The sequence below is a fragment of the Gouania willdenowi genome, chromosome 3 (genome assembly GCF_900634775.1).
Source record: "Gouania willdenowi chromosome 3, fGouWil2.1, whole genome shotgun sequence".
NCBI classification, from domain to species: Eukaryota; Metazoa; Chordata; class Actinopteri; order Blenniiformes; family Gobiesocidae; genus Gouania; species Gouania willdenowi.
The window spans coordinates 12,680,045-12,752,133 of record NC_041046.1 but is presented as its reverse complement, the minus strand read 5'-3'; the positions used below and the strand labels follow the sequence as shown (position 1 = coordinate 12,752,133).

General features: G+C 40.7%; 1 protein-coding gene across 1 annotated transcript; it reads left to right on the top strand.

Annotated features, from left to right (window-relative positions):
* Positions 1–43,251: 43,251 nt before the first annotated feature.
* Positions 43,252–71,377, top strand: pepd (peptidase D). Its single transcript, XM_028436851.1, has 15 exons — positions 43,252–43,345; positions 50,332–50,515; positions 50,614–50,741; positions 51,209–51,272; positions 54,339–54,386; positions 55,501–55,562; positions 55,915–55,959; positions 57,344–57,419; positions 57,507–57,553; positions 64,877–64,945; positions 65,554–65,631; positions 66,918–67,066; positions 68,816–69,000; positions 69,541–69,732; positions 71,047–71,377. Exons 1-15 carry the CDS (start codon positions 43,329–43,331, stop codon positions 71,173–71,175), a joined length of 1,473 nt encoding a protein of 490 aa, XP_028292652.1. The 5' UTR covers positions 43,252–43,328; the 3' UTR covers positions 71,176–71,377.
* The last annotated feature ends 712 nt before the right edge of the window (positions 71,378–72,089 follow it).

Sequence of the window (72,089 nt, the reverse complement as noted above, 5' to 3'; positions counted from 1 at the left end):
CCCACTCTCCCCTGTGATTTTTTTTTTGTCTTTTGTGTTATTGCACATTGTTCCATGCCCCAGTGCTTAGCACCAAATGCCTCTTGATACACCCTGTAATTAGAAGCAGCTCAAGGATTTAATGAAGAGGGACTCACTTGATGGCTGCAGTGCTTCAGACATTGCCAGTGGCTCAGACTTCAAAGCTAGAGATACGACTTCCAAGCGAAGGCTGGGGTAAAGCTACAACGAGATAACAAGGCACGGATTTCCTTTGATTTGCAGCGTGCCAGGGCGCTAACTACCTATATAGGTCTGCAGCCAGCAAGGCCAAGCAAACAATTGACTAGTGTGGCATTTCTCTTCTCTTTGTTATCAGCCCAGTAATGATAGCGACACAAAGGTGAGATAAGATTAGCTGTTTTTTTTCTCATCTGCTGATTTCCAACTTCATGAAATTGCATTCAGTCAGAGGAAGATGCTTTCCAGAAACAAACTCCAAGGGGGTTAATGGTCAGCTGAAAACTTTGAGGACTCGCAGTCTCAAAGTGACTCACGCTCACTGCTCTGAAAAATACTGCAGTTCCACAGGAAAGGTTAAAAGTCCTTTGGGACGTATCCACAAATCTTAGTGTCCCTGTTCCTTATGCTCATGCTGTTCTGTGAGGACTAATGAAGGAGATACAGCTGTGGGCTTTCCACCCCCACATTCAATTCATATTAACCACAATACATTGCTTTCACTTCCTGCCACTGATAAGATGTTTTCTTTTTCACATGTGATGCTCTCAAATTGAGCTGTTCCATTATTCACTTTTAAACTATTTCAGAGAAGCTTTCCACAGGGCAGTCTAATTTCTACAAAGATGCTTTAAGGATGCTGTAGACCTTTTCCCTTTAAATGACATGAAGATCTTTACATATGAATTGTCACATATAAACTTAAAATGTTAAAAGAAGAGGATTTCTCTCCCCTTTAAATTGATTTCACATATTTCTAAGACAGTCAGACAGTGTCACTTTGCACAAGATATCTCTATTATTTTACGTTTATGATTCAATTTACAAAAATAATTCCGCACATAATTTATTCACCATGTATGTGTAAAACTATTTATTATCTATTCGTTTAGCCTATGTCAATGTTTTTCAACCCATTTTAATATGTTTGAGCTTTTACAGCTTTTTAAAACATTTTAAACTTCTTGAACCTTTTACAACTTTAAGAATTTTTTCAACAATGTTTCTGAGTTTTTCTCCTTTCTCGAGCCTTTTAAACTTATGTCAACTTTCTTTGATTTTCCCCAAACATGCTTTAGCATTTTTCACTGTTTTGTAAGTTATTTTACATTTCTCAACATTTTTCCTGCATTTCTTCATGCAACATTCAGTTATCTTTTTTTCAGAAAATGTAGATAGTGTTGTTGAAATTCACCTTTACATTGCACTTGCGTCCTGGGTTGTTGGGTGGCGGGGTGGTGCGGTGGGTTGCTCCGCCGGCCGGTCTGGGCGCCTTGGCCTGGTTCCCTGGGGCGCGCCTTCGCTGAGCGTGCCGCTGGCGCGGTGGGCCGGGCCGCCCCCTCCCCCTCCTCCTCGGGGGCTCACTTGGGGGACCGCAGGGGCCGGCTTGTGTAGCTTCGGGGGGAGGGAAGGGTGAGTTGTGGGGCCTCGCCCACGCTGGGGCCTCCCCTGGGCCGTGCTAGGTGGGTGTGTGTGGGGGCGCGGCCGGTGGCTCCTGTCCTGGCGGATCCGCGTCGGGGTGGTTGGTCTGTTGGCTGGGGGCGCCGGGCCCCGTGGGTGCCGTGTCTGAGCGGGGGTGCCCCGGGGGTGGGTCTCTGGGTTCGGCGTCTCAGGGTGCGCCCTCCCACCATCTGCCTGGGGACGGGCTGCGGCTCGGCGAGGTGCCGCGCCGCCTTGGGCGGGTTGGGGCTGTTGGCTGGGGCCTGCTGTCCTCCGGGCTGTGCTGGCATCGGGGGTGATTGGGGGTGGTCTCCGTGGGTGGGGGGGGCTCTACTGGCGACATTGATGTGGGGTTGCGGTGCCTGGCTGGGGGAGCATGGGTTCGCCTACCTATCGGTCCGTGGCTGGCAGGGTGGCCCTGCTTGGGTGGTTGGTGGCGTCCTCTCTCGTCAGGGGGGCCGGGGCCGCCCACCTGTGGAGGGTGCTATGTCGTGGTGTCGTGCGGGCCTGTGCTGGCCCTGGTGTGGGAGCTGGCCTCTCTCCTGCGTGGTCGCCTTCTGCTTTGGCGGGGCGGGCCGCTCTGGGCCGGCTGGCGGTGGGGGTTGCCTCCTGGACTGCTGGGGGATGTGGCTGGTGCCTGGCTTCGCCTGAGGGGGGGTCCCGCCGTGCTCCGTATGGCCGCCGCGGTTCGGGGGGGTGCCGTGGGGGGGTCTCCGGTTGTGCTGCTCGGCGCGTCTCTGGGGCCTACGGTGCCGTGTGCCCGTCTGCGCCATCTGCCCTCTCCGGTGGCCCCCCGTGCGGACGGGCCGGGCTCCTACCAGACAGGCCTCCTACATGGACACTTCACATCACTCACTCCCAGCTGGTCTGGCTCACCCACTTGTTGCACCACATACCCAACCCTTGGGGGGCTGGATGGTGGGGCTGGGGGTGGAGGGGGCCGCCGCCTGCGGTACTAAGTAGTGGCGCGGGGGCGGCACTCCCACCTCTGGCTGCCCTACTAATCCCTCCAATTTTAATTACACCTCAACACACCACCCCCCGGAGGGTGGGACCACCACTTCCATCCTCCGGAGCTATTGCACCACATACACATATATACACATAGGCTGGATGGGGAGCACCGCTCTCCTCCATCCACCCTTTTTTAATAGCACTTCATACATTCACTAAACACATACATTCACTCAGGGGATAGGGAAGTGCCTCTCCATTGGGGAATGGAGAGGCATCAAGGAGAGGCGATCTGGCGTGCTTGGTCGGTGCGTCTGGGGGCCGGCGGGGCAGCTTGCAGCATCCCCTTGGTGCCCTCGGCGACTATGAGCGTGGTTGTCATCCCTGGGGGCGCTGTTCTCGGTGCTGCTTCCGACCCTGCTGGCTCTGGGCCCACCGGCGGGCGCCTGCCGGCTGGCCGTTCCGCGCGGCTCTGGCCGTCTGCTGGGCGGGGGCCTTGGCTCCTCTGCTGGGGTCTCGGGCGGGGGGCTCTCTGGGCCCTTCCCTCAGGGGGTTGGGTGCTTGGGTGTGGGTGGGTGGGGGGGGCTGGATGCTGGCGGGGGGCCTTGGGGTTGGGGGTTGGGGTTGGTGGGGGGATGCGCTGGGTGCTCGGCTGCTTGGGGCTTCCTCGGATGTGTGTGTGGGGGGCGGTGGCTGCCTCTTGGCCTGGGATCTTGGGGGCATCTGGGGGGTTGCTCGGCCGCGGGGGAGTTGCCCTGGCCTCCGCTCTTTCTGCTGACCTGGCTGCATCTGCGGGCCCAGGGCAGTTCCTGGGCTTGCAGTAGCGCTTTTTTTTTTTTTTTTTGCACATATGCTGGTATACAAAGAACAGTCTATTCTTCCCCACCTTTTCTATTTCCTGCCTTGAGTCTCTCCTCCCTGCTCCCTTTACCCTCCCCTTCCCTCTCCCCCTCCACTTAGGTGTAACACTGCTCTCCCTTTTTATATCCTCCCTATAATAAAAGATTTCTTACCCTTCCTTAGGGAGGGCTGGTGATGGTCACAATTAAGCAATAAAATAAATCAATGTATTTTATTGCAATAACAAAATATGCATTGCTGTCTCATAATGATTGCACTTCCTGTGGTGTTGACCTTTGACAGCATGTGCAGACAAGAAAAAAAAAAGAAAAAAAAAACGTGCATAAGTAATAAATAAAGCCACACAATGGAACAGTGTCCCTGTAAAGGCAGGCCCAATTTGAGCCGATTTTCGACTCGTGCGACTATTTTGTGGGATCGTGCTCTGCTAAATCGTGTTGTGCATCTTGTAGCATACATGGGGTCACGAGAAGCGATTAACACCTCAAAACCAGCTCCTGATCAATCATGTTTGAAATCCAGTCTCTCCTCGTGAGGGAATCACACAGTTGATGCAGTGCCACGGACCGGCTGACCGTAAACGCTCACACTGCGCGTGCGCGAAAACCGTAGGACCGCTATAAAATTGACGGACTGTATTGCCCACGTCTGTCCAGTCAGCTCCTGGTCCATCACATTGCCGTCTTTTCTTTTTTAATAAGCTCTTTTTGCTGAGATTCGCGAGTGTCTTTCCACTTCCGGGTTTTTCTTCTTCGTCTGTTTTAATGGCAACGCTTCAGTGTTCTTCTTCTTCTTTTAATTTGTACATTGCATTTCCGGAAACAAAACCCCGACGTGTCGTGTAAGCGACGTACAGTGTGAGCAGTCAGATCATGTCAGAGTGTTGGTCCGTACAGTGTGAAAACATTCGGGCTCTGCGTCTGAGCCGCACAGTTTGAGCTGGAGCTGAGTGCAACGATTGAAAAAATTGCACAGTGTATCCCAGCCTTAAGGAGCATTGGGGTTACCTAATAGTCATAAGTAAAAATGGGATAACTTTTCTGCAAGTACTTCAGTTTCCTCAGAAGTCTGTTTTACATATATGTAGAAAAATGACATTTTGAGATTATTTATATTGGAATGAAAAGGGCCCTGTGTGAAAATAAGTTGGTTGTTAAGCACAGTTTTGCATTTAAAACAATTATTCATGCTGCATCAGTATTAATCAGACTGTTTTAATTTTTGAATTTTGAATAAAAGATTAGACGTAATCTTTGAGTCCTGTACGAATCTACTTCCCTGGTTTCAAATTAATGGGTTTAGTTTAAAAACTTAGACATCTTTCTCCTGTTAAAGGAGTGGCACCCCGGCCAAAGTTGAACTAATATTAATAATCATAATTAATATAACCCATTATTAATAACCCTTATCTTCCTACGGACTCATAGGATCACTTGGGAAAAATATGCTAATTTCTTTATGTCTCCACCTCCCTGGGCTCCTACCTGTAGGGTCGTAGTCCTGCAGGTTTCAGATTAGGGGTGGGCTACTGAAGTCCTAGAAGGCTGCAGTCCTGTATGATTTACAGGTTTCCCTTTTAGACCTTTCTTTGAAGATTGTGGCACCAAGCTCTGCAGAAGACCTGGTAAAAAAAAAACAAACACTGCAGACAGGCACAGTATAATGGAGTTAAGAGAGAAATAAAACATGCAGGACTGGAATCGTTCAAACATTGTTACCTCCGCCAAGAAAATAATATTTTCATGAGCATGTATTTATTTGGTTGTCTATAAGAAGGATTTCATCAAAACTACTACTACTAAGGATTTTTAGAAAAATTCCAACCAAAGATAGACCTTGTACAATGGACGATTCCATAACATTTTGGAGTGAATCTGGATCAACAAATTTAATCCAATAATCACATGCTGTCTGCACATGCTGTCAAAGGTCCACACTACAAGAAGTGCAATCATTTTGAGACAGCAATGCATGAACCAGCAGGACCGCACAGCCCCAGCCAGCGCAAGGACAAGGAGGCACCCCAATGCACACATTCGGTGCGGGACAGCAGCCCCCAGCCAAAGGCGCCCCGGACTCACCCACCAGTCCGCAGTTAGCAAAACTGACCGACCAAGTGGCCGATACCGACCTCGACCACCGGAACAGCTAGAGCCACCCCCCAGCAAACAGCATCATCCCGGCGCGCCAAGCAACCCCACCCCAACCCCAGCACAGAGATCAGCACCCCCCAGGTGCAGCCGGGCACCAGCCACACCCCCCAGCGTTCCAGGGGCGACCCCCCCCCCCGACCCAGAGCGGCCCGCCCCGCCAAACCAGGGAGCGGCCAAGCAGGAGAGAGGCCAGCACCCACAGGGCCAGCACAGGCCAGCACGGCACCACGATACAACACCCTCCACAGGGAGGCGGCCCCGGCCTTCGAGACGAGAGAGGATGCCATCAACCCCGCCAGCCACGGACCGATAGGCAGGCGAACCTAAGCACCCCCAGCCAGGCACCGTTTTTTTTTTTTGCTATGGCGAGTGCTGCAAGGATGGATTGCGTTTGGTTTGCTGAAAGATCAAGCATAGTCAGGTCTCCTATCAGACATAGATTTGGAGATAGAGAAATCCTGCAGTCCAAAATGGAGGACAATTTTTCAGTAATTAGAAACCAAAAATGTTGAACTGGGGAACAAAGCCATACAGCATGTAAATATGAATCAGCTGTTCCCTGGGTTCCTGTCTGTTGGGGAGAAGCCCATGTTATGCATTTTCTGTTGCGTAATGTGGGATCTGTGGAGGACCTTGTATTGAATTAGCTGATATGTGTTTTTTGTCATCTTAAAAGTATTACAACAAATTTCTGTCCAGAAATCGGTGTTCGTGGCGATTGAGAGTTCAGCTTCCCATTTAGTGATTGGTCAGTGATTAGAGTTAGAGAGTTTTTTATTTTGCTGAGATTTTTTTCATATATATAGCCAGTTCTAGAGGTTGTAAGGTAATTAGATCTATTGACGTATTTTTCTTGATTGTCTGTTTTTTGTAAGTACTGAAGAAAATTACTTTTATTTATATTGAATGTTTGGGTTAGATTGTTATATGTCCTGAACTTATCATTTTCGAACAGGTCTTGGAGATGAATAATTCCGCTCTCTTCCCATGATTTTAGATGGAGTGGTGTTTTTCTGTTTCTAAAGTCAGGGTTGTGCCAGATTGGAGACATCATGCTAGTTTTTAATTGAACATTTGTATTGTCCACCACGTTGTCATGGTGGAGGCAATCAGTGGGTTTTTAAAGCAGTTATGACGTTTGAGGGTCGCAGTGATAAAAGGGAGATCAGAGCGTTTATTATGTATGCAGTCTCGCTGTTCTATTTCAAGCCAGGTTTTAGCCATTCTGTTAAATATAATATTTGGTTTGCTAAGTAATAATGCATGAAATTCTGGGCTTCTAAACCACCCTCGCTTTCATTTCTTTGAAGGGTTGAAAGTCTTATTTTAGCTCTGACCACTCGGTTCGAAGGTAAAAAATGATTTTTGTTTTTTTAAAAAAGACAGCCGAATTGTAGGTAATACTTTAATTTACTTACTCACTCATGTAGTTTGGAGCTTTACATTCTGTTTTGCGCAGTTTAGTTGTTTTTCTGATTGGCGCTACAATCACTATGGAGTTTGGTTATCAGCGTCTCAAATACACAGTATTTATTTATATAAGTATACTAATACTAAATGAGTAAAATAAAACACAACAAATGCACAAAAAGACAACTGAAAGAATAAAAAATACACATGACTCCAAAAAACATACATTACAGAAAAATACAACAAAAATATGAAATTGACTCAAATACACAAAACTAAATATTTATACAAAAAATACATAAAATGACAACAGAAAGATACACAAATACACATATTGACTTCAAAAAACATACATTACAGAAAAATACACCAAACAAAAAAATATAAAAGTGAGTTAAAAAAAAACCAACAACAGACACATTTATCATGTTCATGTACCATAGAATTAAACCGGGGAACTCGCACACGCTGTTGTATTTTGCACCCGCAAATAAACCCCTTTATAACACTACAGAGCACAGAGTATGTACACCTCTTTGTACATCTAACCTTCAAACACATACTCATTTGGCCATAATTAACTCTACTTAAGGTCCCACATGAATGCATACTTCTGACGGGCACTGTATCTATTTCACTGCACAGCTCTCTTCCGGTACACTAAACTAAATACTTATACAAAAGATGCACTAAAATGACATATTACAGAAAAATACACCAAAAGACAACAAAAATATGAAAATGACTCAAAATTCTCTAAACTAAATACACTAAAATGACAACAGAAATGCACAAAACTACACCAAAGAAACAAACCGACGGGCACTGTATTAGTTGTTATAATGCATAATAAAGGTGATTTACTTGAAATAAAAAAAAAGTTCATTGATGGTGACATTGAGATCTCAATGTCACCATCAGTGAACTTTTTTAATTTGTAAATTATTCGCTGGAAGCTTAGATATTGTGTGACAATAAAAATATCAAAGGTTTTTGTTTCGAGTCATATTTATGATTAAAAGTTAGGATTGTATTATATTCTAAAGTTTAGGATTATCTGGCTCGTCTTCCTTTCTGTTCACAGCATAACCTTATATTTAGTTCTACAAAATGTGTTTACAGCTAATTTTACTGATTATTGTTACACATCATCCTGCATGTGCATTATATACAGTATAAATGTGTAGATTTAACCAACTGTTGGAGAAACCATTTGATTAAATATAAAGCAAACGACATGCAAACAGAAAAACAAAGGTAGAAATAGTGTAATTAAATTATGAAATTAGTGAGTTGTTGAAAAGTGCTGTGGTGCAGAGACGTGATGATGAGGGGTCCGAGTAAAACACAAAATTCCATGGTAATTTTGAGGGTATAAACATGTATATAAACACATTACTGGTATATTAACCCATATAAACCAAAAAATATAGAAATGGGACATTTTACTGCTGCAAATGTGTAACATATTACTGGTATTTTGAGAACAGGACACATGTAGATTTCTGACACATTCATTACAGTTGTGCAGGACTACCAGTAACTCCACATACTAAAAATTGGTATTGCCACAAGTGCACAAAATGAAAAAAAAGTTGCAACAATTTGCAGTCATGTTCCAGGTTCTGCTGTCATAATATTCCCATCCTTGCACTCCCAATGTTTAAATGTTTTGTTTTCAAGGTTCATGTTAAATTTTGCAAAAGGTTGCATTTTATTTCTGGCTTATTGATTTTTGTTTGGCAAATTATTACCCTTTCTTTCAGACATTTCATTTATTTGGGCTTGTATTTGTGATGTTCTGTTTTTGGTTACATTTGGATAAATACATTAATACACTACACTTTGCTCCCCAAAACACTTTGTTTGTTGTGATTTTACAGAGTTTGTGAGTATGTGTCCCAGAACACTGAAACACCATATAGATATACCAACTGTATATATATATATATATGTGTGTATATATACATATATATAGTTTTTTTTTCTTTTTTTTTTCAGTATATTATTTATACAGTAGCATCAGTACAATGTCCAATTTCCATTTTTTTCTGGGTTATATAATAGCCACCCACATGTGTCCTGTTCACAAAATACCAGTAATATGTTACACGTTTGCCGCAGGAAAATGTCCAATTTCCATATTTTCTGGTTTATATGGGTAAATATACCAGTAATATGTGTTTATATGTATATTTATACCCTCGGAAATACCCGGACCAGATGATGAGCTGCTACACTCTGTTACTGTCCCGCTGTCGGCTGAGCAAAGCGAAGTCCTGACGGTCACGTTGTCCTCTTCCTCCATGAGTTCTCTGTGGTGTCGTTCATATATCCTCAGGTAGCTCCATCTCTGACCTTTTCATCAGCTAACGAGCACTTCTGACACCGCTATCATTGCGGATGTTTATGTGCAGTAAAGCGTCGCGCGGTACAAACGTCATCACATTTTGCACGCGGGTCGAGTCGACACACACAACACCGTGCCAGTCTGGCACGTGTTTGGACCATCTCTTCCAGCAGGACCATCGGGCCGTTACGTTAAATGGCTGGTGAGTGGTTCAGACGCATGCCAATTACAATGTTATTAAATCATGTTTACTAGCCTGCTTTTTTATTTATACACATAACCTAGCTTTACTTAAGCAGTCAGGATTGTCAAATATAAGATTTCTGCTCCAAATATTATAGTATAAGCATAATATCTAGTTAAAACCTATTAATACCTCACTATAAAATCACTCTTGACAGGAGAGGCAATTATTTTGTGGTGATGGAGTGTTGATGCTAAATGACTTACAGGGTGTCACAGCACACAGCAGTAGATGAGAAGGTTCCCTGTGTTATTATGAATTCTAAAATATCAGCAGTTAACTTCCACCCTGCTTTCCCCTCTAAAAGTAGAAATATAGATCTTGTTCCAGCCAAGCTTGCTCTGTAGACTTGGCTTTATTAACAACTCATTATAACGGCACACACTCCATCTTCTTTATTCTCATTAATTTTTCTGGTCTCCCTGAAGTGCCACTATCTTCACCTAATGAGTATTTATGACCTGCAATACCACACACTGAGTACAACTTATAATTTACCTTTGTGCTGAGGGTGAAAAGGTAACAAAAACACAAACAAATAAATATATGGAAAAGCATTAAACCATTGAAGTTTCACATGAGATATTGCTTTTGCCATTCCCAAATAAAAACAAAAATCAAGCTATAGAGTAATGCCATTTTTGTTTTTCTTAGATTAGAAAATCCTTCATTTAAACACTGACGTGACTACCAGTAGTTTAGAACAGGCCCCAGAACAGAGCCCTGGGCCACTCCACATGACATGTTGGACGCATTAGCCATTACATTGTTAAAAGCAACATTCAAAGTTCTTCCATTTATATATGAAGTGAACCACTGGAGAACAGGGTAATGGAAACGCAGGATAAACCTGCCCTGTTGGGACCTACTATAGACTACTATAGATAACAGTATATGCTTACACCTCTGCACAATTTATACTTCACTCATAAAGTACACATAGCTCTTTCTGATAATCTGAAGAAAACTCCATAACTGATTATAGTAACTATACCTGATTTTTAAGAGCAGGTATTGCCATAATGTGTATGTCTCTGTGGTCGGCAAACTGCAGCTGGGTTCACCAGCCTTGGAGTGTAAGCAGCAGGCCAGTTTCTTGCTCTCACTCAGACAAAAGGTGACAGGCGTCCCTCGATCTGTAAAAACAGTTAGCGTGACCTGTATTGCTGACAACTGGTCTGGAATCTGACACAGGGATTCTAAAACTGCTTTTTAAGCTCTATTGTCCACTTTGACTCATAACATTGATGAAATAGCAAGAAAATCATTGCATGTCATCAAATGTAAATGCGTAAATCAACTTGAAACTGGCTGTCTGTAACAGCCAATGACGATTTCTGAGGCTTTAGACAGCTGAGTGAGTTTTTAGACTACATAGACTCTGGGTCCCTTTGTTTTTCCTCTGCATTCTTTTGGCAGTGATTTTGATTCACGGTACTTTCGACGGACACATTTGAGTCATTTAGAAATGAAAACAGATAGTCTTCATTCTCTTTCCCCCTGCTCTGTTAAACCTGAAGGACACTGAGGGTAATAATGAGTGATCTGCCTGTGACGCTGGTACAACTGACCTCCATGGTAAAGGAGTTGCATAATAATTGAAATTATTTAGCGGCTAAAGTCAGCGGCTTTGGAGCAATCCAGTTTTAGGTTTTGAATAAGTTTAATCCTGATTAAATATGTGTCCTGCCCCTAATCCTCTTCAATCATAAACAGCTGTACTGGGTTATGGATGTGACTGTTGCTTAACCATCCAACACCATCCAAATTTTCCCTACCATCTGTCTGAGTTTTATTGCCCATGTTTACAAAATTAAAATAGGTTAAATGGAATCAATACGCTGTAATTTGGTCCATTCTTGGCCGCAACTTGACAATCCATGATGTCCAAGGTTTATGGATCAGTCTGCATAAGTCCAGATGAATGTTTCCTCTAAAACATGTATGTTAGTTTATTCCTGACCTTTAACATGTGATAGACTGGTAACCTTTGGGTGTAACTTGCACCCTCTGTGTATTGGGATAGGCTCCAGCTCCCCATGCCTCTAATCCAGATGAAGTTCACTGCTTATAGGAGTCGGACAGATGGATGAAGTTTTTTGCAAATGAAGTTGTTGAATTTTAAAAAAATATATAGCTTTTGTTTCAAGCTTACTTGACAATGCATCCAGCTATGTAGCCTTGTTCATAGTCTTGCAAATTATGTATGTTTTGGTGCAACGACAAACGCATTTTTGGAGAAAGATCCTTTTCAGAAACAGTGTTCACAGAGGGTCTCAAAACTGAAGTTTGCTATCAAAAGCAGAGTGAGTATTTAATAGATATCCTTGACATTACATGCCAAAAACACTAGTTAAACACAAGTTAATTATCACACACATTCTACTAGTGTGCTATTGAAGGAAATTTATTTTAAATACAGTAGTTAACCAGCGACATGGAGTGACTGCTACCCATGTTACCTAGCGATACGTGATACAAAATCTTTTCTGATGGATAGCTTATACAAAAATAGCTGTGCTTCTAGTTTACGTGCTCATTTTTTCTGGATACAACTAGCTGTACATGTTAACGTGAAGTCAGAAAGAACTAAAGCAGTGACATGGTTGCTCTCACTAATTGACATGTAAATTCACAATAGACCCTGACAAGTAAGCATTGTTAATGTTGTTTATGTACACACCAAGATCCACTTTCACATTAACATGCTGCATTTCCTGAGGAAACATGTTCACTAGTGAACTAGTGCAAATGAAGCTGGTGGGATAACAACAAAAATCAATCAATTTCAATTTCATTTTGGACTGGGAAGCCAATAGGAAGCCTTGATACATGCTCCTACCACCTTTTTTAATTGTATTTCTATAACTAGTTAACTCGTGATTATTTTTCCTTACACTAGTAAGCTAGTCTACACTTTTAGCCACACTAATTCAAGAGTGCTGCTATGAATGGGTTTACTAGTCAACTAGTACAGTGTTTCTCAGGGGGCACTACAGGGGGATACTTGAGAGAAAGAAAAATAGAGAGTAGAATACACATGAAATGTATTCAGGTGGCATCAAATACTGTTTCATTCCACTTATTTACAAAAGAGGGTACTTGGATTCAGAAATAAGAGAAAAGGGGGTACTTAAAGGCGCAGTCCGTAACTCTTGTAAAAGTTTTTTTGTCATATTTGCTAAAGCTGTCACTAAACTACTAGTTTGTGTGAAAAAAAACAGGCTCATTGAGTCCCGCCTACTGCTCCTGCTGCGTTTGGCATATTGCCAGAATGTGGCGCGACCGAGCAAAAACAATCAACCAGAGCCAGGATTGTGTTTGATGGTCTGTCTGACAGCATAACCCCCATCCCCTTCCGCCGTGGCCAAAACACAGCAATGCTCATAGCAAGTTAGTGCCTGGAGCGTATGGGGTGCCAAGTGTAAAAATGTAGTATTTAGCATATTTTCCTACATTTAACACAACATTTAGCCACATATATAGAGGTAAAAAAAAAAGCATTAAATCTAAATCTAAATGGTATATGTTATATCTAAATGTTAAATCTAAATCTAAATGTTATATGTTATATCTAAATGTTAAATCTAAGTCTAAATGTTAAATCTTATATATGAATGTTAAATGTTAAATCTAAATGTTAAATCTAAATGTTATATGTTAAATCTACATGTTATATATCATATCTAAATGCTTAATCTTATATCTAAATGTTAAATCTAAATTAGCGCATATGCTAATTGACCCCGCCCCTTGTAACCTCAACCCATACACAAGCAGAGACACACACAGCCGATCCCACCCACCTCTTCACCCTTCACCGATGCCTGCCTGGGTGATTATGGCTGGTTCTCTACATGCGGCGGAGATCGAGCGCAGGTGGACGAGCTGCCCTTCACAGTACACTCTCGCAAAACACAACAGTGCAACACAGTTATTAAAATGTACGTTAAATGTATTTTTATTTCGCTGATGAAGTTTGATGTGACATGCCGAGATCCCCCAAATTGCATGTGGTTATGGTTGCTATATCAGTAAGGTACTGTGCTTGAAAGCAAAAGGTCTTTGGTCCGAACCAGCTATGTGACACTTTTTTTATTTTGTCTTTTTTTGGATGTCTGGAATACGTCTGCAGAGCAGACAAACTTTGAAATGACGTGATGGCCTGAAGTTGAGATGCTATGGAAGCCCAAAAGAGTCATAATTAAATAAATAAAAACAACATTTTGAAATAAATACCATTTTGATAAAAAACAGACAAATATATAATATGGCCATTAAATTGTTAAATAAGGTAGTATTATTATGAAATACGTTTTATTATTCTTGTCCTTTACCACAACGGCCTTTTTTATTTCATAATGTCGTTTTTCAGCAGAATGACTTTGGTCTGTCAATCAAAGCTAGTGGGTCGGACCTCGGCTTGATCCTTTAAGATCGATTAGTTTTCCTGGACATCGGTCATGGCCGTTCTTTGACCGACACAGTGGTAGCAATTGGAGGGAATATAAATAAAAGTATTATTAATAATAAAAAATAGAGAAAGAAAAGTGCTGTGAGATGTGTCTGGCTTGAATGTATTCATTTTGAGTGAGGGAGCAAGTGCATGCTCGTGGCCGATGCGCGCGTGTGTGCGTGTCAGTGGAGCAGATGTGTGTGTGTGTTAAGAAGTGAGGTTTATGTTTACAGTGCAGGTAGTTAATAAAGTACAGCTTTCCAACACCAACACAGCCTGTTGTTTCTGCGCGGTTCCACTTTTATCTGAGGATTTAACACCGGAGGAGGAGCTACATTCAACTCTGGAGAGTAAGGATCTCCTTTGTGTCCCCCAACCACGGTTAGGAGATGAAAACAGTAAAGGTTTTAACAAGAGAATTACAACATAACTCGGTCCATGAATGGATAGTTATCTGCTTTTGGCTTGCAGTTTTTTGGTGTCAAAGGTTATAGCAACCACGGAAAAATGTACATTGTAACAAAAAACTACAGATTGTTTAAATAAACCGAATGGATACTATGAAATTTAAGGGTACATTTCTCACTAGAAATGTCATCAAAACATTTCTAAAGCCACAATCTATCTGGAAATAAGGCAATTTGCTAATAAAATATACGTGTCCGCCATGTTTTTCATTGCCTGTGGGGGGAACATGGACCCTCAGCGTCTAAAATTATCATTTAAGGGGTACCCCGTGCGTCGAACACTGACGCTAAGGGATCCTGACCGATGGTCAATATGTGACGAGTTGAGAATGAGACTGTGTTACTCTAACGTGTGATGCACTCGTGGTGCTCAGGCTTTTCAGCATTAGTGATAAGTCTCCACGAATTGATACTGTAAGTGCTGCTGCTCATGTCTGTGTAAAGGATCACTTCACTGGCCCCGCCTTATGTTCTTTAATTGACAGAACAAAGTCATTCTGCTGAAAAACGACATTATGAAATAAAAAGGCCATTGTGTAAATAGATATTTAAGGATAATAAAACGTATTTCATAAAAATTTTATTTATTTAATTATGACTCTTTTGGGCTTCCATACACTGCAGCCTCCATGTGGGCTGCTGTGAGTGACACTGTGCTGTTATGCTGCTGCTGATAGATTGGTGTGTGCACATTGAGAGAGAGAAGCGCTGCAGTAATATGCTTTTAACAGTGCATGTTATATTACTGTGATGTTGCTGTTGGGCTAACGTTAGCTTGTTAGCTCCTCTGAAGGAGGGACTTTGGAGGCAGGGCAAGAGAGCAGGTGAGAGGGAGGGGAGGGAGGGATTTGTAAGTTAAGGACTGCACCTTGGTCCACCATAGCACACAAATAGCTGGTCGGATCCACGCACACCGGTGGTACCCTCGACATATGCCCATAAGGCCCGCACAGGGCAGAGCAGCATTGACCTGCTGTTGTCTTCCCCTGGCGGGAGGTTGAACCGTGCTAGCAGTATTGGCTGATCGAGGTTGGACCTTGACAGAACCTTAGGCAAAAGAGTGGATGTCGGCCACAAGGTGACCCCCGAGTGATTAGGGCTCCACCTCAGGCATTAAGGATCTACAGACAAAGCGTGGCGCTCCCCATGCGCTTTGCTGTGGTAATGGCGAGGAGGAAAGCAGTCTTTGCTGATAACCATCTCAGATCTACCTCTGCCAGGGGCTCAAAGGGAGGCAGACATAGGCTGTCGAGCACAAGAAGAATGTCCCAAGCTGGTGCTCTCTGGGCTCGAGGCCTCATAGACCCCCTCAAAAAGAGGGAAACCAACCTGTGGCACCCAACAGTAGCTGTTTTCTACCCGAGCATGGCGAGAGGAAATGGCAGCTACATAAACTTTCAGGGTAGAGAGGAAACAACTTGTATCCAAGAGTGATTGCAAGAACTCCAAGATTGATGGTACAGAGCAGTGCTCAGGGTCTAAATTCCTGCCTGAACACCAGGCTGAGAACAGCTGCCACCTATTTTTGCATTGAATGCGAGTGGATGGCGGCCTGGCGTTTAACACTGTCCTGCGAACAGAGATCGAGCAATCTCTTAGCAGCGACTCGGGTCCTGCAGTAGCCAAACCCACAGCTGAAGGCGACAGGGGTCGGGGTGCCAGACCTGACCCCCACCTGGGACAGGAAGTCCGTCCCGTCTGTGAGGCGCCATGGTTGGCTGTGCCAAAATGGGGCTACCAGGAGCAGCCTGTGGTCCTCCTGGAGAACCTTCTGAAGCACTGCCTGTATCAACAAAAGCGGGGGGAAAGAGTAGTGGGAACCCCCTGGCCAGTCGTGAGCCAGGGCGTCCTGACCCAGAGGGCTGGTCACTTCTGTGCGGGAGAATCAGAGGGGGTACTGAGTTGCTGTCGCCCTGCCGAAGTTGGATGCAAACGTCACTCCCCTGGGGAAGGCTTGCCTCGAGACAAGAAATCTGCCATTTGGTTTCTTCTTCGGGTAGGTACAATGCCTTCAGACTGGCCAGGCGGGGGGCTGTCCAAGTCAAGAGATTCCGAGCTACACACCTGGTGAAGACTCGGGGAAACTGAAAAGGATGTCCTTGAAAGGCAAACCGGAGGAATTGCCTGTGTCTGGGAAAAATGGGGAAGTGAAAGTAAGCATCCTTTAGGTCGACAGATGTAAATCACTCTCCCCTGTCCACAGCACGCAGAACCTCTGCCGGGCTGAGCATATGAAAGGACAAGACCTTTAGAAACCTGTTGAGACCCAGCAGATCTAAAATAGGGCAAAGTCTTTCTTTGTGACAAGAAAGTACGTTGAGTAGTAACCCCCGAGCTGAGCCACGGGGTCTACTGGGTCGATGGCACCCTTGACCAGAGGTACAGACAGCTCCTGGTTGAGAGCAAAGGCTTTTGCCGGGTCGCCTATGATGGTCACCTTGACCTGGCCAAGGGCCGGGTGCCGGTGTCTGAACTGCAGTCTGTATCTCTGGGCTAAGGTGGAAAGCACGTAAGTGTCCGGTGTTGAAGCAGCCCAGTAGCTGACAGCTGGCCCCAACCCCTCAGGGCCCGGCCCCCCAGCCATGAGAGTCTGAGGCTGCCTGGAGGGCAGGCGATCGGGGATACAAAAGTCCAGGGCTGCCCGCCGGCCAGGATGTCATGGCGCAAGCTGGGAACTGAAAGCGGCGCTGAGGGACCAACGTATTCCTAAGCCTATTATGGGAAGGTAGGCTGAGGCCTGAGAGCTGCTGCCTGGTCTCTCTAGCCTGAATGGTCCATTCAAGGGCCTCCAGGGCTGCTGATCCGAACAGCTCTCTAGGCTCCACTGGAACAATGCGAAGGACCCTTCTGCTCGCCTCCGTGAGGGGCGACTGAACAAGCCAAACCTGGCGTTGATTCTGGACGAATGTGGATATTACCAGTCCCAGCTCCCTACTCATCAGTGGAAAAGCCTGCAGGGACGTATCGCAAAGACCGTGCACCGATGCATCCGGTAAAGCCTCTGGCAGGGAGGCTGAGAGAGCCAGTAGGAGGTGGGACATTGAGTTCCATATCTGCCCCATACAAGCTGCTGCCTCATAAGCCTTCGACGGGAGGTCATCTGTTACCCGGCATTCAGGGCGGGGACACCTTGCATCCTGTCTAAAGGCCTTGTCAGGAGACATATCAAGAGCAACAATGGGTGGCTCTATTGCTGGCATGTTGCCCAACCCAAACTTGGTGGCGTCCTGCATAGCAGCGATTGCCCCGGCCATCTGAGGTAGCGTGAGAGAGGGCTCTTGAATCTCTCCAGCATGCATGCAACTGTCTCAGGTTCTCCTCTGAGGGAGGCACCATGATGGTTGCTGGCGCCGAGCTGTGCCGAAAAAAGGCGCTCGCCTGGGGCAGCTCTGGCTGAGGAGGGTTCAGCTGCAGGCGCGTCAGGGCCCCAGGAATGAGGGACCCCATGGAGTCAATCATCGAGCCTCACCCCAAGCTGAGAGCGGAGGAACGGGAGCCAGCCACTGAGGCCTGAAAAACCCTCTCCTGAGAAAGTGCACCTTTTTTTATACTCTCCGAACTCTGTGGCGGATGCTGCCATTGAGAGGATGTCCTCCTTGATAACTGCAGTAGCATCAGGAGGAGCAGATGGGGCCACACTGCCCCTACCTGCCTCAGTCTGCTTTATGAAAAAAGCAGCCTTCATCTGATTAAGCTCTGCTGAAAGCTGGTCCACCCAGGATGCAAGCTTGGACTCCCTGGCCCTCCTCCGGTTAGAGGAAACCCCAGTCTCAGCCGCTCTACATTTTGACCGACCAGGAGGGGTCAGCCCCTGAGCCAGGGTTAGCTGAGGAGGACACCTAATAATATTAAAAAGGGAAATTGGCATTTTCCCATCCACACAAGGGGGAATATGGAGGCTAAAACCCTTGATTGATGGACATCATTTTATTTGTCTGAGTACTTCTCACCTATCAAACATCTCGTTTTCAACAGAACAAAACAGCACATCCCAAATACCTGTTTTAGGTAAAACCACTCACTCCTTCCCTATGTTCACAGCCACCACCATTATACCTAAGCTTCACACTTCACACGTCACCAGACTGGCTTGATTACACAACACAATAACCACAATATGCACAACTACAACTTCACATTTCACTCTCACTTTAAAATAATCAACTCCTCCCCACCCTTTACATTTTCTACCTTGAGACTCTCCTCCCTGTTCCCTTCCCCCTCACCGAGGTGTAACACTGCCCTCTCTTTTTATATCCACCCTATAATAGTGTTTCCTACCCTTCCTTAGGGCGGTGTGATGGTCACAAATATGCAATAAAATACATTAGTTCATTTAACTGCAATAACAAAGTATGCATTGCTGTCTTAAAAAAAAGGTTTGTACTTTATGTAGTGTTGACCTTTGACAGCATGTGCAGACAAAGAAAAAAAAAAAAAAAAACAGCACAAAATATACAAAATAAAATAAAAAGTACAAGGTGAACGTTACACACAATATATCATTGTCATCAGGAAAGGTTAGAATAGAGAAAACAGAGACAGATGAACAAACAGATCCAAACTCAATCACGAAATTTCTATCGACTTAACATATGTGAAATTGAGAATGTAAAGAATACCCAAAGACATTGGGAGAACATGCAAAGTCCCCATGGAATGGCCGCATATCTTGACCTCTAGAAACATGGGGACAAATAAAACAGTAAACTATTTGGCTAAATGTGCACAACACATTTACTTTGAGCATTTTTGTCTTTTATGTAATAATAATTAAAAAATAAATAAAAATAAATAAATAAAACAAATATAGAGAAACCAAAGAAAACTAACATTAATAGTTATTAGAGCTGGTGTTTGATGTCAGGTTTTCTTTTTGAAAAGTTAAACACAGACGGCCTTTTTTTTCTTTTAATATGAGAATCAGAAACACATTATCTACAAAGGACCGAGAGATATTACTGATGAAAAGAAGAAACACTAAACAAAGAAAAGTATGAAAAGGAGAACAAAGTACATAATTAAGTTAAAAAAAAAAATAAAAAAAATATTAATTAAATAAGGATAAATATTAAATAAAATATGGCAACTTTTTGTCTGAAGCATGAGAAGGACATGATTGTCTGTGTGAAGAACAATGAGATTTTAGTGGACATCCCAGCAGAGTTCTCTTCAAGCCAGGTTTTACTCATTTTCATCTGTGACAAAGGGGATTTGTGGATTATCAATTGTAACTGCTGATTCAGCCTGAACAAACACTACCCTCTCCAGCCAGCGTCTGGCAGCTGCCACCAGTTACACTAAATTGCTTTGGGTGCTTTGATTGAATAACAGTTTCCAACTCAGTCCACAGTAACTGTTCTGCAATAAAGTGATCCCATAATTAACCTACTGGGTAAATCTGGTTCTTGAAATACATATAAATTTCCAACATCAATAATAAAGCTTCTCTGTGATGCTCCTATTTGTATTGGACCAAACTTTGTCATAGGTCGTAACTCTCCCTAAGCCTTATGTGTAAAACCAATTATTATGTTTTTTTTTTAGCATTGTCAGACCATGTAAATGTATATGCATACGGTTTGAGTGATACATTCTTTCAACCAGTTTTAAAAGCATAACCAGTTTGAGCATTTTAAGGAGGGCAATGAATTTGTGTGAAAATCCAATGAATATCTATTGTTTTTGTTTGCTATAGCCTGCAAGAACTTAAAAACAATAAGATGGTAGCCTTAAATCAATATTTAGTTCCTAATTCTGACTTAATAATTTATTGTGAATTTCTTTAGTGGTTTATCCGGGCTCTTCATTAGTGTCCATACGTTTCTGTCCATCCGTCCGTCCGTCTGTTAATGGGGATGATTGTTAGCAGAATATCTCAAAAAGTTCTGAAGGGATTTAGAATTTGGTGAGCTGACAATGTCAAAAGGAAGAATAAGTACAGAGTTGTAGATGATCCGGTGGGTATTTTGGATACAGTATCCAGAACAAGTTTTGGAGCATAATGTTGATGTTTGGCTAGTTCCACAGCACCACCTGCTGGTGACTATGCAAAGGTTTGTTCTCTCTCAGTGCTCTTGTTTGTGAAATGTTTTAGACCTATTTAATAAAAACAGTGCTGTCAATTTAATATTTAATACATTTGCATGCCACACATGACATTTCTCACGCCGCAAAGTGATAAAACTTTCCGCACAATAGTAACATAGACTAATAGATTACCGTAGTAAAATGTATATAACAGTTAGTTCTGACCAAGTAATTTGATTAAACAACAGACATTCCATGAGTGCTGATATTGAATAACAACAGCACTGGGACTTCTTACGGCTCATATCACTCCGCTGTACAGCTGATCTAAATACCGTTCATTAACGTTACCACCACAGTATTCTGTGCGCTCTCCACGTGTGGAACTATTTTTGTTGGCGGAGCTAAATGATTGAATAAACAAACAAATCATAATCTCTTTTCAGCGAATGCTGTCACTAGCTTCAATTTCTTTTCACTTGTCACCAGACTGGCTGAACTGATTACTCAACACAATATGCTCAACTCTAGTATCACATTGCAGTATCAGCACAATTGAAATAGTAGATCCTTAACCACCTCATTCATTGTCCTACCCTGACTCCCTCTTCCCTGTTCCCTTCTCCCTCACCTAAGTGTAACACTGCCCTCTCTTTTTATATTCTCCCTTTAATAAAGTGTTTCTTACCCTTCCTTAGGGAAAGCTGGTGATGGTCACAATTATGCAGTAAAGAATTGTATTTATTTCACTGCAATAATAAAACATGTATAGCTGCCATGAAAAGATTGAACTATATATAGTGTTGACCTTTGACACCATGCACAGACAAAGAAAAAAAAAAGTGGTTTAAAAAACACATCCATAGAATGATATTTTTCATTCAGAAGGCCAACTTGCTGAGCACATACTGATGTAGTTGGATCATTGGAATAAAAACCAATGCATCAATCGAATAGATGAATCGTTACACCCTTAGTCCTGATCCACAAGTTGAGAATAACGTCATAACTAGATGCTCATTAAAATGATGTTGTCTAAATTAAGGACAGGAACAGAAAGATGGAGTGTTACATGAGGTGGACAAGATGACAGTGTTTTTTCTATTTCTTTATCTGTTCTATCGCTTGCTTATCCATCACATCTTCCATTTTCATTCTCTTGAAAGCCTCACTATAAGCTTTCCCCCACCTGTTTTCAAATTCCTTCTTTTTGTTTGTATTCAGGATAAACCTAGTCTTCATGTCATCTGACCCTCAGCTGTATGTTCTGGATGCTTGAGTGAAGAGAGAAGCAGAGCTGTCACCACCTGGTGGTGGGTAGGAATGTGATGTGTATGGGGCCATTATAGTAACAAAACCATTTGTGTGCGCATAATACAGTCTGTGTGTCTGTACCTTGATCCGCCTGTGTGTGTGTGTGTGTGTGTGTGTGTGTGTGTGTGTGTGTGTGTGTGTGTGTGTGTGTGTGTGTGTGTGTGTGTGTGTGTGTGTGTGTTTACTGGTGTGTCATTGAACATGGTCACTATTGGCTGTCTCTGCACACAGGACTTTTGGAACACATTTGGCAAATACGATCTGCAACTTTTAAAATTGTAACTCCTACAATAGTACTAGAAACCAGCAGTTGTCACTGGTACCAAGTGACAGACCTTCCAATCAAAAACACGCTATATAACTTTGTTATATAATTCATTAATAAGACATGCGTTCATATGACAAGTTGTTTGCCAACCAAACAACCTCCAAATATGCAGAAGAAGAAGACGAGGAAACTACCGCTAAAAAATCAGAAGAAGAAGAACAGAGGAAATGGACATGCGGTGCATGCACCAATACCGCTTTATTCGTCTTAAGATAGAGATTAATAAAGCTGATCAGTTACGAGGCGTCTCTATGGATACTAGATGATGACTTGATTAATCGTTGCCTCGGCTCCTTGCGACAGTGAGGCAGATTTAATCAAAAACGGAACAGACGACCACATACGACACCAACTGTACTGTATGTTTGTTCTTTGATAATTTAAGTTTCAAAACCAAATTAAAATAAAATAAAATAACTGTTATTTAGGTTTACTAATTTAAATCCAAAACAGAAATACAGAAAAATAAAAAATAAAATAGACAAGTAGCAGTTTTCTGTGGTATAATGACTACTGTAATTAATATATTGTTTAATGATCTACTGGTGCTTTTTGTTCCTTGTGATCAACTTCTCTGTGTGTTGACTTGCTGCCGTTCGTGACTCATGATATTAAAACGTGCAAAATATAGTTTCTTGTTCTTGTCCTGATTCCTCTGACAGAATGTGACGGGTTTAAGCTCAGGCTCTAATTTCCCCTTAAATTTCCAAATATTTCACAAACAGAACAACCTTTCACCATTAATATTTTAAATCTTAAAACAGAAAAAAAAAGCTTAGCCGACTAACGTATTTGACATAAATTATGAAAAAGAATATATATATATATATATGAATGTACATATATATATGAATGTACATATATATATGAATGTACATATTTTTTTAACACGCATGCGGATGTTAATACAGACACACAGAATGGATTACACACACAGATTGAAACACACACACACACGGATAAAGGAACACACACACACGGATAAAGGAACACACACACAGGTTGTATTACACACACACAAATAGTTTTGTTGCAATAATGGCCCTATAGATGTGCAGTCCGAACCGACAAAAAAAAGCGTAGTGAGAGTCTGCTGGGAATGCTTGGCTTTACTGGATGGACATGTATATTTCACCATACTAGGAAAATCAAAAATGAAACATGTGCACCCTCACTGCTGAATGGAACCGGTATGGCTCAGGTGCTAATAACTCTACCAGACCACTATTATCCAAACGCTCAACAGACTAATGCAGAGTGCATTAGGTACATTTTCTAGACAGAAGCACAAGTTGACAACAGGTTATTGGTGATTACTTTCACTGAAAGGAAATCTTTAATATATTTTATTAGGCAGAGCAAAGGTTACCAATGCTTACACAGTTAGACTGTGATTCAATAGAGGTACTGATATTAGTTTGATTAAATGAACATGGTGGATCAGCAGGATCCTCAGTGCCCAGGTTAAAATATTGGTGGGAATAAAGCACTTCGCTTATATTCAAATGCAGTGTTTGTAATACTTTTAACATGTGAAGCAATTTATCGCCCTCCTCTTCTATATAACATTATTGTTTATACAGCTACTGTAATTTGTTGTTGTGTTTTTTCTACTTGTTTATTCTCAGCTGATGCCTCATTTACATTTCTGCTTGCCTTCACACCTGGGAAGTCTAATCCTCATACAGCTTCATACATCTCCGCTTGATAAAGCTGTGTCCTGTGCTTTACACCCAAGGGTCAGTCCTTGGACCTATACTGTTTTCATTTATGTGATTGATATTGTGTCAGCATCATATTTATTAAAGTGTATATTTTTTGCAGATGATACTACCGTATTTTACTCCGGAAAAAATACAAAACATGTTTAAGAAGTTGAAGAGAACCAAATTATGAAGTTTAAAAAATGGTTTGATATTAACAGGTTGTCCTTAAATATTGGTGAAACTAAATGTATGATTTTTGGTCCACAATCATCAGATATTGAGGCTTCTTTATTTATTGAAGGAATTTAAATACAAAGAACAAATGAAATTCAGCTTTTGGGCTTTGTCATAGATAATGAGTTATACAAAAGGCTTTTGTATATATTGTGTAACTCACTGATTGTTCTGTATCTGACTTATTGTATTGAAGTGTGGGGCAGTGTCTGTAAATCATACACAATCCATTTTGTCTTTTACCCAAAATGTATACAGCAAAATTGTTGAAATGTCATAATTTGGTGGAATACAATATTTAAAAAACCAAGTACAAAGCTCATTTAAAAATAAGAGAGAAATTAATTATAACTTGAAATATTCAGTAAAACTCAAACTGATAACAGTGATAAAAGAAAGGTGCATTTCAGTTTAGGGGATCAAAATATGGAACAATCTAAATGATGACATCAAATTATCAAGATCACTTAAGTTAAAAAAGAATGTGAAATGTATTATGTTCAATAAATATGAAACAGAAGTGCAACTGTATTGTGATTTCAAATGAGGTGTATCTCTGCTTTGCAATTTGCCTTTGTTTATTGTAATTTATTTTTTATAGAGTGGGCAACTGTTATAAGTTTTATTTCTTTCTGCTCCTTTTATTCAGTTTTTCTTCTTTTTTTTTCAATGTGGAGGAGAAAGAAATTAATTTTACTGTCTTGAAGGAAATATATAAACAAACAAACAAACAGTCACAAAAATTACAATTTTTTGTGCATAGCAACAATTTTCTCATATTATTTTTTTATCCAAACCCTTAATAAAATGTTCTAATAAGATGTAATTCCACAAAATAACTTTGAATGGAAAAACAAGTGTTGAAAGTCGTGTCACACTGCATGAGATCCTGAAATCGTTTTGGCAAGCTCAAAAATATTGAAAAAAATTCTGACAGTTTTCCCTTGAGATCATGTTAGATAAGCAGGTGGATCTAAATAATAGCAGCATAGCCACATATTTTATGCACTTTTGAACATATTCCCAATATAATGATAAAAATATTATTATTATTAATAATAGTAATAATAATAATAATAATAATAATAATAATAATAATAATAATAATAATAATAATAATAATAATAATAACAGAAGTCTCACTTTGTATGAGAAGGAATATTAAACTACATAACAAAAGCACAAGTATCCCTTTCCACGCAGCAGCTCTTAACCAATTTAGTAAAAGCCTTGTGTCCATAGGCCTGTTTTTTTTTTTTTTTTTTTTTTTTTTTTTGGATTTTAATTAAACTCTTCTTTGGTCATCAGGGAAGGGTACATAATCAGAGTCAATAGTGCTTGTCCCCACACTCCACTATCTGCCTAATTGACTGTGGCATTTTCTTAAGAGAAGATTTTAGATGAAAAGCTTGAAGATATTTTGATCTATCTTTGGCTTGTGAATCTGTCATGCTATATAAGCTTTAAAAGTGGCTGTAAAAGTCTGCAGTTGGGTCACAGACTGTAGATTTGTTGTATTTCTCTTACACTGCATGCAGCATTGACAAGGTACAGAAGTGTACCTTCTCGATTTTCCTTTTCTTTTTGCAAAACAAAATTGCTATGGTGATCATTGATCACCCTCTCCTAGACCAAGGCATGAAGTCAGCGTCTATAGTCTCTCGTGCATATGCATGAAGGCTCTAAAACAGCCTGTTTAGAAAAGCGTCATTAAAGTGACTTATCAGAGGGCTAAACTCTAGAAAACAGGAAAGTTTGGGAAAATAAACCTCAAATACTATGTTGTTGGAGGTTCTTAGAACAAATGGAGATGGGTGAAAAATAGCATAATACTGGAAATTTAAAGTGTGGATGATCCTGGTACCACGATCAGGATTACTGATCTAGATAACTGATATTGTTTGGTGGTGCTCTAGTTGTATCTGTTGATAGTGTGTGTCACTTTGAGAGCAGCACAAAGACAGACTCAAAGATGAAAGGTGTGGCTCTCACTATCAGAGTGAGAAAACGTTGGCAATAGTAGTTGCAGTACTAAATGTGGTAATAAGAGTCATGGGACAGCTCTCATTTTGGAACAAAAAGACCTTTTTAGGAATGTCCTTGAGGAGAAGAACTCTGAACCTGCCAGCTGTTCTCACAAATTGTACCTGAATTACAATGATTTAAAGGCTGGGACATAGAAATCTGATGCAGATTCACACTTTTCTCTACCTTCATCTGATCAAGACATCATATCTCAAACAATGAGTTTAAAACTGAACAAACTAGACTGTGTATGATGAGGAGAAACATTAAAGCAGAAGTGCATATTCATTCAGGAATCAAGCTACACAACATCAGAGTTATCCATCAATAATGGGATTAAACATCAGACTCCTCCCTTTGGGTCCTCTGTTTGATTCATACACAGTAAAACTGTTCCATATTCCATCCTCTGCAAAAGCATATTGACAATGTACATCGTGTCCACTGAGAGGCAGATCACATAAGTTAGACTGAGTAAAGAGACATTCACAGTGAACAGAGCAGCCTGTTGGGGAAGATTTGAGCATTTTATTTTTATTTTTTGTTAAGCATTTTAATAATGCATCAATTAGAAAAGACAACCATCACCTTTTCTCACCTTTGTAGTAGTACTGTCTCTGCAACATTTAACAAGACAAGTCTTATTAGAGGAATTTTGAATCACATTACAAGTCAATTAGCTAAGCATTCATTACATTAAAGGTAGGGTAGGTAATTTTCGAAAGCTAGCATTATTTTGAATGCTCCTCACTCACGCCGGTGCTCCAATAGCGGACCTCAGCTCATTGCTTGTATTGTGTAGAAACGTTGTCGTCTTATTTCTCATTCAGCAATAAGTAAACACTAAACTTTACCATTATATTTAAAAAACTTGATCAAAAACTCAATTTTAACTCTGTCACCGGTGACGCGCTTTCAGTGTGAGCTCGTTCAAGCAAGAGGTCGAGAACGAGCAGGGAGACAGAGAGACGTGATTGGTTGAAGTAAAAAAAAAAAACGTCTTTTTTTCATTGGTTGAAGTTTTTACAGGTTTACAGCTGCTTCAGGTGACAGATTTTCTTCGTTCCTTTTTCAGAGCACATAAAATCTATTTCTGTCAGGACATAAAGAAAATTTCAACCAAAAACTTAAAAAGTCTATCTGGAGAAAATTACCTACCCTCCCTTTGATGCGCATAGATTTGGTATTTAAAGAAAAAATAGTCTTTATTGCTTATTGTAACTTGTAAATATCAAATTCGTTTGTTTATAATTTAGTGGTTGGCTTCACCTGCCTGCAGCTGACCCTCGCAAGGAGATTCTTTTTTTTTTTTTTTGCTAGCGTTTATTTATCTATTCATTCATTTATTTGAACAGTCTAAAAACTTATCGACGGATTTGGATTACATTTTCAGGAAATAATTGAAATGGGATAAAGAACAAGTAATCACATTTTGAAGGGGATCCAAATAAATCTACTGATCCAGCATCAATTTTAAAAGTCTATTATTTCCTATGTTCAGCTCTTCGAGTGGGTTCTACAGCACCACCTGCTGGTGACTATGCACCTTTAAAGGGGCAGTGATATGAAAAATCACTTCTTTATGGTTTTGCTACAGTGATATACATCCCTTTAGTCTCATTCAGAGGACCAAAGTTGAAAAAGTTCTGCTTTTTCCCTCCTTTGTTATTCCACATTTTGTAAAAAGACAGCTCATAAATGGGCCAGGTGGACTTTTGTTGTGTTGTGACATCACAATGCTAAAACTCCTCCTCCTGACAATTCTGGCTACTCCTACCCTATAAGAATGTGAGCTCCTCCCTCTCAAACTACCTCACAGGTAAAACAAAAATTGCAGTTAAAGATATAATATATATTGTACTGTATTGTCATATATGTAAAGCTACATACACTAAATGTGTTATCTGCATTTATCCCCTCCCTGAGGAGCAGTGGGCAGCCACGGTGTAGCACCCAGAGAGCAGATTGGAACGTTTACGCGGAATTTAATCCAACTTGGAGAAGTTGAATGCTCAGCTTGCAAGTTAAAAAGCCAGATTATTGGATTATTGGAATCAAGGCTATCAAAATTGAGGCCTGAATCGAAAACAAACTGCTTATCATCATTGGCTCCCAAGCCAGCCGTTCAAGGCTGTCTCATCCATCCACCAGTTTGTTTGTGCAGAAAGATGCTCCGTCCCCTCCTCTTCCTCCTCCTCCTCTCCCCCACTGCCACCTGGAACTTTGTTTTCTGAACCAGATCTACTCAAGTTCATCACACGTCATCTGACTGTATCGCCCCAGTGAGCCTCCGATTGCAAGCTTGCTCCCTTAACCACTAGTCCCTTTATCCAGAGATATAATTACATTCAGCATACACTGTCGATTATCCAGTATATAGATCAGGGGCGCACAATACATCGGTCGCGATCTACCGGTCGATTGCGATCTACCGGTCGATTGAGGAGGCATTTTGTGTCAATTGCCTAAGTGGGCCACAAGACCTCATAAATAAAGGAGAATGGCACATTTACCAGAAATGAAACCTCAACTTGAGAGGGTGCGAGTGAACTTATCTGTTCATTAGCAACCTCCATTAATAAGCAGAAGAAAACCCTCCTCCAGCCCAAATCCGCTCCACACCCATTCACACTGACCTGGCCAGGTATATTTATTTGCAGCAGACACCTATGTGTGTGGAAGCTATGGAAGTTCTTCAAAAGCAGGGGTTTCCAAACTTTTCAGCTCATGACCCCCAAAATGACGGTGACAGAGAATGGTGACCCCACTATCCCAGGTGGTGATGGAAAACGTGCACTCAGAACTTGTGCATTTATTGCCTCAAACAAACACAAGCTTAACAGCAGCAGAACAGAGAAGAACAGCATGACATCCAAGAAATAATTTACATGTTATCAGAACAATTAGTCGCGGTAGGTTTAAAAGCCACAAACCGGGAACAGGCAGGTTTCTCTTTGCCCTCTAGATGAGGGTAACGCGAGACAGGTGCCGCATAGGACGGCGCGACGGCCAGGGCTAGACCACTACTCCCAGAACATACAAACTCCACACCCAAGTGATATATACAATTGAAACCAGAAGTTTACATACACTGTGCAAAAAGACACATAACACTTTTTTTCTAACTAAAATTAAATCAGAATAAACCTCTCCTGTTTCAGGTCAGTTAGAATTACCAAACTTATTTCATTTTGCTAAATGCCACAGTAATGAGAGAGATAATTTCTTAGATAATTTTTTATTACTTTCTTCGAGGTGAAAAGTTTACATACATTTCCTTAGTACTTAGTAGCATTGCCTTTAAACTGCATTACTTGGGTCAAACATTTTGGGTTTCCTTTCACGAGCTCAAAGTACTCTGCTGGAGTTCTGGCCCCTTCCTCCTGACAGAACTGGTGTAACTGAGTCAGGTTTGTTGGTCGCCTGGCTCGCACACGCCTTTTCAGATCTGCCCACACATTTTCAATGGGATTCAGTTCAGAGCTTTGTGATGGCCACTCCAAGACATTGACTTTTGTTGTCGTCAAGCCACTTCTTAACTATTTTGGCTGTATGCTTAGTAGGGATGGGAAATTGATAAGAATTTAGTGATTCCGGTTCCATTATCGATACTGCTTATCAATTCGATTCATACAAATTCTCTTAGCGATTCTCATTGGGTGAGGGAATTAAATAGTACAAATTGATTTGTTTGCTTTAACTCTTTCTTGTATTATCATTGTCTCTTTAATTTCCTGCAGGAATATCAGCTCTCTTTTAATCCACCAGGTATAGATTGTTTTCATTGGATAATAATATATACAAAAGCGCTATATAAAATTGATGAATTATTATTATTATTATTATTATTACAACATTTTGGCTACAAACATTTGAGAATATTTACAGTGGGGCTTGTCGCTTGTCTCGTCTCCTGGATGTCTTGGGGGCGCACCTCGCGGCTTGTGGGTCCGGGGCGGCCTGTCACCCCGGTGTGGGGGGTGGGTGCGCTGGGGGGTGCTGGCATCTACGCCGGGCTAGGGGATGGGTTGCTTGGCGCTCCGGGGTGGTGCTCTTTGCTGGGGGGCGGCTCTAGCTACTCCTGTGGTTGAGGTCGGTATCGGCCGCTCGGTAGGTCTGTCCTGCTATCTTCGGACTGGCGGGTGGGTGGGTTCTGCATCTTTGGCTGGGGGCTGCTGCTCCACATTGGTTGTGTGCCATTGGGGTGCCTCTCGCCCGCGGTGGCTGCCACCGGTCGCTCTTGCGCCGGAGGGGGCATTGCCCCGTGGCTTGCACTGTCCGGTGAGGGGCGGGGCCTGGGCTGCTGTTCTTGCGCCGTCTGGGGCTGTGCGGTCCTGCTGGGTTGTGGCCGGTTCATGGGCTGGGGTAGGTGGGCGCCCCCCACGGGGGTTTGGACGGGGGCTCGCCCTCGGGGGTTCCCTGTCCTGCGGAGATGCCCTTGGGGCGGGTGGTGCGGGCCGCGCCCTACCATGCCTGCAGGTGCGGCGCCGGGCTCTGAGGTGTGGCTGTGCCCTTTGGTGGGGGGGTGGGGGGGGCTGTCTAGGGCTCATCACGCGGGCGGCATCAAGGAAAGGCGATCTGGCGCGCTCTGGGGTGTCCGGTCGGTGCGCCTGGGGGCCGGCGGAGCAACTTGCAGCATCCCCTTGGTGTCCTCTGCGACTATGGGCATGGTCGTCATCCCTGCTCTCGGTGCTGCTTCTGTTCCGGGTCCTTCTGGCCTGGGGTCCGGTCCCTGCTGGCTCAGGGCCCGCCGGCTGCCATTCAGCTCGGCTCTGACTGTCTGCTGGGCGTGGGCCTTGGCTCCTCTGCGGGGGTCACTGGCGGGGGACATTCTAGGCCCTCCCCTCGGGGGGGTTGGGTGCTTGGGTGTGAGTGGGTGGGGGGGCGGGATGCTGACGGGGAGCCTTGGGGTTGGGGTCGGTGGCGGGATGAGCTGGGTGCTCGGCTGCTTGGGGCTTCCTCGGATGTGTGTGTGAGGGGCGGTGACTGCCTCTCGGCCTGGGATCTCGGGGGCGTCTGGGGGGCTGCTTGGCCGTGGGGGGGTGGCCTCCTTGGCCCCCGCTCTTTCTGTTGGCCTGGTTGCATCTGCGGGCCCGTGGCAGTTCCTGGGTTTGTGGTAGCGGTTTTTGCACATATACTGGTCTACGATGCACTGGCACGCCTTGGGATGTGGGATAAAACTCATACTGGGCTTAACTTTAGACACGTTAATCCCAAATACCTGCTTTAGGTATTACCACTCACTTATTCTCCCTGTCCACAGCCACCACTATTATAGCTAATCTTCACACTTGTCACCAAACTGGCTTGATTACACAACATAATAAGCACAATATGTTCTACAACTTCACATCTCACCCTCACTGTGAAATAATCTATTCTTCCCTACGTTTTCTATATCCTACCTTGAGTCTTTCCCCCCACCCCCCACCACCTAGGTGTAACACTGCTCTCCCTTTTTATATCCTCCCTATAATAAAAGATTTCTTACCCTTCCTTAGGCAGGGCTGGTGATGGTCACAATTAAGCAATAAAATAAACTGATTTATTTTATTGCAATAACAAAACATGCATTGCTGTCTCATAATGATTGCACTTTTTGTAGTGTTGACCTTTGACAGCATGTGCAGACAAGTAAAAAAATAAATAAAAAAAGAGAATAATTACAGTGCTCCTTTTGAACTTGCACAACTTCATTTAAAACTAATTCAGACATAAAACAAATAATTATTCTGTAAAAAACAAGATATTAACCAAAAGTACAGCTGCACTTATTGTTATGTATTTAAACGGTAAAGCTTTAGTTTAGCCTTTGTTTACATTTCTATAAATGGACCTTCAGAGATGCCGTTCCCCGTTGTTGCATGTGACATCATCAGCCGTGTGTGTGTGTGTGTGCACACACACACACAGTTAGGCTAAATGAAATGGGTATATTAGGTCAAACTTTTAATTGGAATAAAGATTTCTTGTTTGACAGGCATATTCAGGTAAGAGTTGGGACGGCGATGTCTGAGCTGTGTTCTGTGGAAAATGGTACTCCCCAAGGCAGTGTGATAAGTCCAATTGTTTTTTCTATTAAAATAAATGTTTTTGAACAGGTTGATAGTAGTATTGGACGGTCGCTGTTTGCGGATGATAGAGCATTACGGAAAAGAGGGAAATATATTTGCCATATAACAATCAAAATGCAAGAGACCATGAATATTGTTGAAAAGTGGTCTTATTCATGGGGGTTTAGGTTTTATATGGAGAAAACTAAAGCAATGTTTTTTACAAGGAAAAAGAGATTTGATGCAAATATTAAGATATATGGACAAGATATGGAACAAGTCAAGGAGTTTAAGTTTTTGGGAATGTGGTTGTACTCTGAATTAACATGGACTTTTCATATAAGTCATATTGTGTCAAAATGTAAGAAGATTCTAAATGTGATGTGGTGTCTTTCTGGGAAGGAATGGGGGGCAAGTAGATCAGCATTAAAGAAGATATATAAAGCTCTGATTAGATCAGTATTAGACTATGGAAGTAGTGTATATGGATCAGCCGCAGTAAGTGTGTTGAAAAAGCTTGAGGTAGTGCAATCAAGTGCATTGAGGATTTGTGGTGGGGCTTTCAGAATTTCTCCTGTATCAGCCCTTCAGGTTGAGATGGGTGAGATGCCTTTGCACTTGAGGAGAACACAATTAGAAATGAATTACTTGGGTGAATCTTAAATGACATTCTGAAGATCGTCACCCTGCAGTAAGAACACTATTACCCTCTTGGGAGAGTGAGAGGGCAAGGCGTGATTGTTTTTGCATGGAAAGGTCAGAGAACTGCGAGATCATGAAGATAGATCAGAAACACTTTTCTTCGACTGTTCCATTGACTGTTACCCCTCCGTGGTTGTTTCCAGCAGTCTCAGTAGATTTTAGTTTCTTGAGTAAGGAGAAATCATGAGAGTTTATTGGGAATGTGGCAGTGTTGGTAGAGGAACGGTTGAGAACAATATATAGCTCACTCACATCAGTGTTTACGGATGGTTCGAAGGATCCTAACTTAGGAAGTACAGCGTTTGCATTTGTGATTCCAGCTCTTCAAGTAGCAGTGAAAAGGAAAGCCGCAGACCATTTGGCAGTTTTTACAGTGGAGATGTTGGCAATTTCATCAGCGTTACAGTGGATAGAAGAATCACAAGTGAAAGAAATAATAATCTGTTCTGACTCGAGCTCTGTTCTAATGGCAATTCAAAAATGTACGTCTTCTAGTAGACAGGATTTGGTGAATTAAATTTATGAAAACTTGTACGGACTTCATAGGAGAAGTTTCAAGATTTTATTTTTATGGATTCCAGCACATAGAGGGATAAGCGGTAATGAAGCAGTGAATAAATGAGCAAAATAAGCACTTACCCCAAATGACCCTTGTATGGACATACCTTTTAGTAGGACACAGGCAAAGTCATTTATTAAAAGAAATATCATGGCAGAATGGCAGGCGTGTTGGGACTCATCAAACACAGGGAGACATTTATACGCTATACAGAGCACAGTGGGTTCTAGGAGGTGCACCACTGGAAGTAACAAGGAAGAGAGGATCTTTTCTAGATTGAGAATAGGACATTCGAGACTGAATAAAACTTTACATCTCGTCAAAAAGCATGATACAGGATTTGGTGAGCATTGCAACGACCAAGGGAATGGGGAGCACGTTCTCCTAAGATGTAGTAGATATGCAAGACAAAGACAAATTATGCTTCCGGATTTACACTGTCAGGGGATGGAGATTAATGTGGGTAATGTTTTGAATAAAGTTCAAATGAAAATGGTAATCACATTCCTTAATGATTCAGAAGTTATGGGAAGAACATAGTTTGTTATTTTTTTAAGATATTGTTATTAAGAATAATGATAACTAGAACTGCAAGCAGTTATGAAAGGGGGCCAAGCCTTCCTGCGCGACTCGGCCCCCAGGTTCCGCGGAGCCCGTGGAAGTACGTCACAAAGGATGACAGGCTTGTGGCGAGCGTCAGGACACAGGCCAACGTGCCATTTGCTGTGAACAGGTGGATATGAAGTTTTGGAAGATGTGATTTAAAGTGTGAAAGTTTCAGGCCAAAATGCGTTTGCACCCATTTTAGCGCCACCCAGTGGTGCACATTTTGGTATGGGTGATCTGTGTGCTCTTCTATGGTTACCCTGTAAATTTCACATCCCTCAACATAATACTTCAGCTGAAATAAAGCTTTGTTTATTTCAATCAATCAATCAATCAATCAATCAATCAATCAATCAATCAGTCTTTTATTTGTCCATCCATCCATCCATCCATCTTCTCCCGCTTAGCCGTTTCCGGGTCGCGGGGGCAGCATCCCCAGCAGGGAGGCCCAGACTTCCCTCTCATCGGCCACTTCCTCCAGCTCTTCCGGGGGGACCCCGAGACGTTCCCAGGCCAGCCGAGAGACATAGTCTCTCCAGCGACACGCTGGAGCTGGGTCTTCCCCGGGGCCTCCTTCCGGAGGGACGTGCCCTGAACGCCTCACTAGGGAGGCGTTCAGGGGGCATCCTAATTAGGTGCCCGAGCCACCTCATCTGGCTCTTCTCGATGCGGAGGAACAGCGACTCTACTTTGAGCCCCTCCCGAATGACTGAGCTTCTCACCCTATCTCTAAGGGAGAGCCCAGCCACCCTACGGAGGAAACTCATTTCGGCCGCTTGTACCCGTGATCTTGTTCTTTCGGTCATGACCCAAAGTTCATGACCATAGGTGAGGGTTGGAACGTAGACCGACCTGTAAATCGAGAGCTTTGCTTTTTGGCTCAGCTCCCTTTTCACAATGACGGACTGGTGCAGACTCTGCATCACTGCAGATGCCGCACCAATCCGCCTGTCGATCTCTCGCTCCATCCTTCCCTCACTCGTGAACAAGACCCCGAGGTACTTGAACTCCTCCACCTGGGGCAGAACCTCATCTCCAACCCGGAGATGTATAGCGCCAAATCATAACCAATGGTATCTCAAGACACTTTACAGTAGAGCAGTCTTAAGGACGGACTCTTCATTTTATGGATACACACATATGCATATATACGTATATACACATACATATGTATCCCACACCCAACATGAATTCATCATGGCGGCAAGGAAAACCTTCTGTTAAGCAGCAGGAACCTTGTGTGGATCCCAATTCCTATGATGAACAGCCATCCAGGTTATGCTGTGTTGGGTGTGTGCAGAGGAAAGGGTGGACACAGAGTTGTTGAGACTCTGTAACTCCACACTGAGGATCCCACGGGCTGCAGCATTTTGAACCAGCTGAAGTGTCTTAAGCGACGTGCTCGGGCAGCCTACTAAAAGAGAATTACCATAATCCAGTCGCGAGGTAACAAAAGCATGGACTAGCTTTTCGGCGTCGCTCTGAGACAGGATAGATCTGATTTTAGCAATGTTACAGAGATGAAAGAAGGCAGTTCTTGAAGTTTGTTTTATGTGAGAGTTGAAGGATAAATCCTGATCAAATAGAACCCCAAGGTTTCTAACAGTTGTGCTTTGTGCCAGAGTAATGCCATCTAGGGCAGTTAAGCTAGCATAGGTTTCTCTAAGGTGTTGTGGGCCCAGTACAATGACCTCAGTCTTGTCTGAGTTAAGAAGAAGAACATTTTGGTCCATCCAGGCCCTAATGTCCTTTAGACAGGCCTCAAGTTTAGATATCTGATTTGTCTCACCTGGCTTCATTGATACATACAGTTGGGTATCATCAGCATAGCAGTGAAAGTTAACAGAGTATTTTCTCATAACATCACCAAAGGGGGATCATATAGATACAGAAGAGGATTGGACCAAGCACAGAGCCCTGAGGAACCCCGTAGCTTACTTTAGTGTACACAGAAGACCTATTATTCACGTGTACAAACTGGTACCTATCAGATAGGTAGGACTTAAACCAGTTTAGGGCAGTCCCTGTGATTCCAAGTAATTTCTCTAATCTCTCTAGTAGAATATAGTGATCTATAGTGTCAAAAGCTGCACTAAGATCTAATAAAACCAGCACTGAGAGTCGTCCTTCATCTGAAGCCCAGAGTAGATCATTAGTTACTTTAACTAAAGCAGTCTCTGTGCTGTGTTGAGCTCTAAAACCTGACTGGAAGTCCTCGAACAGGTTGTTGTTTTGAAGGAAGTCACAGAGCTGAGCCGCCACAACTTTCTCAGGAATCTTTGAAATAAAAGTAAGATTAGATATAGGCCTGTAGTTTGCTAAAGTGCTGGAATCAAGAGTAGGTTTTTTGAGAAGGGGTTTGATTACAGCTACTTTAAAGGACTGTGGCACGTAGCCTATTGATAGGGATATATTTGTCTCCAACGAAGATGGGCAGACTAGGGGAACAACTTCTTTAAACAGCTTAGTCGGGATCGGATCTGAAAGGCAGGTCGATGGTTTGGAGGATGAAATAATAGAGTTAAGTTCCTGAAGTCCTATATGTGTGAAACAGTTTAGGTTAGGCCTATTTACATTTAATGGTACAGCAGGCCCAGGTGAAGGCAGGGAGTGGCTAATTTTATCTCTAATCTTGTGAATTTTATCGTTAAAAAATGTCATAAAGTCCTCACAGCTGAGGGCTAGAGGAATCATGGGCTCAATAGAGCTCTGACTTTGTGTTAGCCTGGCTACAGTGCTGAAAAGGTACCTCGGATTATTTTTATTTTCTTCAATTAGTGAGGAGTAGTATGTAGATCGAGTATGTCGTAAGGCTGTCATGTATTTACTATGGCTTTCTTGCCAGAGTATTCGTGACTCCTCTGTTTTATTGGAGCGCCACATTCTCTCTAATTTACGAGTTGTTTGTTTGAGTGTGTGAGTTTCAGAGCTAAACCACAGAGCTTTCCTCTGATGTTTAATAGTTTTTTCCCTCAATGGGGCAATTGAGTCCAAGGTGGATTTTAGTAGACTAGCAGAGCTATCGACAAGCAGATCCAGTTGAGAGGGGTTATAATTTATATCATAGTTATTTATTGGAGGGTGCACTGAGTTTAAGGCATCAGGAATGTCCTCTTTAAATTTAGCCACAGCACTATTGGACAGATTTCTACTCGTAACTATTTTATTGCACAGTGCGAGATCCTCTAGGATAATGTTAAAAGATATTAAAAAGTGATCTGATAGCAGAGGATTTTCAGGGTAGACTTTTAGTTCATTAATATCAAGGCCATATGTTAGAACAAGATCAAGAGTATGATTTAAACGATGAGTAGCTTCATTAATAGTTTGAAAAAAGCCAACTGAGTCTATTAGGGACATAAAGGCTGAGCTCAGGCTATCACTATCTTTGTCCACATGGATATTAAAATCTCCTACGATCAGTATTTTATCAGAACTGAGGACTAAGTTTGAGATAAACTCAGAGAATTCTGATAGAAATTCAGAATATGGGCCTGGAGGACGGTAAATTATAGCAAATAAGACTGGCTGGCAGGTTTTTGATTTGGTATGAGATAAATTTAGAACCAGGCTTTCAAAGGAAGTGTAACTGGCCTTTGGTTTAGGATAGATTAGGAGAGAGGAATGATAAATAGCTGCTACACCACCTCCACGGCCTATGTCTCATGGCATATGAGTATTTAAATGACTGGGAGGAGTGGCTTCATTTAAACTAACATATTCATCTTGATACAGCCATGTTTCAGTTAAACAGAATAAATCAAAGTTATTTTCTGAGATAAGGTCATTTACTAGTAGAGATTTGGATCGCAGTGATCTGATATTTAATAGAGCACATCTAATGGTTTTATGTTTTGGTGTTTCTATATTTGAGATTTTAATTTTTTTCAGATTTTTATAATTGATACCTCTTTTATTTGATTTTATGTTAAAATCATTGTGAAATTTGGGTCGGGGGACAGACACCGTCTCCATAAAATAATATTCACCACCATCACAACAGTTGCCATGGCGATGAACACAGCTATCATAATAGCAATGGGAGAGAAACTGTCCAAAGGCAAGCGCAGAGGGGCGTGGAGGACTCTGCCTCTGTAACATGGTCTCATTCATGAGATGTCATAACAGTGACTGTGCCATGTTTTCTGATAGTAGAGATGGATTCCATTTCTTCCTATCAGGTTCGGTTTTCCCCAGAAGGATCTCCAATTATCAATGAAGCCCACCTCGTTTTCTTGGACACCACCTCGATAGCCAGCGGTTAAATGATGACATGCGACTATACATGTCATCACTGGTCAGATTTGGTAAGGGACCAGAGAAAATTACGGAGTCCGACATTGTTTTAGCATAAGCACAAACTGATTCAATGTTCACTTTGGTTGCTTCCGACTGACGACGTCGGGAGTCATTAGTGCTGACATGGAGGACTATCCTATCAAACTTACGGTTACTCTTTGCCAGCAACTTTAGATTTGATTACATGTTATGTACTAATAAGACACGCCCACTTTAACCAATCACAATTCACTTTGAGATACGGTCCCAGCAGCGTCCCAAGGTCATACCCAACAAATTTGGTAAAAATCGGTCTTGCCATTTATGAGATATACATTTCCCATATTTGCAGTGCCCCCTAGTGGCATAAATTAGTAAAATTTTGCTTACACTCTTACAAGTCACATGCCAACCAAAGATCTCAGATTTGGTGTTGTTAGCATTTATTTTGACCGAGATATGCAACAGTTATTCATTTTTATCAGCTTTAGATCAGGTCCAACTGAAGACTCTACGTATCAAGTTTCATGCCGATTAGACAAAACCCCAAGGAGTAATTTGAAAAAGTAAGTTTGTGATTTGTAGCGACTTACAAAGAGCAATGTGCTGTGGGAGTGGGCGTGGCCTATGTCAGAAAATGCGACTCTATGTAGGAAACATGTGGATATGAATTTTATGAAGATGTGAATTAAATTGTGAAAATTAAAGGCCAAAATGTTTTTGCAATTATAGCGCCACCTAGTGGGGCAATTTTTGTTATGGGTGATCTGTGTGGTCTTCTATATCTACCCTGTAAATTTCACTGCCCTCAACATAATAATTCAACAGAAATAAATGTTTGTTTATTTATGTGTTATTATGTCATTAGCCACGCCCACTTTAAACAATCGTGAATAACTTTGAGATATCGCCTCAGGAGGGACCCAAGATCATACCCTCCAAATTTGGTAACAATTGGTCATGCCAATTAAGAGATATAAATATTCGTTATTTGTAGCACCCCCTAGTGGCCTACATCATTCAAATTTGGCGCATACCCTCACAGTCACATGCCAACTAAGGATCTCAGATTTGGTGTTGTTAGCATTTATTTTGACCGAGATATGCGCCAGTTTGCATTTTTATAGCTAGCTAGAAAACTTTACTCGTTAATAATTTGCGCATAATTTACCCGAAAAAACTCATAGGGTTAACAGGAGATTACGTCCAACTGAAGACTCTACGTGCCAAGTTTCACGCTGATTGGACAAAACCCCAAGAAGGAGTTCGAAAAAGTAGGTTTTCCAGTTTTTGCTGCGAGAAAAGTTCAGGCGAAAATGGGCGTGGCCTAGCCAAGGTGATTCAGAGCTATACAAGGAATCTTTGGATATGAAGGTTTTAAATTTGCAACAAACGGTGTGGGAGTTATTGGCCAAAACGCGTGGACCTTTGTTATAGCGCCACCTGCTGGCGAACATTTGTGAATTTTTGCGTCCGCGTATGCTTACATACCCAGTTCCCTGGCCCCGCGGGCTTGGCCCCCTAACTAGAACTGCAAGCAGTTGTGAAAGGGGGCCAAGCCTTCCCGCGCAACTCTGCCCCCAGGTTTCGCCCAGTCCTTGGAAGTACGTCACGAAGGATGACGGGCTCGTGGCGAGCGTCAGGACACAGGTCAACGTGTCATTTGCTGTGAACAGGTGAATATGAAGTTTTGGAAGATGTGATTTAAAGTGTGAAAGTTACAGGCCAAAATGCATTTGCACCCATTATAGCGCCACCTAGTGGTGCACTTTTTGGTATGGGTGATCTGTGTGCTCTTCTATAGTTACCCTGTAAATTTCACAGCCCTCAATATATTACTTCAGCTGAAATAAAGGTTTGTTTATTTATGTTATGTAGTAATAAGCCACGCCCACTTTGACCAATCGCGATTCACTTTGAGATACGGTCCCAGGAGCGACCCAAGGTCATACCCACCAAATTTGGTAAAAATCAGTTATGCCATTTACGAAATATAAATTTCTCATAATTGCAGTCCCCCCTAGAGGCCTTAGTTATTCAAATTTGGCTCATACCCCCACAATCTCATGGCAACCAAGGATCTCAGAATTGGTGGTGTTAGCAAATATTTTGACCAAGATATGCAACAGTTTGCCTTTTAATAGCTAGCTAGAAAAGTTTACTCGTTAATATTTATACTATATAATATAATACAAAATGTTTTTGCTGAACTGTAGAACAGGTCCAAATGAAGACTCTACATGCCAAGTTTCACGCTGATTGGACAAAACCCCAAAGAAGAATTTGAAAAAGTAGGTTTTTGATATATCGTGACTTACAAAGAGCAATGTGCTGTGGGAGTAGGCGTGGCCTATGTCAGAAGATGCGACTTTATGTATGAAACATGTGGATATGAAGCTTTTAAAGATGTGAATTAAATTGTGAAAGTTAAAGGCCAAAATGTTTTTGAAATTATAGCGCCACCGAGTGGTGCACTTTTTGGTATGGGTGATCTGTGTGCTCTTATATAGTTACCCTCTAAATTTCACTGCCCTCAACATAAAAATTCAGCAGAAATAAATGTTTGTTTATTCATGTCTTATGATGTAATAAGCCACGCCCACTTTGACCAATCGCGAATAACTAATAAGATATCGCCTCAGGAGGGACCCAAGATCACACCCTCCAAATTTGGTAAAAATTGGTCGTGCCATTTAAGACATATAAATATTTGTTATTTGTAGAGCCCCCTAGTGGCCTACATCATTCAAATTTGGCGCGTTTCCTCACAGTCACATGCCAACTAAGGATCTCAGATTTGGTGTTGTTAGCATTTATTTTGACCGAGATATGCGCCAGTTCACATATTTATTGCTTGCTAGAAAACTTTACTCGTTAATAATTTGCACATAATTTACCAGAACAAACTCATTTAGTTAACTGTATATCACGTTCAAATGAAGACTCTACGTGCCAAGTTTCACGCTGATTGGACAAAACCCCAAGGAGGATTTCGAAAAAGTAGGTTTTTCAATTTTTGCAATTTTGCTCCAAGAAAAGTTAGGTGGAAATGGGCGTGGCCTAGCCCAGGTGATTCAGTGCTATTCAAGAAATCTGTGGATATGAAGGTTTTAAATTTGCAACAAACGGTGTGGGAGATATTGGCCAAAACGCGTTGACCTTTGTTATAGCGCCACCTGCTGGCGGACATATGTGAATTTTTGCGTCCAAGGTCCCCTGGGGGTTTGGACCCAACCACCAAAGGGCACCACCCTACCTTGCACGGTTTAGCCTGCAGCACCACTTTTACCCAAGGAAAAATAATAATAATAATAAAAATCTTTGCGATTACAATAGGGTTCCTAGCACCGCTGGTCCTAGGAACCGCGTATGCTTACATACGCGGTTCCCTGGCCCCGCGGGCTTGGCCCCCTAAATATAATAATAATAATTAAAATCCTTACGATTACAATAGGGTTCCTTGCACCGCTGGTCCTAGGAACCTCGTATGCTTACATTGTGTGTGTGTGTGTGTGTGTGTGTGTGTGTGTGTGTGTGTGTGTGTGTGTGTGTGTGTGTGACAACAGAAACGCTACAGTTTCATTTTACCAAACGGGGCACTACTCTTTCTTTAGCTCATAATGTTCAACGTTAATTAAAGGTATCCAAACAAAAAGTCTCTACGCATTATCCTGTAATTAATGAGAAAATTGTTTATTGGCGCACTATATTGAATGCGCATTGAAACAAAAACACTGTTGAGCTCGATTTTCAACCAATCAGCATTGAGAATGTTAGTAGGTCACAGCCAAAATCAAGGCAATATCACTACGTATATGTAAACATGGAGGAGAGTTAGCAGCTCAGCTTCACCTGATTGCGACGATCAAGCTCGATTAACATCTGTGAAGGACATTCTTCATGTCGGAAAAGATGGTGGGGACGAACCGCAGCCCTTCACTGAATTCCGATGGGAAAAAACACTCAAGCAATGTGCGAAAGAATGGCTCGAAACGTCGGACACTACGGAGCTAGCTACTGCTAATCAACATGCTGGACAAACCGTTCTCTGATGTCCCAACAAAGTACGGGTTTCACCCGGCCTGCTATTAGTGTTTTATAACTGGAGACCCAGCAAAGCCAGAGAAAGCAGGAAAAGACAAAATATGTGAAGAGAATGTAGCACATATTATAGCACAAGACAAGTAAAAAGGACGAAATAAGATGAAATAGGTCATAAAAAGCAGAAGGGAACAAAGAAAAAGAAAAGAGAGAATCAATAAGTTGCCTTGGGTTGCATATAAATACAAGGAAATAAAGCAAAACATTTTCTACAGCAGTGTTCTCAAATGGGGGTACATGTACCCCTAGGGGTATGCAATGGCACTAAATTACTACTTGATAGAAAGAGAGTAGAAAATTAACAAATAAAGTGTCAATCTTGTTTGTGCCCTAGGCGTGAGATGACTGGAATTTATTAAAACTATAGAAAGTGTTTTTCAACTCTGAGGTCAGGACTCCATGTGGGGTCACCTCAAATTTGTGAAAAATGAAAATATATCGTTTTTTAAATGTTTTAATATTCTTTTTTTTTATTTTTTTTATTTTTTTCTTGATATCAAAATGGGGTCACAATCCAAAAAAAGGTTGGGAACCATGCACTCAATACAGTTTCTTTCCACTTATTTTCAAAATGAGATTTTTTTTTTTTTTTTTAAATGTGTATCACTCATTCATTCCATCATTATGCTTTAGTTTTAAAAAAATTTGTAGGCAAAATGTTGCAGTCTGACAAAGGAGGGACTTAGATTCAGAAATAAGAGAAAGGGGGTACTTACAGCTTATTTTACGGCTGAAGCTCTTGTTTCCTGGAGTTTTGAACGCAGCATCAACAGACGTGGGAGCAGCTAAAGTCACGTGATCCCAGTTCTCACATGACAGTGTGGATCGTGGTAGCATCATGGCTGCAGCACCAGAGTAAGTGTAGTTTACATTCACTGTAAAGCTTGAACTACAATTCTGAAAGTTTGCTTCAGTAGAATGTTTTTAAAATGTCGTCAGGTTAATGTGTGACACGTTATGGAGTATAACTGTGATACTGTACACGGACAGGTCTCTGTCAACTAGTACATTATAGGACGAGCTGCTCACTGTCTTATACACTAGTTGTACAATATTCTGATTTATTACGTCTTTCTCAAAAGCGATTTTATTTTGAATTTTGCATTCAGATTTGAAAAAGTCTTTGCACATAATACTTTCCACATTTTAAAGAAATCATTTCAGGTGTGTAGTTTCACTTTTTATCTCTGAAGATGGTTTTACTTTCTACTCGTGAGTAAATATTTCATTTAATATTTATATATTTGTGTGTGTATATATATATATATATATATGAAATGATTAGGTTTTTTTATTCAATTATAAATTAATTATGTCAGAATATTACAAGTTTAATTATTGTCAATCATTTAAAGATAATAGAAGGTCCTGCTTCATTCTTTTTGAAATACTTATCGTTAAAACATGTTCTCTCTTATGTTAACATTTAAATGTAAAATGTCCACCTTCTAACCACTGTCAATGATTAAACATGTTAGGCTTTTTAATTACTGGAGAGCTCTGCTTGGCTGTGTACAGTGTATCAGAAAACTGATCAACAACAGATACTATATGTCATTGAAAATTAAAAATGAATAAAAACAATAATGACATTAAGTAATCCCTTTTGTCAGTACATTAGAGTTCAGAGGACTGGAAAACCTCCTGAAACCAGATCCAAATACAACATACAAGTATGATAATATATTGGTCTGGATTGGTTTTTATTGGGATAGAAATTGAGCGTTTTATTGCAAACTGGATTTACTAATGGTGTGCTGCAACTTTACTGGTTTTGCAATTGCAATTTAATCTGATTATGGTCATCTTAATAAAAATAGCAAAACACCCCTTATGTGGAGAACCTCGTGATTGAACTTTATGTTGAATTCATTTGCATATTATACACATTTAGAAAGTGAAAGTACATGATGATATTAAAGTAGGGCTGGGCAAAAAAAATAGATTTATCAAATTTGTAGATAAAATCGGATTTTTATTTTGTTTTTATATTTATATTTTTTTATTTTTCCCACCACAGTTTTTCCGGACTTTTTCGTGTTCCGTCCTTGTGGATTACCGTCGTGCGATGCCACAGGCATGTTTAAGATAAGATAAGATAAGATAATCCTTTATTGATCTCACAATGGAGAAATTCACTTGTTACATTTGACATAAGATCACTCAGGGTGTGCAGAATATACAAGAAATGTGCAGACAGTTAAATAGTAAAAAGAGGTATCTTATGTACAGTAGGTAAAGGCAAACATCTTGAGGGGATGTTTACTTTTTTATTAGCACTACGCTGAGATGCTCAGGGAAAAGTTTATTAATTTTTTAATTGTAATGTTATATGTTATAAAATATGTAGTTATCTAATTATTTTAATCAGAAAATTGAAGCTACTGTGAAGTTGATGTTGCACTTTAGCTTAAACTTGGGTTAAAGCTTGTAGACTAGCATAGTTGGTGTAATGAGTGTATTTTTCTTGTTAATAATTAACAAATTGAACTGTGTCCCCACCAACATGATGCACTTCTACTAAACAGACAGATTTTTATCATGTCAAGATAAAACTATTCTAGGTTCTGCAGCGTAATCTTTAGTTATTGCTATGATTGATGTTTCATTCAACAGGTGATCCAATTACAATGTTATGCAGTGCAATAGCAAACCTTTGCCCACCACAATAAGATAGTTTAATCAGTAACTCACTAAGTTACATTGATGCACCTCTCTGCTTCTCAGGTCCAGGGTTCTCAGTGTCTGACCACGTGTCAAGTATGGGTCCCACACCCTCGGCTAATGCCAGGGGTGTAACACCACATTTTGGGCTCTGGGTACAAACCATCTTGTTAGGCCCCTAAGTTGTAATAAATTCACTTTTTTTTTTCGTCCAGAAACTATTCTTATATAAGCCTTCTTTTTCACAATAACTTACATGTTCCCAACCTTTTTTGGGTCGTGACCCCATTTTCATATCATAATTGTCCAGCGACCCCAGAGACATTTTTTTTTTTAGAATTAGTGTTTTATCATGTTTATTTAAGTGTTACAAATACAGAGTAGCCAGTATTAGTGCACACAGTGACAAGGGCACCACGATAGATATTTTTATGCTGCATTTTATTTGAACTAGATTTATATTATATATATATATATATATATATATATATAATCAATAAGTTAAAGTATATGATACAGTTATTTGATATGTATTGTGTGTGATGTGTGTTTGAAAAATAATAATTCCAAAAAATTTAAAAATGGAATTTTAATTCACTTTTAAGTTTAAGTTTTTATTTATTTAATTTTTTATTTTTAACAATTACTAGACATTTAAACCCCATTTTAAATCCAGGCGACCCCACATGGGGTCCTGAACCCAAGGTTGAAAAAAAAAACTGCAATAACCTAATGACTCCATATCCATTGCTTGTATTTTATAAATCTGTTCTACTGTATTTTAGTGGTTTATTGAATATTGTTTGTGACGTACTTTTGCTATAATTTAGGGGCGGCTGGTAATATATATATATATATAATTTTTCTCTTCTGCTCCTCGGTGAAGCTGGTCGCATTCTTCTTTGTTCCCACTCTCCTCCCTATCTGTCCTGCTTGATTTGTCTGCTGTCTTCTGTCTTGTGAATCTACAGGAGACTTTCTCTGCATTTATCCAAAAACGGAAATTATGGAATTGGTCAGCTGGTCTCTTAGAGCTATTGACCAAATTTTTTCAACAAAAAGACCGAGCCGGGGTGAGCCTGCATGTCCAGACGGAATTTTTTCGGCCAGATACACGATGGATTCCTGAAATAAGCGAAAGGTTGTGTGTCTGTCCATGCTGTCCGTGGAGGACATCTACGTTATTGGGTTCATGGTAGCAGGGATGCTGCTGATTGGAGCTGGCAGTTTTTCTGATCTACCGCAAAGTCTGTGTTACGTTGGCAGCTGTTTTGGGAAGCCTACCAGTCATTTCTGAAGGATGGGGCAGAACAATCAACACTCTGACTCATACGATGAACAAACTCAAGTAAGCAGGAGGCTTACTTGAGTTTCGATCTTGGAGAAGCTGAATGCTCGGCTGACGGTTTGAGCCCCCCCCTCCACTCCCCTTATTGCCACCTGGACTTTCTGTCTTCTGAACCAGATCTACCAAGGTCGTCACGTGTCGAATCTTTATTTTCATGAGACAGTTGACATGCATGTAAATTTTTTATTGCTTTGTCACATTATACAGATTGTAGCTTTTGTAAGAAATATTAACCGCTTGGCCACTGCATCAGCTGTCAGCTCTCGATTCTCATCTCCACATAACGTTTCCCTAAATTTAAACAAGGAAGAGCACTCTCCATGACTATTTTTGTTCATAAATTACTCTAACAACTTTTTTCGAACAATCTGTGGAGGCAAATTTCAGCATCCTGCATTTACAGTGAAAAAAAAATGACTGTTTTCGGTCATATCACCGGCTGCTGTGCTAAAAAGACACAGCCCTCTGTCTCCAAATCCCTGCTTCCGATTGGTCAATCCCACACATGTGGGAGCAGGGAGGGGAGGGGCCATTTCTACAAGCATGATTCAGTTTTGCTACAGACGTCTCGCAAAATGTGTTGCAAAACTCAAGCAGTGCAGATTCACACTAGAAAAGTAGTTTGTGCATCTGTAGCGTCAGGTTCAAGAAATTGTAACCGGAGAGTTGTTGTAAATGATCATTTACACAAGTAATTAAAAAACGTGAATAAATGTTGGATTACAAGTTTGCAGATGTAACTTTATGTGTAAATATCAGTCTCTAAATTGTTTCCCATCATTTGTGACATTCAATTTATTTCACGTATGTGAATTCTTTATACACAAGCTGACATCACTTTTTACAACTTCACATCACATTCTACAAGCTCTCACATTTTGCAACATATCTACCTTCATATGTATCTCCCACTCCTTGTCACATCCACATACAGGTTGTACCATTTGCACTGTTTTAAAGGAGGTGGTAGCTAGGGTGTTTGGGTATAAAGGAGGGATTGACCTGCGCTTTGAGTGTTCATGATAAAGCTCTATATAAAATCCAATGCATTATTAGGGGGCCAAGCTTGTGTATATGTAAGCATATGCGGTTCCTAGGACCAGCGGTGCTAGGAACCCTATTGTAAGCGTAAGGATTATTGTTATAGTTACATTTTATTTTTCTCTCGGTAAAAGTGGTGCTGCAGGCTAAACCATGCAAGGGAGTGCGGTGCCTTTTGGTGGGTGGGTCCAGACCCCCCAGCTTACCTTGGACGCAAAAACTCACATGTCTGCCAACAGGTGGCGCTATAACCAAGATCAACATGTTTTGGTCTATAACATATTTTGGTATGTCGCACATTCAAAAACTTCATATCCACAGATTCCCTGAATAGCACTGAATCAGCTGGGCTAAGCCACGCCCAGTTCTACCTAAACTTTTGACGGAGCAAAAACTGGAAAACCTACTTTTTCAAACTCCTCCTTGGGATTTTGTCCTATCAGCGTGAAACTTGGCACGTAGAGTCTTCAGTTGGACCTGATCTGAAGTTGAGCAAAGAATTTTGTTCGCTCAAAAGATGCGCTAATTATTAACGAATAAATTGTTCTGGCTAGCTATTAAAACAAGAAGTGTTGCATATCTCGGTCAACAACACCAAATATGATGTCCTTGGTTGGCATGTGACTTTGGGGGTCTGAGCCAAATTTGAATAATTTAGGCCACTAGGGGACGCTGCAAATATGGGATATTTATATCTCTTAAATGGCAAGACCGATTTTTACCAAATTAGGTGGGTATGACCTTGGGTTGCTCCTGAGGCCATCTCTCAATGTTATTTGTGATTGGTCACAGTGGGCGTGGCTTATTACAACATAACATATAAATAAACATTTATTTCAGCTGAATTATTATGTTGAGGGCTGTGAAATGTACAGGGTAGATATAGAAGACCACACAGACCACCCATACCAAAAATTGTGCCACTAGGTGGCGCTATAATTGCAAACACATTTTGGCCTCTAACATTCACATCTTCATAAACTTATCCACGTAGGGAATATCCACATATTCCCTACATAGTCGCATCTTCTGACATAGGCCACGCCCAATCCCACAGCATATTGCTCTTTGTAAGTCACTACACATCAGAAACCTACTTTTTCGAATTCCTCCTTGGGGTTTTGTCCTATTAGCGTGAAACTTGGCACGTAGAGTCTTCAGTTGGACCTGATCTAAAGTTGATAAAATTATTTTTTTTGCTCTAAATATGCATGAATAATTACTGAGTACAGTTTTCTAGCTAGCTATAAAAATGCACAACTGTTGCATATCTTGGTCAAAATGAATGCTAAGAACACCAAATTTGAGATCCTTGGCTAGCATGTGACTGTGGGGATATGAGCCAAATTTGAATAATTTAGGCCTCTAGGGGGCACTGCAATTATGATGAATTCATATCTCTTAAATGGCTAGACTGATTTTTTTTTAATTATTATAATTATTATTATTTTTATTAAATTTGGTGGGTATGACCTTGGGTCGCTCCTGGGGCCGTATCTCGAAGTTAATTGCGATTGGTCAAAGTGGGCGTGGCTTATTACAACATAAACAACAAACATTTAATTCAGCTGAAATATTCTGTTTTGGGCTGTGAAATTTACAGGGTATACATAGCAGAGCACACAGACCACCCATACCAAAAGGTGTGCCACTAGGTGGCGCTATAACAGGTGCAAACGCATCTTGGCCTGTAACTTTTACATTTTCAATCACATCTTCCAAAACTTCATATCCACCTGTTCACTGCAAATGGCATGCTTGCCTGTGTCCTGACGCTCACCACAAGCCCATCATCCTTTGTGACGTACTTCCATAGGTGGCGCAAAACCTGGGGGCCGAGTCGCGTGTGAAAGCTTGGCCCCCTTTCATAACTGCTTGCAGTTCTAGTTATTATTATTATTATTATTATTGTTATTAAAAAAATATGCCAACATGTTTCAGCCTAACAGACAACAAAATGGCTGCCAAGCTGTTACCTTTAAAGGTTCATCTTCTTTAGTGGATTTTTATGGCAGTTGGCAAACAACCTTTAAAGGTCACATGATTAGTAAAGTTGTTGCATGATAAAGTGAAAGGTTACACAATTTATAAAATGTAAAGCAGTCCATTCCGTCATGTTTAATGTAGGGGTGCACCGATTGCAATTTTCTGGCCGATCACCAATTTTTGAAAAGCCTGACCTGCCGATACCAATTTTGGCTGATCCCTGTCAGTCATCTCACAGCAGAAGAGGACAGTGGCTGACTTTATGACTAAATTTAAGACCGATCGCCGATCCCCCAAAGTCAGGGAAATCAGCACTGATCGATCGGTGCATTCTTAGTTTAAATACATGAAACACATCTGTATTAAAATCACTTCACACTGGATTCTTAAAAAAGAGGAAATGAAGGCCCAGAAAAGCTACAAAAGGAGAGAAGTCCAGTTCCCCTTTTCAATTAAAACAACATAATTTCCAGGTCTAAAAGGTCAACAGGACTTCTCTCTTGTGTAACCTTTTGCTTTATCATGTGACTATTAATCATGTGACCTGTTGAGAACCTTTAAAGGAAGCAGCTGACAGCCGTGTTGTAACTGCCCTGATGAAGGCCTGTAATGTGTTTTATAACTCTCGGTTACTTATTTGCATTGTCAGCTTTTGAAAGATCAATGCTATATTTATTATGTTAAATAATTGACAGGGTTTCAATCCTTTTCATGACATTTTAGATTTTGTCTCTATTCTCCAAACATCCAATTAAGAAACTTTAGACTCCATTCCTGAGATCATTTGTGTTTGTCCTGTCAGGCCTGTCTTCTGGCTGGGTAACGACACTCTGAGAGTGTCCGCTGCCCTTTTTGCTGAGAACCGTCAACGGCTGTGCCAGGGGCTGAGAGCCAAAGATGGAGTCGTGCCAAAGTCTGTGGTGGTGCTGCAGGGTGGAGAGCAGAACCAGAGATACTGTACTGACACAGACCTTGTGTTCAGGCAGGTCGGTCACCAATGCTTATTAGTGTTTTTCATCTTCTCCCAACGTGTTCAGTTGAAGGATAGAATAATGCTGTTATTTTATGGCTGGTGGTAAAACAGGAGTCTTTCTTCCACTGGACTTTTGGAGTGACTGAGTCCGACTGTTATGGAGCCATTGATGTGGACTCTGGGAAATCCTACCTTTTTGTTCCCAAACTGCCTGAAAGCTATGCTACTTGGATGGGAGAGTGAGTCCCATTAATCTTCTTCAAATAAACTGTTTGTGTGCAGTTTATTTGTTTAGAGTTTTGAAGGTCATTTTATAATCATAAAATTATTTAGCGACATATCTGACACCAATTCAAAAGCCTCTACTTGTATCCTTCTACACTTGGCTGTAAATTGTTTTAAAAAAAATAGTGGATTGCTAGAATTTATAATTCCTCGAGCGAATGTTTACCACAATTTGCTTATTTTTGCTTAAGTTGTTTCTATGTCCTAGATATTGAAATACACTACATGATTCATGTTTATTGTAATTGCAAATCTTTATTGCTGGCCAAACAATATATTTCCTCTTGATCATTGTCCTTAATGCCTTACTTTAACAGTAGTTTGTATAACTCACTTGATTTTGTAGAACTACATTTTTTGACTTTTGAAATTCTCATTTTTGACAGTTTGAAGTAATTTTTTATTTTGAATCTGTTGACAGGATCTTTTCTACGGAGCACTTCAGGAAGAAGTATGCTGTGGATGTGGTGCAGTACACCTGTGATGTGAGTGTGTGATGGAGGGGTTTTAGGTTTGTAAGTGGCTTTAGTTTATACTTTAGATGTCTTGTAGCAATGGCGTGAATCAGGGTGTGCAGTTTTAGAGGACAATGAGAAATGTCCAAGGTTAGCTTGAATGATTTTAAAAACCTTGAAGCAAGAAGCTAATTTTGTTCTTCCTGCCTGTTTTGAAAATTGTCATTGTTCATAATGTTAAGTGAGGCGTCTTTTTTTAATGATTCAAAGCACATGTGTCAAGCTCAAGGCTCAAGGGCCAAATCCGACCCTTTAGAACATCCAATGTGGCCTGCAGGAGAAAGGTAAAATGAATGAGAAAACAATAATCATTATGTAAATGACCAAATAATTCAGCTGTAGATGGCTCGGTCCCTCCAAAGTCACAAATTCAGTGGAACTCAACAATATTTGCATGGGGTTTTGGGTGCCTCTATCACACAGATGCAGTCATTTTTAACCGCAAATTGCCAAATAACTTTTTCTAAAATCCGGCAATTTCTAACAAGCAATCCCACAAGGTGTCTCGAAATTACACAAAAAGTTGTCACAAAATTGAGAAACTTTGAAGAGAAGATCTTACATGGATTGATTTCCTTCAGTTATTGCTTAGATATTGGCAGTGCTTTACATAGTGTGTAATTTCATTTATACGTGTAAGTGAAAATTATGGCCCAAATATGTGGCCTAAAATATGTGGCCCACTTGAGATGATACTGCTCTGTATTTGTCCCCTGAGTGGAAATGGTTTTGACACCCCTAAGTGTTCTATTAGTAAATGCACACAACTATTTGATGCTTTTGATAAAAACTAATTATTCACCACTGTTTAAAGTCAGAACTTTTATTTGAATTCAAGGAGTACTTTGTTGCTATAATGAAACTGATCATTATGCAGACGAGCTTTGTTTTGGTCAGTGCTGTCAGTCATGGCTACACTGTACCTACAGTCATTAACTGTTTGTTTAGTGAGCAACATACAGCAGTTTCACAGGTGATGTGTTTTCAGTATTAAATACAACATGTTGCATAGCTAGATATTAACAGTACTGCAGCCTTCTATAGTTCGAGTCTTTAAATATTGAGCAGTCGTTATTAAACTGGGAAATGATAACATGGGTCAAACATGTTTTGTTAGATAACAAATCTTCATAATAACTAATTTAAGTGTGTTAATTAATTTCATATCTGAAGATATTTTTTTCCTAAATGCTTTAAAGGGGCAGTATTATGAAAAAAATTCTTTATAATGGTTTTGCTACAGTGATATACATTCCTTTAGCCTCATTCAGAGGGCCAAAGTTGAAAAAGTTTTGTTTCCAAAAAAACTTCACAGGCCCAAAAAACAGCCTGTATTTAGGAGCGCTTTGGAATAGACTTTTCAGAGGCTAAAACTCCAGAAAACCGACAAGTCTGGTAAAATAAACCTGAAATACTATGTTGTTGGGGTTCTTAGAACAATTGGAGAATGGTAAAAAAAAAAATGCTGGACCTTTAATTGTGTAAGTATATCAGGTGACATGTGATTAAACTGTTTGATTTAGCTGGTAATATAAAAAAAAGGCCACAAAATAGTATATATTTAAACTATTGTCCTGTGTTTATAGATGGAAATTTAGCGGTAATTGGCCTTTATTTTCTCACCTGATTCAGCCGCAGTCTTGATCGTGCATGCAAACCTTTCTTTTGAAATTGACTGATAAAGTTTGTTAGGGCCTTTTTCTGGAGTAGATGCCATAATTTTTTTATTAGGGTGTTAGTGTTTTTTTTTTTATTATAATTTTATGATTACATTTTCTGACTCCATCAAGAACAGCTTAGCCTGAAATATGCACTTATGTTCCTAACCTTGTTTTTATTGTTGGAGAGATGTGTTGGTGCTGACAGCAGATTCCCAGAGGAGGAACACTCTCATGATAAGCTAACAGTTTTAGAGATATTTTGGATGTACGTGTTGACAAATCAAATGTACAAACTCACACTAGAATAGAAGAGGGCTGAGCAGAAAACCATCCCCTGTGCTTGAAATGATATTATTCTATATTTGTTCCTGTATTAATACATCATCATTTTAATGACTTATCCCACAGGCCAGTGATCAAGTTAATATATTTATCTTATGATCCACACCAGTAGCAGGTGTTTGGTTTCTTCTGTATAAATGGCATTACTAAAGAAACAGAAGGCTGTTGTATAATAATAATGCATCAAAGTCACTTTACAGAATTAAGGGATTATTCTTTCACTCCACACTTAGTGGTGGTAAACTACTATTGTAGCCACAGCTGCCCTGGGGCAGACTGACGGAAGCGAGGCTGCCATAGTGCTCCATCGGCCCCTCCGACCACCGCCAACACTCACTCACACTACATTCATACTAGGCAATGCAGGTGAAGTGCCTTGCCCAAGGACACAAAGACAGATATCACTGGGGTGACTGCCACCCCACTGTGGCAACTGGAATTCTCAGTGGTCTCCCATCCAACTACTAACCAGGCCCAGACCTGCTTAGCTTCAGAGATCTAATGGGATTGGGCAATGACAGGCTGGTATACAGTATTTGTTGTAATCAAATAGCATCTATGCACCACAGGAGAAACAATCCCTAATAATAATTAGGTTATGAATATTTTAGAAGTTTTCTGACTGCGAGTCATCAGTTTTGTTGCTCACAAACTTTCTTATTGGTGGTGGGAGCAAATGTTCAATCACAGTTTAAATTAAGCTTTTTGAATGAAAATATTAGCTGAGTATTGATGCACAATAATCTCTAATTTATGATCTAAAATAGTTGAGGTCTGTGTCTTTTTTCTCTCTCTTAATCAATTCAAACAATAGCTATATATCTATTTGTGCTGAAATGTCTGTAAAGTGTTCTGTGTGACATCTCTGACGTGTGCAGGGGAGTAATTACATGAATCTGTTAAAGTGAGTTAATCTTGATGTCACCACGTCGCCTGTCTGAGTCACTTTGATTTTACAGCATTAAAGCAGATAAGATGTGATGCTTTTTGTTCCTTTTGCTTCACTTTCTCTCTAAATGTTCCCTGTCTGCAGATCGTCGATGTGCTGTCTAACCTGAATCCAGATGTTCTCCTCACACTGGTATGCACAGTTTGTCTTCTACAGTACATTGTTGTCACTAAAAATTGAGCTTAATGAGTAACTAAACCCCCAGTTTTTGGATGGAAATTCAGAAAAATGCCTAGATTATTGGCAGGACTGTTAAGACACGCCCAGTCTTTACTATAAAATCTCCAAAGAACAACCTGCTATGCTATGGTAACTACTAGAGTTGGGACTGATTTATTGTTAAGATAGACTATAATGGGCTCACAATAACAATGCAATATAATATTTTGGAAAGGAAAAACCAACCATAACAATCTGGTGTGTAGTACCAGTAGATTGTGTGTTTTTTCCCCTCGTGATACCACTCACCCTCGATGATATATCTTGTTTTAATATTGTGATATCTTCGTGCACAAAATATCGTCCCACCTTTACTAACTACAATTCTACAATTTCACTTAGCAGACGCTATTATAACAGTGAACAAAGAATAAAAAATACAATTCTGAGCCAATAGCAAAATATGATGTGATAGCTGGGTTCCAACCTTTAAGGTGCTTTCACACCGAACGCGACTGAAGTGACTGAAGCAACTCGATTACATTAAAATCAATGTAAATGATGCGACCTCAAGTTATCTCCCCTAAAGCAACATGACGTGTAATTTCTCAAAGTTGAAAAATCTGAACTTTTTAAGCGACTTCAAGCAACAAATCCAACCCCCTCTCTCTTTCTCTCTACCATGTCACCGGCTCAACACACACACACACTCACGCACATTGTTCCCTGGTGATCGCGTCACTGGAGTGATGGAGTGACCAAAAAGCACCGCTATGTGCAAGCGACACATCAGGGGAAATGGAAGCTACTGCAGCGCTGTGGTCACGTTCGATGTGAATGCACTTTTAGGTGGCAGACACTCTTACATTTTTACAAAATTGTAATATTTTGAGGAAAATGTCAAGAGTTGGTCCAGGATCAATGAACAACACTACTTCATACCCAAATACATTAGTTTTCAGCAGAAACAAAAGTGTTTGGGGGTTTAGTTCGTTTTTAAAGAAAACAGATCATTACAGTTTGAATCCTACCTCAAATAAGTCTCCATAATGTGTCTGAAATGCTTGAATCCATCCTTGTGCTGCAGCGTGGCTTGAACACAGACAGTGGGAGCACATGCAGAGAAGCCTCCTTTGAAGGCATCAGTCGGTATGTTTTATTAGCATTGATTTGCATTACTATAATTACAGGGCTGCTGATGTTTGTTAGGGGAAGTCACTCCAAGTCCTTACCTGCCTTTGAAATTAAAGGTCCAACAGATTCTTTCTGCACTCTGAATGCTGCTAATGAACTTAAATCTAAATGTGATTTCATTAAACACGCAACCTTAGTTTTCTTGTTAGGCATCAATTAGTAGCAGCAACTCTCATGTCCTTGGTTCTGCTCTTTGTTCTTTTTGTGTGTGAATATATTTACATCCACAAAGCTGAGCCCTGAACTGGCCTGGTTTGTTTCAATGATCTAATTTTGAATTAACTTAATTGTTTCCTTTGTTCACAAGCTTCCAAGTGAACAACACCCTTTTGCACCCGGTCATCGTGGAATGGTGAGTGGAAAGCAATGTTACTGTGGAAGGTTTCCGATGACATGAAAGGCCGTAAGTATCTTTGGTTCAAACGTTAACACCTTGGTAATTCCAGCTGACCACTGCTGGTAAGCATGTGACTGCAATCACAAACAGACAGGAGGGTGTTTCATTCCTCTGGGTTGTTATTCTGTACTCCCTTGAAGTCAGGAGTCGGTGAATTTGAATGTAATAGACTTCATGCTTGCCCGATAGTCTCTTGCATTAGTTTGAACCCTCAGGGTGTATGGACAATTTCTAAATAAGGAAGAATGCTTTTCAGACACATCTCCCAAAGACAAAGGCTAGATAAACCAGAAGCTCCTCAGGCTCTTAACCAGCAGTTTTTCCCCTTTAGTTCCATGATTGTATGTCTTTTTTACATCTGCCTCACATGGTTTATTAGATCTTACTGTTGTAAACATATTCAAGTATCTATTTATACTCTATCCCTACGCAGAAGATGCAGCATGAAATAAATCGTCATTAGAAATGTTAGTGCTGTATCTTTCTTCACTATAACCAGCATTACTATAGATTTTTCTCCTTTTTATTAGTTATACTTGCATTCTATATTCTGAAGCAGGGATTTTCAAATGTTTTGGTGGTCCCAGGATCCAAAATTTTCCTAGGAACCCCTCATAATCTTCACGTCAAACACAATATACTGCCATGTGTTCCCCTAAATGCCGCAAGAATGATCTATTCTTTGAATGTTTCAACTTGAATATTTAAGATCTTTGGAGTAGAAATGAACTTAACCTGTTATAGTCTTGTATTTAACATTATGTGTTCAATGTATTACCAACAAACAAAATATGTGGCCATTTATTTGAAGAAAAAAAAAAAGATGCAAATAATGTAGAATTTTTCATCCATTAAGACGTGACACTTCACAGTGATACAGCAGTGCATTATGTAAAGTATGTTTGTTTTATTGGTGCATTGCTCCCCATATGTAGTTAGACACTTTTGCAATGATACGAGAAGATTTTTATTTTTTTAATTTTACGGACCCAGAAGCTACGGCTTCAGGAACACTGGGGGGTCCTTAGACCACGGTTCGAGAACCACTAGTTGAAATAAATTCTTGGTAAGAGGGTAAAACAACATTTTCTAATGTAATTCATAATGCTATTATTAACAGGATTTATATTTTTTACAGAGAAAACAAAATGCACACATACAGACTTTTGAAGTAAACCACTAATTTACTCCCGTTTGCCTGTTGTGGCATATAGTAGTACTACAAGATGATGCTAATAATTTAGTAGCTTACAGTTGTCTGTGTATTAATATAATTGAATATCAAAAATAGAATTAATTGTCATTGGATGGATGGATTTTTTTTTTTTCCTGCTCACAGTCGTCTCACTAAGACTGATATGGAGCTGGAGGTCCTGCGCTACACCAACAGGATTTCCAGTGAAGCTCACAAAATGGTTAGAGGTTTTTTACCTGTCATGTTCACTATCATTTGAAATCCCACTGGATTGTGGTTAATTAAAACTCTGACTTTTCTTTTGTAGGTCATGAAGAATGTGAAACCTGGAAAGAAAGAGTATGAGATGGAGAGGTAAGTGATGCAGCGGTTCTCACTGTTTAGAAACACACTTTATTTTGAAGGATATCGTCATTTAAGATGTAGAACGGTACCTATTCCTTTGTCTTTTATTGGGATGGATATTGGACTCACGCTGCAACCTTAGATACAGTGTTTGATGATAAACTAACAGTCACATCAGTGTTTATCAAACAGCAAATAACCAAATAATAAATAATACATTACTGTCATGTTGTACTACCTATTGGCTACTGTTACTACTGCAACTAATGTTAAAGAGTAACTAAACCTCTGCTTTCTACTTGGGAGGAAATTTAAAAAATGCCTGGATAATGGGCGGGGCTCCTGAAGCAGTAAGACACGCCCAGTCAGGCAGCCGGGCAGCAAGTTCACAGCTGAGATGTGTCTCTGATATGTGCACACACAATCATGATGTGAAGCTCACACAGCCTTACATACAATAAAGCACTTAAGGGCAAATAGCCCTGCTCTCCCACCACCTCACACACACACACAAACCAGGAAAGTACATGCTCGTCAGCGTATACAGAAACAGACATGAACACACTCATGATGTGTCTGTACATACATTGCTTAATGAACCCTCTGATGAGCACAGAATCTGTTCTTTATAGAAGCACAGAGTCAAAAACATCACAGCTGAAGAAAGGAGTTCCTCATTATAACTGTCACTTCATGCTCACTGAGGGATGTGATTGGAGGAAACCCTCCTCTCAGCTTTTATAGGAGGGGCGAGGCCAACAGTAAAAGTTGTTGATGCACGATGGTCACAATAATTTGTCTCAGCCAAAAGCAAAATTCAATTGTAATAGCTGGCGTTTAATCCTTAGAGAGCAGTGACTCTGACTTTTTACAACTAAATACGCAAATTTAAAATACTTTTACTAATATATTAAAAGTTGGACAAGGATCAATCAGCAGGACTACTTAATAACAAAAAAAATGTCTTCAGCAGAAATATGTGTGTTTGGGGTTCAGTTACTGATTAGCGGGAGCAGCTCCAGCTTCCGTGACTCTCACGGGTCTTGTAAAGCTTGTAAAGAATTAATGAAATCACACATTCTATACCTCTCCGTAATCCAAAAAACTCAGCTAAAACCGTAGCCAACACACATTCAGAACAAAAGACCACAGCACACACACAACAGGCCATTATGTTGAAAAAGGGAAAAGTTGACAACTCCACAAACTCTGCCTTTTTCAGTTCTCTGCTACACAAAATAAACACAGAGCTCTATAACAAAAGCCTACGTAAAACTACAGGCCAAGCTGAATCTGCTGATATACAGGTCGGGTATGTTACGTACCAAAATACTGCCACAAAATCAGAAAATACACCGCGGAAAAAGTCAGCCATGATTACAAATGGTGTCTTACTTTTGTTATCAAAAGTTGCTCCATTGTGCATAAGAATCCATATTTTGATAAATCCAAATCGCGTCATCATATTGACACCGCCAATATTGACACCGCCAATACAGATAACAAGCCATTTCACAGTCAAAAATTCTGTCCAATGAGCGCACAGTACTTGTGCGTAAAATGGTTGTTCCCTCCTTTACCCAGCTCTAATTGGCGAGGGCTAAAGCCCAGTCCCAAAGTGTTTGATATCATCAATTTCTACAGGCTCTGAGTTTTCCAAGCATTTTGGTATGTTGAAGCATTGCTGAATTATACCCATGTGTAACAACATCAAAGAGTGAAATGGAAAATAGCATTACGCATGGCACCTCATGACCTCATAAAAATGGATATGTGTTTATTTCAAGCCAAATTGCAACATCTAGTGTTCAAACATAAGACTAACAATGATTTGAATCAATTTGACTGACATTATTGCAGTTACACACTTGTTCCCAAACTTGTGGAAAACTTTGGCACAGCTGTGGCAAAGTGGGCCTCCGCCTGAACTTTTTTGTCCAAAACCATCGTTGGTCTGATGTTTGTTATTACCACCAAACTTGCTGCAGTTGATGTCCATACATGCTTTTATAGCCATCGCTAATGAGAATTGGCTTTATATTTTATGTGAATCTCTAATTTTTTTGGGGCGGACTACAGATTTCTGTATTTAAAACATGATTCATTGGAGGAACGGTTTGATCAATGGAGTAGGCAGACGCGTGAAACGGCTCTCTCAGCTTTTTTTTTTTTTTTTTGGAAAATTTTATTTATCTGTTTCACAATAATTATAAACAATTCTGTATTTTTTACATTATATAACACCCTATTCCCTCCCCCTTCCCTAGGCTCTCAAAGAAAGGAAAAAAAAAAAAAAATTTATTATATATATTATATTTATATAATATATTTCTAAAACAACAGATCAACAGAAAAGAGTTTCACATCTTCAACAAAGGGCTTCCATGTAACAAAACATTTCTGCTGTGATGGTGATAGTTTATATCTAAGCTTTTCCAAAGGTAGAAAAGAAAGCACCTCCTTCAACCATTGAGAAAATGATGGGTTCCAATGAAATAATATTAGTCGACGAGCGACTAATGTGGAAAGTGGAAAATGCTACAGCATTTGCCTGAAAGCAATTTACTGTACCTGTGATGTTGTTATTCCAAAAATAGCTGTTCTAAAATCAGGGGTTAGATCTTTACCACAAATACGAGACAATACCTGAAAAATATTTTTCCAGTAATTGTCCAAACAAGGACAGGCCCAAAGCATATGGCCTTCAGAGGCCAGGCTATGACCCCATCTCGAGCAGGCTGGATCTACACCTGGAAAAATTATTGCCAATCTTTCTTTTGTATAATGAAGGCGATGAAGTACTTTAAACTGAATTAAACCATGGCGGATGCAGAGAGCAGAGGGATGTATGCGGGTCAAACAGGACTTCCAGTCCTCATCTGATAAAACCGCACCCACATCATTTTCCGTTTCCATCCCACATCGTTTTCTCCCACAGTATAGGTTTTATTTGTTGCATCAGTTTATACAGATGCACGCTTCCTGTCAAAAGGGTCCAACTCCAGAATTTCGTCACCTCGATTCTTAGATGTTAATTAAGGAAAAGAAGAAAACAATGTTCTTGTGAAGCTGCGTATTTGCAAGTATCTGAACATATGTGACACCGGAATCTCCCAGCTTTTTTACAAAAACACCCACCAAACACCTCGCTAAAATACAACTGGGTCGTAAAAACTATAGATGAGTGGGGGAAAAACACCAAAGGCCTTAAGAGGAGTAAAGATGTCAAAGACTCAAGTAAAAGGCACACCTGCAACAACTAGCATCACCAAAGCAGAGCAAGCTAACTCCGGCTATGCAGCTACAGCCACCAATGGAAGCACTGACCCCGGCGATATCATAACAGCAATAAAAGAGCTAAAAGAGGGCTTGAAGGGGGATAACATCAACCTACGACTGGAAATCAGCCAACTGGGACAAGAAGTCAATAGTAAACTCGACAAACTAACTGTCGATGCGCAGGGTTTGTCTGACCAAATCGACGAAGCGGAGTCACGGATGGATCACGTTGAATCGTGGGTGGTGAGGCCACCGAGGCGTTCTGCCCCTGCCTGGAGCAACATCAGACTCTGCAGAGGAAGGTAACTGATCTAGAATCTCGGTCAAGAATATTTATAGTAGTCGAGGGCGAGGAGGGAAATTCAGTCTCACAATTCATCGAGGCTCTCCTTAGAAGAGAACTGTCATTACCCCAAGTCCTGGACTTAAAGATTCAGCGAGCCCACTGCTCATCTGCCTTTAAACCCAGACCAGAGGCCCCTCTGAGACGAATAATCAATTTCCAAGAGTTTACTACCAAGAAGATGGTACTGAGAGAAGTGTGGAAAAAGGAGAAATACAGCTGAGCAACAGGACACTGTTTTTTGACCACGACTATGCAGCAGAGATTGTAAAAAGGCGTAAAGAGTACAGTGAGATGAAGAAGGCCCTGAAGGAAAAAGGTATCTGTTTTCATACAAGCATGCGGATCCACTGGACTACTACCATTTGGACCTACTCCTTTTCAGCGGAGGTAATGAGGGAGCTGAAGAGACGCGGTTTTGTCATTGAGGAGCCACCGAGAGCGGAGAAGCCTAACAGTGGTGCGGAGTGGCTCCGGTAGCTGTTAGCATGGCAACAGGTACCAGGTCGTCGGAAGAGAGTCGGCGGCTGCCTAGAGAGCGAGGGGCAAACTGCAGGAGTTTCAACGGGGTCACGCTCATGTTATCTGGCTCTATGATCACCTTCAAGACTGAACCCTCTCTTAGTGAGAGGTTTTTCCCTCAACCTTCCAAAACTGAAAACGAACAAATGCCTTGGAAGTGACGGTTTTCCTAATGAATGGTATAGAATCTTTAGAGAGGACATTGCTCCTGTTATGCTCGACTTGACTCCTTTAACTGGTCGCTCAACAAAGATGAAACATCACTACCTTGGAAAGAGGCTGTGGTATCTGTCATCCCAAAATAAAGCAAAAATAAATAATGCTGTGGCTCTTATAATCCTATTTCTATACTGAATGTAAACTATAAATTATTCACATCTATAATTTTAAAACGACGAGAATCCATCTTATTAGACTTAGTAAATGAAGACCAGACCAGATTCATAAAAGGGCGACAATACGACAATGCAATATCAGAAGGACTCTTCATCTTATTGACCAAACAAATAAACAACACCTGTCAGCGGCCCTCATAAGCCTTGACGCGGAGAAGGCCTTTGACAGAGTTAGTTGGCCCTGAGTATTCCCTCATTATATAAAGACCTTATAGCTCGGATAAAAAACAACAGCCATCTATCTAGAAAGTTTAATCTTTTCAGAGGCACACGCCATGGTTGCTGCCTCAGCCTTTCCCTATTTGCTTTGTTTATTGAGCCACTAGCTCAAGCTATTAGACAAAATGAAGAATTGAGAGTAATCGTTATAGCCAATGAGGAACATGTCACAGGGCTCTTTGCAGATGATATGATTACTTACCTCCAGAACCCAGACACAACTCTCCCACTACTGATGTTAATTTTAGATGACTATGGCAAGATGTCAGGTTAGAAAGTGAACATTAACAAAACACAAATCCTTCCTAATAAATATATACTTTATAAAGTATAAAGCCAGGAAAGAAATCAGACAACTTTATAAATTAAAGCGGGAAGCACAATCTATACAATATCTGGGAGTGGTGCTAACGCAGACTTGAGTAAACTATATGAAGTGAATTATAAGGGCGACCGTGGCTAAGGTGGTAGTGGGTCGTGGGTCGTCTTCTGATCGAGAGGTTGGGGGTTCGATCCCAGTACCTGACTATGTGTCGAAGTGTCCTTGGGCAAGACACTGAACCCTAAGTTGCTCCAGGTGGTCGACTAGCGCCTTGCATGGCAGTCCTGTCCCACTGATGTGTGAATGTGAGAGTGATTGGGTGAATGAGCTGATATGTAACGTGCTTTGAGACTGCTTCAGTGTGGTGATAAAGCGCTATATAAAATCAAGTCCATTTACCATTTTACCATAACATCAACAATAATGTACATAAAGATATGACATAGTCAGCACTAGTATTAGACTACTTCAAGAATGGAAATTGTGAAAATGAATGTACTACCTAGATACTTACACTTTTTCACATCATTATCAGAGTCCTAGAATTTCAATTTTCTGCATGGGATAAACAGATATCCCGGTTCATATGAGCCGGTGCAAGACCAAGGGTCAAATTTAAGATTCTCCAAATTGACATGGAACTTCCAAATTTTTGAGAATATTATTTTGTGGCTCAAATGAGATATATTGTCAATTGGTGCTCCCCAGAGTACCTAGCAAAATGGAAACCGATTGATTTAAATTTATTACCATTTTAACCCAGACTAAATTAGGAGGAAAAGAAACTAGAGGACTAACTGAAGTGAGTAGTAAGTATAATCTGGAAGGAGAGAGTAAACTTCTAATTTTGCCCTCACAGACTCCTAGATTCAAACCTGGATTAATGGATAATACATTCAGCAGGTGGAATGAAAAGGGAATACTCTATGTAAAAGCCAAATGGGAATTTAAACTCACTATAACTATGTCAGAGAGTGATTGGTAGTATATGTGTAAAACACAACAAAAACCTCTAAGTTTCAAAAGGTGAACTATTAAGTTCACTTCAAACCTGTTGGAGGCTGTGTGGAACTCTGAATGCCAACCACTCACATATTTTCTGGGTCTGCACAAAGACAACCTTTCTGGGACAAAGATATTCAGACTCTTAATGAGATTTTTGGCTGCAATATTCCCAAAGACCCACGGGTAATGTACTTAGGCCTGATCCCTGAAAGTATCATTCAAAAGAAGGACCTCTACCTGTTTAAAATTCTGACAAAAACACTATCACCAGGAGTTAGCTGAAAAGTGAACCCCCTAAAGCAGCAAACTGGTTGGTTATAGTAGAAGAGATTATTTCTATGGACCAACTGACTCATCACTTACTGAGCAAAGCAAAGACTTATAATCAATGCTGGGAAAAATAAACTGACTTGCAAAACAAAAATAACTTGTATGAATATTAATGTGGTGGTGCCTCCTCCCACCCCCCTTGGCTTTGTTATACTTTATTTTCTGTTTGTATGACCATGTTCTGGTTGTTGTTGTCTTTCTCAAAAAATGCAAATAAAAAGTAGAGGAAAAACATGATTTATTGTCACTCAGCGGTTCCACTGATACTTCCACTGAAACTTATGATCCTACTTCAATCTGGATAAAAATAAGCCATGTAGGTTATGTAGTAACTTAGAAAAACATTATTTATTATGGGTATGTGATTTCCAGATAAAAGTGGCTGTGGCTTAAGAGGTTAAAGACCCTGACAGCAATCTATAAATAATGACAACCTGATTATAGCAAACCTTTGGACTAAATACATTCAATCCTATACCTTCTTTACCACGTGGGAACAAGCATGCTTTGTCATCCTAGGTTTTCAATCTGAATCTTCTTTAAACACCATGCTAAGATTTGCAAAGTGTGATCATTAGCCCTCTGTATAAATTCCTGAAGTGAAAGAACACTGACTCATGATTTGACATTGTGGTGAGTGAGATTAAACTGGTTCCTGGTTTTTACTGGGATTGGTGACATGTGACAGTTCTCGTCCTCTTTGCTGTGGGACTATAACCAGGAAGTGTGAACAAGCACTGTTGGACGATACTATGGAGCTTTCTGATCTCCTTTGATCTGTTTGAACATGTACTGATTAAAAAGGGAGAGATAAATGGATGGTTTTAATGGGAAAAGGGCAGCAGAAGTCATTCAGCTCATTAGTTTCTTCTGATCTTTGCTGGGCTGTCATTGGTCCGTTTGACGTTTGTTTGCAGTCTGTTTCAGCATTACTGCTACACCAAAGGAGGGATGCGGCATACCTCGTACACCTGCATCTGTGGAACGTAAGACTCCACCCACATGCCAGATTTTCTTTAACTACTTCATGAGGAGTAACACGATGTCTCATTTAGCTGACTGCTAACACTCAGGAACAGCCAGGATGTTGTCACTAATGAGGCTCTATGCTGCTTTGATGTTGTCTTTTTCTGAGCGCTGCTGGGAAGCCAAAAACATTCAAAGAACTTCACAAAATATGGCAGAGAATTTTTAAGTGAAACAGCTCTTTGAATGCACACACCAGGCATGCTAAGACACCAGTTTGACTTCATTTCATTAATGATGGCACTGTTCTGCATGAACAATCATGGCACACGTGACAGCATATCATGTCTATCATTCAGGCTTTTACTTTGAAAGGCTGCAAGAATTGAACTCTCCTTGAAGATTGGGTCAGAATTATCTTCCAAACAAAGGTCTTCACTCGTCACATTTTCTTGACCTTAGTGTCATTTTTAGTAGTACTAAAATATTGAATAGGAAATATGTTTTAGATCTTATGGCTGTAATCACAATAAATTAACTTTTTAATGTTGACAAAGGTGGAAATGCCCTTCATTTAATTTCTATTTAAGCAAATTTGTCATGTTTATGCATCACTTTCTCCCACCAGGGGGCATAATTCCTCTGTCCTCCACTATGGCCATGCTGGGGCTCCGAATGACAAGACTATACGAGATGGAGACATGTGGTGAGTCTTTTACCCTTTTGTAATTTAACTTTCTTTAAAAGCTTGAGCTGTTGATGCAATACCAGATATTTTCACCTCCACATTGTTAAACATCAGGGGCTTTCATGGTAACATCTCTGCCAGTCACTTCCCAAAATCCATTAGGAACCAGGGATTGTGTTCAGAATGTATTAAATCATTGACTTCATTAGTACATTTACTGAACATCAATAATTCAACAATTATTTGTACGTATACAGATAATAAAAACAGGTGCATATGATGTGATCTTTTATTCTCATGCTAAGCATGGCAGCTACACACTTACTGTAAATGTGATCCTCTGATTCTGATTACAGAACAATTAACAAAAATATTCCCTGAAAGTTGTTTCACAAATCCTTTAAACATACATGCATACTAAATTATGGATACCAGGGTGGGGGTCAGTTATAACTGTAATTGATAATTAATTATAATTATGATGTAATTGAAAGAATATGTTGCTGTTTTACTCATAAATGAGTTGTAATTGGGTTCAGATAATTTATTTTGTAATTGGAAATGGAAATTCTATAAAAACTGTCATTTCTAATTTAATCAAACACAAAACTGTTCTGTGGCTTATACATATGTAGTTAACATTCAATAAAATATGTTTCATATTGAGTTTACCTATCAGTTTTCTTGAAAATCACTTTACCATTTAATAAAAAAATAAAATCGAGAAATTTACTGACAGAAGAAACCCCTCACCAAAAATATGAATACAAAATATTTTCCTAGATAAGGAAGCCTAACAAGGTCAACAAGAGATGTGAAATAAATTAGATGATTTGATAATATGTTTTAATATATTTTACAGCTGACTTAAGACATGAGTCAAAACTGACAGGCGGAATGTTACGTTTTATTGGATTATTTAATAAAGGCTAAGTAATTGTGATGAATTGTATTTGAACTTTACTAATTGAGAACATAATTGTAATTGACTTTCATGGGGAAATAATAATTGCATGTGGAAAAAATGCTGGTCACCGTAATCATAATTGAGTTGTAATTGAAAATTGTAATTGACCCCAACCCTGATGAATACCCAAGCCTGATGAGGCCTGGTGGGTCGGGCTTGGTTTGGACAAATATTAATAAAAAGGAGATTATAATTGAGTCTGGCTCAGACATAAATTTCTTAATGTCTGTCGAGTTTGGTCACTGCTCTGTCGGTGTTCTGGTTGGGCTCGGGCAGAAAAATGTCCCAATCCGCACTCTATTGCAAAGACTATGGTGCTTTTTTTGCTCCCTTTCAGTCTGTTTGACATGGGTGGAGAGTACTACTGCTACTCCTCAGACATCACCTGCTCTTTTCCCGCCAACGGCAAGTTCACCCCTGATCAGAAAGTAATCTATGAGGCTGTGCTGAAGTCCTCCCGCACTGTCATGGCTGCCATGAAACCAGGTACCCATACTCAAAGCTTCACCGACAACTCTTAAATCCTTGGAATTGTGGTCCGCAATCCTGTTCAGGAACACTTTGTCATTCTGGGTAATATGTCCTTCCATCCTGAGAATAGTCTATTCATTATGTATTCAGAAAAAGGAACAAGAAAATTTACAACCAGGGGTAAATTTTTTCTTTTAAATGAAGTGTCTTTGCTACTGGGGCCTCATGTACAAAAGCTGTGCCCAAAAACACATATAGAGCAAAATCTGGATGTATCAAAACTAAATTGAGCGTGGAAATGTGCGATGCTTCACAGTATCAATACATTCACACATGAATGGGTGATGGGCTGTGAGCTGCTGTTGACCTGTATCATCAGACCTCTGTGTGTTGGAATGTCCATGCAGGTGGTCAGCTGCCTCTGTGTACCAGTCACGTTTACGCTGAACACTTCTTAAACGTCCCAGGGCAGCCATCATTAGCGGCCTCTCACACACACACACACACTGCACACACACTCCGACGGACTGTTCACACCGACAAAACGCTGGGTTTGTGTGTGGGTGGGGACGTATTGGTGAACAGACTTCACGTATAGGGTGCTTTAGTCTTAATACACTTTACACTGAGTCACATTTACCTGTTACACATTCACAGCCTGTTTGATGTGTGCGATCACTCCCAAAAAGAAGGGTTGCCTTTTATTTTGCTCTGTCCCTGCCCGATATTGTTACTCAGGGATATATTTTGTGGTGATTATTATTATTATTATTATTATTAGTAGTAGTATTTTTCTCTCTTTTTTCCTTAATCCTCTTCTTAACACACCCACACACAAATGGAGTCAACTATTAAGTGAACTGTGTGTGTTTATATTAACGGTAATTCAAGTATCTTCACTATTGAATAGTCTCCATCACACATGTTGCTCTCAGGCTAATAATGTTCACGCTGAAGGGAATTCCAGTGCTGCTCTTATTTTAATATGATTTATTTATGTAAATGGAGGCGTGGACAAGGAGGGGGCATGTGTACGCTTAACTCCACGCTGCTTCAGATGTTCAAATGATAGGTTCGTGTATCCAGTCCTATGCACAGATTCATACATCTGAATTTTTATGGGCGTACGCCTGTCTCTGGATTCAGACAGACGCTTATTTTATGCCATTTTACGCGTAAGTCTTTGTACATTATGCCCTTGATATGTATTCAACGGTTCAACAATGAAACTACAGTAATATGACATAAAATTACATTATTTTAAGACAGACATGGGCCACATGCAGCCCTTGGTCGGATTTTGTGTGGCCCCCCAAAATGTGAATGCCCAAAAATTGTAATTCAACAAGTTCATTTATTGACACATGACAGAAAACCAGAAAGTAAAATTAAAAGGACAAGAAATATACACACTAACAAGAAACAGCTCAAAATGACTTCAAAAATACAAAGCAACAACAAAAATAACTTTGTAAATTACATTTAAAAAAATATGCAAAAATACAGGACAAAACACAAAAAGACAACAAAGATGCACCAAATAAAAACAAAAGCACACAGAATGAGTTAAAAAATGCATTGTGGTCTTAAAAATATACAAAACAACTCCAAAAAAACACAAACCGTTTGTTCTTTCCTGTGTTAATGCTCAGATTGGTCATTATTCTATATCCTGACAACAATTTTGACATTTAAAGAAGCCTTCTTTATTTCTAAATAATCACTTTTTTTGTGAGGCTAAAATGAAGCTGTCGTGTGTTGAAGGTGTGAAGTGGACTGAGATGCACCGCCTGGCTGACAAGGTTCACTTGGAGGAGCTGGTAAAAGTGGGCATCCTGAACGGCAGCGTGGAGGAAATGATGAAAGTCCACCTGGGTTCCGTCTTCATGCCTCACGGTCTGGGTCACCTGCTGGGCATCGACGTGCATGATGTTGGAGGTTATCCCGAGGTGAACATGAAACACACCCATCACTCATCACATCACATGACATCCAGCTGCAGTCAGTCACAAGTCTCAAGAAAGCAGGATATGAAAAGGCATTCCTCCTCCTGGAATATTGATGAGCCATCAATTATACAGCGAGCACTGGTGCAGAAGTGAGATGTGAGCAAACAAGAGGCCAAGCTGTATGAATATGTTCAAAATAAGGGCACCTCAGAAGGGAAGGGATCTGGACCTAGAACAGCAGCGCTGCGACGTAGTGAATCCTCCACCACAGCATGAAGACACTTTAGTTCTGACAGGTCAGCAGAAAGTGGATGAATTCCAGGGGGATCCATAACAGCATGGGATGACACACATACAGTAGGACTGGGACTGAATATACCAACCAATTAAATTCTCATCATTAACATACATTGTGACTGAGCTGAGGGTGAAGTGCAGTGCTGTGTTCTTTCAATCATCCACTTCTAAAGCATGTCTGTGGTAAACATGGTAATGTGCCTTCATCATTCACCAGCTTTCTCTCTGTTCTGTTCGATCCAGGGCATGGAGCGCATCAACGAGCCTGGACTGAAGAGTCTGCGGATGGGCCGCCTGGTGCAGGAGCGGATGGTCCTCACGGTGGAGCCCGGCATATACTTCATCAACCACCTGCTGGACCAGGCTTTGGCCAACCCCACCCAGAGCTGCTTCATCAACAACCAACAACTGGCTCGCTTCCGTGGCTTTGGAGGGGTCGGTGTTAAATGTTGCTTTAAAATCTCTGAGGTTAACATTAGCTAAGGCCCAGAGGCCAACAGAGCATCCTATTCAGCCCAATTTATTCCAAAGTAAAACTTAAGATTAAGATTAAATCGGGCTTTCGCCTTTAATTGGCCATGTAATGTTAGTACATTATTGGAATTTGTCTTCTGCACTTAACCCATCCCTGAGGAGCAGTCGGCAGCCATTTTGCGGCGCCTGGGGAGCAGTTCGGGGTTAAGGGACTTGCTCAACATCCCACAGTGACGGCCCCGGTGAGGCTTGAACCGGCAACCCTCCGATTACAAGCCCAGCGTCCTTAAACACTAGGCCACCACTCCCCTTATTAATAAGAAAATATTAATAACAGAGGTAACAATTAACAAAGTACAAATAATTTGTTACTGTACTTAAGTAGTTTTTTCTGGTATCTGTACTTTACTTGAGTATTTATTTTTTGGTGACTGTACTTAACTCAAAGCTGCTCTTGATTTAAAGAAAAAATATGCAAATGCTCAATTAAACATTTTATTTACACATTTTATCTATGAGTGCTAAATTCTGCAGGTGTTCAAAGGTAACAGATTTAACTTATTTCCATGCACCAGTTTTCTACTACATGTTCTTAAAAACCCTGTCTTATTATTGAAGGGACATTTGTTTTACTTTTACTCAAGTACATTTTGTAGCATGTACTTTTTTTACTTTTACTCAAGTAAGGGAGCAACTTCAATACTTTTAGCAGAGTCAGTGTTTATTCAAGTATCTATACTTTTACTTCAGTACTGAAGACTAGTACTTTTGCCACTTTTCGTTTACAAATGTTTCAGTCATTATTGAGCAGTTTGATCACAAGAAGTCTTATTTTTTTGAAACGCTGGAATTTGTTAGAAGTTATCCCATAAATTTCCTGCACACTACATTGTAATTACTGGGAGAAAATCAAAGAGGTACTGATATCTGTGACTTATTGTTTGAGATTTGTAAGTTACCATAAGGCATCATTTATACGTTATGCAGTAACGGTTGCTCTTTTTTCCTTAAAAAATAAAATCTGGAATTTTCTGATTGAGACACTACTCAAATCCAAATAAAAATCAAGTCTATTTTTTCTAATTTACGGGAAGCTCGCAAAGATAATTCCTGGGAAAGTCACAGTATCAGATCTAATTTTTGAATTACGTTTGTGAATCTAAAAAAGGAACTATTCGATATTATGATTCTAAAAAATCAGAGTGCATGTAGTCTGTGATAGCTGTGCTGTTTCAAACAGAATGTTTCATTTAAGCCTTTGCTTTTCTGATGCAGGTGCGCATCGAGGATGATGTGGCAGTGACGGCGACGGGCATAGAGCTGCTGACCTGCGTCCCTCGCACAGTGGAGGAGATTGAAGCCTTCATGTGTGACTCAGAGAAAAGCCTCAGCCCACTGGTGTGAATGGCAACCTGCCACCTCTCCCACAGTGTTAGATCAGATCACTCCTCACACACACAATCTGTTTTAGTTCACTATATATCAACACCTGTCACTTTGTGCCTATTTGGGAAGAAACTATTTTTTTCTTAAAAATTAATGTTTTATTCTTATATGTGATGGAAATCTGCTTTTGAAACAATAAATAAAAGAATGTAATCTACTAGTTCTTGTATCCTCTTGTCTGTCAGATGACTACAGTATAGGGCGACCGTGGCTCAGTGGTAGTGGATTGTCCTGTATCCAAAGAGTTGGGGGTTAAAATCCTGCTCTATCTGAGTCATTGTTGTTTTGTGTCCTCGGGCAAGGCACTTTACCCACATTGCCTTGTATGAATGGGTATGAATTGTGCATGAATGTTGGTGGTCAGAGAGGCCGTAGGCACAAAATGGCAGCCGTGCTTCTGTCAGTCTGCCCCAGGGCAGCTGTAGCTACATTGTAGCTTACCACCACCGGTATAACTGTGTGAGTGACTGGTGTGAATGAATAATAATTTCTGTAACGTGCTTTGAGTCGCCGAGAAAAAAAGTGCTATATAAATCCAAGCCATTATTATTACAGTATGTTACACTACTTTGGTATAAAACAACTTGTGTTTTGGTTCAAATAAACATACAGTAGGTGAAAATAGTAAAATATAAATCACCCATTGGGGTCATTACCAGTTTGATCCACTAGAGGGTGACAGACTCCTCCAGATGAATTCTAACTTGGATGAGATGGAGAGAACTCATAAGCTGCTTACTTTATCAACCGGTAGGTGGCAATGTTTCCCTGAGCAGAGGGAGGTTTGAACCTCTGCTGAGTTTGCATGTGTGGGGTTTAATTAAATTTGTAATTTGGTCCGTTTTCACAGCAGATATGGAGATGCTAAAATG

What these genes read in the sequence shown, in the direction of transcription:
- pepd (XM_028436851.1), top strand. An exon ending in CAGACCTTGTGTTCAGGCAG is followed by an intron (nt 50,516 to 50,613) that starts GTCGGTCACCAA and finishes GTGGTAAAACAG; the next exon opens with GAGTCTTTCTTCCACTGGAC. An exon ending in ATGTTGGAGGTTATCCCGAG is followed by an intron (nt 69,001 to 69,540) that starts GTGAACATGAAA and finishes TGTTCGATCCAG; the next exon opens with GGCATGGAGCGCATCAACGA.